General features: G+C 43.6%; 3 protein-coding genes across 31 annotated transcripts; 2 read left to right on the forward strand and 1 right to left on the reverse strand.

Moving 5' to 3' along the window:
- The first annotated feature begins 8,857 nt into the window (after positions 1 to 8,857).
- Positions 8,858 to 17,146, forward strand: LOC133895280 (uncharacterized). Of its 29 annotated transcripts, none has more exons than XM_062335478.1 (9): positions 8,860 to 9,479; positions 9,693 to 9,920; positions 10,542 to 10,620; positions 11,337 to 11,443; positions 12,155 to 12,492; positions 12,582 to 12,859; positions 12,948 to 13,041; positions 13,149 to 13,260; positions 15,543 to 16,354. In XM_062335478.1, exons 5-9 carry the CDS (start codon positions 12,354 to 12,356, stop codon positions 15,691 to 15,693), a joined length of 774 nt encoding a protein of 257 aa, XP_062191462.1. In that variant the 5' UTR covers positions 8,860 to 9,479; positions 9,693 to 9,920; positions 10,542 to 10,620; positions 11,337 to 11,443; positions 12,155 to 12,353; the 3' UTR covers positions 15,694 to 16,354. The 29 variants fall into 29 exon arrangements, 23 of the variants coding, with proteins under 23 accessions (XP_062191445.1, XP_062191447.1, XP_062191450.1 ...); XM_062335479.1 differs by having other exon boundaries at positions 11,345 to 11,443; XM_062335477.1 differs by having other exon boundaries at positions 10,542 to 10,616.
- A 537-nt stretch (positions 17,147 to 17,683) lies between these two features.
- LOC133895279 (phosphoglycerate mutase-like protein 4) lies at positions 17,684 to 20,731 on the reverse strand. Its single transcript, XM_062335460.1, has 6 exons — positions 20,406 to 20,731; positions 19,334 to 19,384; positions 19,145 to 19,255; positions 18,880 to 19,011; positions 18,224 to 18,299; positions 17,684 to 18,036 (listed from the first exon to the last, which is right to left on the reverse strand). The coding sequence occupies exons 1-6, from the start codon at positions 20,691 to 20,693 to the stop codon at positions 17,810 to 17,812; spliced, it is 885 nt and encodes a 294-aa protein (XP_062191444.1). The 5' UTR covers positions 20,694 to 20,731; the 3' UTR covers positions 17,684 to 17,809.
- A 30,236-nt stretch (positions 20,732 to 50,967) lies between these two features.
- On the forward strand, positions 50,968 to 51,934 carry LOC133896146 (protein MIZU-KUSSEI 1-like). The gene has a single exon (XM_062336669.1). The coding sequence runs from the start codon at positions 51,139 to 51,141 to the stop codon at positions 51,880 to 51,882; it is 744 nt and encodes a 247-aa protein (XP_062192653.1). The 5' UTR covers positions 50,968 to 51,138; the 3' UTR covers positions 51,883 to 51,934.
- Positions 51,935 to 72,089: the final 20,155 nt, after the last annotated feature.

A 72,089-nucleotide genomic window follows, 5' to 3' on the forward strand; every position in this document is an offset into this window, starting at 1 on the left:
GCCTTTGGTTTCCCGAGGGGTCCTTGGGCGGCCTGAAAAAAAAAAAGGGGTTAGTCCCCTAACTTACATCCAGGCAAAATGCGCTTGGGAGAAAAAGAGAACCCACGTAGACTTTGGTCCGCGGTATTGCCACCGGGACTCTGGGATCTTGGACTCTGGGCCCTGCGGCTTTTGCCCGGGGTCCGCCTTCCTCCTCTTCGATGGGGGGCTCTGTCCCTAGGGCCGTTGAGGGGCTGCCGTGGAGCCTGCCTCCGGTGGCAGGTCGACCTGGGCACCCGCTGTAGCTCCGCCGCGCCGGCCTTGGTCTTCGGGCTCCCGCACCCTAGACCTTGCCTCCGTCGTGGATTCCGTGCCGGATGACTGGCCACCTCGGCCTCCCTCCTTCGCGCCGCCTGCCGACGGTCGCTGCCGTGGAGGCGACGGTAACACAAGGACGACGGCTGAGGCAATAACTCCCGGGGGCGCTATCCTTTATCCCCTAGGGCCGCCGCTCCACTCTGGCGGTGCCTCTCCCACCGACCTAATGGCTGCTGCCAGCGGTAGCCCCACGGCCGGCCTACGGCCTGCTGCCCGTGGTGTCCCTGCCATCGGCCTGCGTCCTACCACTCGCGGCCTCCCTGCTGCCCGCCTGCGTCCTACCGCTCGCGGCCTCCCTGCCGCCCGCCTGCGTCCTGCCGCTCGCGGCCTCCCCGTCGCCAGTCCTCCGCGCGCCGCTCGTCTCCTCATCTACCCCAGGAATCTAGATAGTCCCGGGGTTTCGGCGCCCTGGACGGTCGACCAGACCCTGGGCGTCGAACTCAGGCAACGTCGCTTGCACCACCACCCGGCCCGGGTGCACGCAGAGCCCCAACTGCAACCCGGGAAGGACCGCCTGCGTGAGGTCTTCCGCGCCGGTCACCACCCGCAGCAGAGCTGCCAGCGCCCCCTCATCCAGGTTCTCGTCCTCGCCGATCTGGATCCTGGTGATATCGGTGGGGCCCGTGTACATGCAGCAGGGGCGAGCCTGCTCCTGCAGGGGTGCCAGGCGGTGCCATAGATAGTCTGCCACCACCATCACCGACGTCAACCCCGCCCGGCGCAGGTCATCGATGCGGTTCAGTACAGGCCGCATCCTCGCGTCCTCCGCCGTGGCCGCCTCCCAGATCGACCTCTGGGGCTCCGCCGCCAACTCCGACAGCGTGAGGCGGTCATGGGGACTGATGTCGATGTAGACTCAGTCGTGCTGCCAGTCGTCCCACTTGCTCCGCAGTATCTGCGAGATCTATAGCTCCGCCAGCCCGTCCCATAGCCGGAAGTTGCAGCAGCCAGCGACGCCCGTGGTGGAGCCTCACTTCTTCTCGGTCGGCCGCAAGACAAAGAAGTGGCGGAACAGCGCAACTGACCGTGGCACCCCCACGAACATTTCGCAGAAGTGCGCGAATATCGCCAGAATGACCACTGAGTTCGAACTCAGGTGGATCAACTGGATGCCGAACATGTCCAGGATCTGGAGGAAGAACGTCGAGAACGGCGGCACCAGCCTGGCTGCCACGAAGGAGACGAAGACGACGATGCGCTCCGATCGGGCCGTGATGTGCGGGAAGCTCGCCGGCCTCAGCACCGAGGCCTCCCGCTGGCCTTCAGGCACCATAAGCTTGCGGACCTTCACCTCCTCCTCCTCGTTGACGATCTGTGACTCCGGCAGCACGCTGTCGGGCCCCTTATCACCGCGGCTGCTTCCTGCCTTCGGCATCTTGTCGGTGGTGGGGAGTGTGCTGGAACAGGTGGGGAAGGAGAGCGCTGTGGGCCGGAGAAAGAGTGAGAGTTCTCGAGCGCAAGGAAGAAGAAGAAGGCAAGAGACATGATCGCAAGGATGGCATAAAGGGGCAACGGTTCGCTCCCCCCTCCCTTTTATATCCTAGGGATTTCGAACGACGCCTGCCGTGGCGCGTTCGGAGAGATGAATTTTTTTGTTCGGCGCAGGTGCCTGGTGAATCTCCCTCGATCTGCGCAGTTGCCAGATGCACTATCCTCGATCTGCGCGAGCGCCACGCGTGTCGCCCGCCTCGTTATTACGCGCCTCAGGAGTCGGTTTGACAAGCGTCCGTACGGCTCCCCGCTGGGCCGTACCAGAAACCTGGGCCAGAGAGACCAGCGCCTGAAAATAGGCCACGTGGCTTCGGTGCTGGGATCGGCCTGGATGAAGACGAGGGCCCCATCCGCAATCTCTGAGCCATCGCCTGCCGATGGGCCCGGGGGCTGCTGTCGGTGACATAGGAACCAGGGATCCCCGAGTCCTGAGGCCAGATCAGCAATTTACCACGTGGTGCCCTCCCGGGGAATCACCTCCGCGAGGTACGAGAAGACTAAGTCCCGGGAGAGAGTGCTCGGGGCCATGAACAGTGGTCCCTGAGTACCCGAGTTCCCCGATAACCCGAGAAGACCAAGTGCCGGGAAGAGAGTGCTCAGGGCTGTGAACAGTGGCCCCCGAGCACTCGAGTCCCCCGACGACCAAAAAAGCCAAGTACCGGGAAGGGGGTGCTCGGGGCTGCGAACAGTGGCCCCCGAGCACCCGAGTACCATGAGGACCCAAGGGAAGTCAGTTCCGGGAGAGAGTGCTCGGGGCCGTGAATAGTGGCCCCCGAGCACTCGGTTCCCTGAGGACCAAGAAAGGGCATATCCGGGAGAGAGTGCTCGGGGCTGTGAACAGTGACGCCCGAGCACTTGGTTCCCCGACGGCCACAGAAGTCCTTCGCCGGTGGCCCCCACAGAGGTCCAGCGGTGAGGTGTCAACTAGTGAAAGGTCCGATGCTGCATTTAAGAGGGCGCGTGGCCTGTCACCTCCAACTGCTCCTCCACGCTCATTGTCAGTCCTTGCCACGGCCTGGCAGGGAGGCGTGGGAACATTTCATGCACAGGTCCCATCGCGGGACATCCGGCGTGCCTCGGGACAACATCACGAGGCCCAAGGCGCCCCGCCTGCCGTCCTGCTGTGTCAGACTCGCTCTGACCGGGCGGGCACGCCGGGCTGCTCGGTGGCTGCCCGGTGGGCCCTCCCCGCGGCGCCTGTTGATGAACGGCATGATGACAAATAAGACCGAACGGGGGTGCGTTTTCAACCCTCCCCGTCACTTCGCGCAGCAGCCCATGATGGTTGCTTTCCATTTATGGCGCCTCGGAACTCACGCCCTCCCTTTCTGGGCACGCTATCGCCCCGACGGGTATTTAAGGCGGGGTGGGCTCCCCGGAGAAGACGGGTGAAGAAAGTGAGGTTACGGAACAACAGCCAGGACAAGCCAAAGAACAAGGAGCCCAAAGCTCTAGGCTAGACAAATATTCTTGTAACCGAGTAGAACCTCTAAGAGACATTCTCAGAGCATTTATAGCATACACACAGGAGTAGGATGTTACGCCCAATGCGGCCCGAACCTGTCTAAAAACCTCCTGAGCATTTACTACTTCTGCATCCGATCATTCCATTCCACCTGCATCGCATTTACGCCCATTTACTTCACCCGCAAAACAGATTTAGAATCATCCCCCCAGCCGAATCTCAAAGAGGGTCCCTCCGATCCCTACTTGAGGAGTTCACCCTCCGACACCAGCCTTCACCGGTGCCGATGCCACTTCTACATAAGCATTGAGGCCATGCACCCTTCCTCTACGGACCTAGGTACTTAGAGTTCTTGCGCCCCTGGCTCAGTTATGGCACTCGCTTCATGCATAATAGATTGTTACGTATGTCACGCTTTATTAGTGGTAACATATTTTCTTTGTTGTTCCATATGCAAAGATCGACGATCTTCGGGACGTAGAGGCGCAAGGTAGCTATATGGAGTTGCTCATTAGGGACGATAGTAAGGTCTCTAGGTACTCCTACATCTCCGGACATAGTAACAAGCTCGGTGTGTCACAGCTACCTGGTGCGCCACTTACACGGACACAGCCCTCCCAGGACGAGTACGCCACTCCACAGGCCATTGGATGGCCTGAGCGGCCGATCGTTCAATCGGACCACCTGACATACTTAACTAACCAAGTGAGAGTGAGGAGGCACAGGGTCCCAAGTCCGGATGCAACTAGAGGTTCATCCCCAAGAGGGGACGTAACCTATTGGCTACTAGGTTATTGTTAGTTTCATGGTCTTATGTTATTGTATGTGTTATTGTACAATGTTGCTGGTAGTGTAATGGTATTTTCTTCATGCTACTATGTTATTGTTACTGTAATAATATCTTTGATGTACTGTGTTTTTGTTTTGTGATTCTATTCAGATCATAGACTCGTACCACGACCATTCCATAACAATCATAATAAACATATCGACCTAACGTACAATGGCATATACAATACCCCTATTGGTGTACTGGAGTTTCACCTAACATGCCTTAAGAAATATAAAAAGAGTGAAGATCGATGGGATGACACACAAATTACAACATCGTCCTGACAGTGGTTCTAATGGTACTGACTTAGAGCGAACTACAATGAGGCTCCTGAGTCCCAATAATCTCCAACACCGTATTGCGCTGACGGAGGAGTAGGAGGAGGAGCATCCCTATTGTGGCATGGGCAGGGCACCACGGATCGATGCATACCAAAGTTACTCCAGTTGTATTATAGGAGGACTTGGCATGTTTTCAACCTTCCTATGCAAGTTGAAGAAAGGGCATATCCGGGAGAGAGTGCTCGAGGCTGTGAACAGTAGTCTCCGAGCACTCACAGTTCCCCGAGGGCCTGAGAAGTCCTTCGCCGGTGGTCCCCACAAGGGCTCAGCGGTGAGGTGTCAATTGGTTAGAGGTCCGATGCTGCATTTAAGAGGGGGCGTGTCCTGTCACTTCCAACCACTCCCCCCATGCCTGCTGTTAGTCCCTGCCACGGTCTGGCAGGGAGGCGTGGGGACATTTAATGCGCGGGTCCCATCGCGCATCATCCGGCGCGTCTCGGGATAACGTCGCAGGGCTCGAGGTGTAACACCTACCGCCTTGCTGTGTCAGGCTCGCTCTGACCGGGCAGACACGCGGGGCTGCTCGGTGGTTGCCCGGCGGGCCCTCCCTGCTGCACCCGCTGAAAAGCAGAATGATAACGATGAAGACCGGACGGGGGCGCGTTTTCAACCCTCACCGTCACCTCAAGCTGCAACCCATGATTGTTGCTTTCTATTTATAGCGCCTTGGAACTTGCGCCATCCTTTCTGGGCACGCTACCTGCCCCCAACGGGTATAAAAGAGGGGCGGGCTCCCCAGAGAAGAAGGAGAGACATCAAAAAAACGCTGGACGACGACGACAGAACAAGTACGAACAACAAGTCTTCAAGACCTAGACAAGCTTACGAAGCTCTCGATTTAGCCAACATCCTTGTAACACAAGAGATCCTCAGAGAGATATTCTCTGAGCATTTATAGCATACACACAGGAGTAGGGTATTACGCTCCGTGCGGTCCGAACCTGTCTAAAATCCTCTGAGCATTTATTTCCTCCTGCATCCGATCATCTACTCCACCTGCATCTCATTTACTCCCATTTATTTCACATACGAGGCAGATTCAGAATCATCCCCCCGACCGAATCTCAAAGGGGTCCCTCCGGATCCCTGCTTGTGGAGTTCATCCTCCGACACCTACCCTCTATTGATCATTGTGGCTTCAATTTCTAGATACATGAGCCTTTTATAGATGCGATGTACCTTCATACGTCCTTTTACCGTGGGGTAATAATACCGTTAAATTTGTGTTACCCGCACACATGCAACCGTGATAATAAAACATGTACTCCACTTGCAGATTTATCCTTTTCAGACCTAGCCTTTTGAGACAGTGATAACAATTGTTTTTTTTTGCCACCTCAAAATAGGTTGTTATGGATTCCTGAAGGAACCACCCTATGGGAGTGCCACAATGGCACGAGCGTCCATTGTGTAGGTGCGGCGATCAAGTGTGAATGTCGACGTCCTTCGAGGTCCAGACTTTTGGTAGGAGGTTCTTTATGTGTTCAGAGCTTGACGATGATTTCATGGTGCATCTCTCTCTTTGCCTTAGTCTCCATCTTCTAATTATACCTTGACTATATCACTTTTAACTTTGGGTTTATTATGCTAAGCCTTGTTGTTTCAAGGAATGGATCGACCATGTGAAGCCACCTTACTATATGGGGTACATCAGAGAGATTGAAACAAAATGTGAGTATGAGATTAGGATGGAGGAAGCATAGCTGTGGTAGGAGGCAAGGCATGAGCGCCAATAGGAACGTCAACGCCGAGAACAAGAACACAAGCGACAAGCTTAGAAATTTCAGAGGTATGAGGAGGAACATCGTCTCCAACAGGATATTCTAAGGAGGCAGGAGGCCGACCTTCAAAGGCTTGAGGAACATCTACAAAGGTGTGAAGCACTCCTACGCTGGCAAGAAGAGGGTGAGCGTGAAGCGGCACATCAACGACGGAGGAGACATCTTCGGTCCACCTAGTAGAAGCCTTTTCCTATCCGTATCGATGTAATATTACAGTCAACTTTGCGTTAACCGTACATATCCAAACATGAAAACAAAATTGACAGCTTCTACTACCACTTTTCACATTAGTAAATATGTACACTATTTCCAGTCCTACTATTTTTAGAATTAGTCTTCTCATCAGTAGTCTTTTCAAAGCAACCTTTTTTAGACCTAGGCTTTTTAGAATTAGCCTTTTCAGTCATATCCTTTTCAATCGTAGTCTTTTTAGAAGTGAGCTCTTTAGAAGTAGGCTTTTTAGAAGTAGGCTTTTTTAGTTGATATGACCCCATCTTACTACAAAATCAACTGCTTTTCATGTCCCATTTCAGTGGACTTAATCCATGTACTAGCACAATTTCGTTGTATAAATACATGATCTCCTGCCCACATCTATAATCAGACCACTAGCCTCAACCTCCACAACTCTAATGAAAATGACATTCGATCCTTTCTCTAATAAATACATGCCGGATACTCCGCTGATGGGGTTGAAGTGCCCATGTGCTGGTGTGAAGATATTTGTAGAGTGATGAAGTCCTCTGAGTTCTCCTATACCTACGGAATGAAGTTTTTCATGTGCTGTAACTACGAGTACAATCCACCCTAGAAAAGCACCAATGTTAGCTTCGGCCTCCCAGTAATAACTTCTTGCCAAACTACTACAAAACTACCCTGCAATACCACTTAATATTTTGGTCTTCATTGCAGTCGCCGCCGCCACTATTTGATTTCTTATAGTGGCTGGATACTGAGCAGTCAGAAGCAGATATGTTTCACCTTCACATTGAGAACCATGTCGCTTAGAGACGCTTACATGATATGGAAGCCGACAAGAAGAGAGAGGCTACGCAAAAGTGCATTCAAGAGAAGCAGAAGATAAGGGAGGAGCATAACTGTATGATGGCGAAGGCCTGTGAGGCGGAGAGGGAGAGGAAGTGCAAGGGTGCACATCAAGTGTGTGACACAGGACTCGAAGCGGCGAGAAAGGAAATGTATCCACGTTACACTTAGTATACTACATATTTTAATCATGTTGTTTATATTTTTTGAGACATGTTAGGTTTAGACGCGGTACTTGTTTATGTAATAATGATCGTGTACCATACATGCCAACGCATGTGTATGATGCCAATGTTTCCATTAAAATAACCGTGTTAAAATTTCTGTTTTCGTCAAATTCAGGTATCCAAAATATCGCACAAACATCTAATGACACTCACCGATTCAACAACACAAACAAATTACGGTGCACAAATGTCTGTTCTGCCGTAAATTTAATTATTGCGGCCAAATCAAGGTGTCGCCCTATGTCTCGCATGGTAAACGGACGACACGTTATAATCACCGATTTTTTAATTGCCTGACCGCTAGATCCATAAGTTCTCACCCAGCGAACAGATGACAGTTGACTATTCTGGTAAATTTTCAAAACGGACGTATAATTTTGTAAATATTATATATATATATATATATTTATTTAACCGGAAGCTGATTTACCTTTGCTTATCAGCAACTTTCGAGTGAAAAGAAAAGCAGCAACAATGTTACTACTTTGGGCCTTCCTGACTCTCTGATCTCCCTTTTTTTGTCTTCTAAATGTAAGCTTGCGTCTGCAAAAACAAACAACGTCTGAGCATGAGCTTAAATTTCTGCTTTGTGTCCATCTTATTACCAGCATTCCATAAATTCCAGGTTATAGCGCTTGTAAACAACAAGAAACTGAAATCAATCTTTTTTTAAATCAAACTGAAATCAATCTTTGAATCTATCTATAATCTATTACATATACTAAAGGACTAAGAATTAAAATTAAAACAATTCTAAAGGCAAGTTACTGCAGCTACTATTTATGTGGATCCCACGTAGGTGTGCGTGTTATATACAGATACATATATGTATCCGTATATATACATATGTACATATATATATATATATATATCCGTATATACATATACATATGTACATATATATATATATATATATCCGTATATACATATACATATACATATATGTATCTGTATATATACAAAGTTTTTTCTTAAAATTCTAGAAAAATAGCGAAATGAATATTAGTTATATTGATAAATCGGCTGAAATAATATAAAATACATAAGAAAATGTCTAGAACTCAAAAAAATATTAAAATTATGTATATACATGAAAGTATCACTATTTTTTCTATAATTAAAAGAATATGTTAAATATTGATAAATTCATAAATAAGTATTAAGATGTCAAAAATAGTAAATATAATTTTTTTAATCTTATTTTATCATGCTTAAAAAAACATAGGCACATCAATCCACTAGCAACATATTCTAAGAGCCTGTAATTCTCAGAGGCGTATGTACTGTAGCTACTGTAAGTAAAGGCGCAGACACCTCTCTGTTTCGACCGTTGGGTACGTCGAAGGGCTGGTAACAAAACGAGGTCGCGCATGGGTTCCCCATCCGGCCACCAGCGCCCGAGCTGTCGCGATCCATTGCGGCCTCGTGCGCCACGCCGCCGCCGAATTAAGGTCGCCCCGTGCCAGCACGGGGAGTCTTCTTCGCTCACCGCGTCTGGCCTCTGGCACTTCAAGCGCGCCGCCGGTGCCATCGGTCCTCCCTCCTCCTTAGCCGAGCCATCCTTTTCAACTCGACCGGCCACGACGAGGTCGCCTAGCGCCGCCGAATCCCCGACGAGGTCGCCCTCCTTCGATGAACAGGAAGGACCCGCGCCCGTGCGCCTACTGCTCCACCACCCCGGCCACGGCGTGGCCTTCCTCCTCATCAGCGTCGGTGAGATCTTCCCCTTCCCCTTTCTTTGATTCATCTTTTTTTTTTTTTGCCTCAATTTCTTCCATGCTTCTTAATGTGTCGCTACACAAGGAAACAACAAGATGATCGGATCACAAATGTTCCTTGCGATTCTTAATTTCTTAAACATGGTTTGCTTCCTGTGATGTGCCAAATCAACAAAGGAATCAACAAATAACGAATCAAAAACTCCGTCTGGTGGCTATTTTGGTAATTCCCCATCCCCTTGTCCTTTCCTTCTTCTCCTCAATCTGATTGCCAAAAAATATCACAACATGTCTGATTGTAGTATTAACAGTGTGGTGATTGAATGATTGATCTTACGATTCATGTTTTAAATTCCTTCATTTTGATGCTGCTCTGCAATGGTTGTAAATTGCTGTGTCTTTCGATTTGTAAACATCATTTGTCTGTCCTCTCTAGCTCCGTTGAGCCGGAAGCTCACCGTTGTCTGTCTGGGGAGACGGGCACCACGCCGCGGTTGTCTGCTGCTGGCGTTGGTGAGGAGCCTGTTGCTCACCGGGCACGTTGATGCGGGAATGGAAGAGAAGGCCAAGTTCCCCCCAAGCTGTGGACCATCGTCTTCCTCTGTTCCTCAGCCTTCCCTGATCTACAGCATGGTCAGCTCAGTCTGGTCAAGACGTTCTCACGGTAATCCATCTAAGCTAAAGACGATAAGTCCTACTACTAGCCCCATTTTCAATCCTCTAGGGATCAGAAAATCTCCCCATTTGTTTCATCTCTTTTTGACATGTACTGCTATTATGCCGCTGCTCCAAAACTAAAATAGTTTGATGTGGCCTACTTCAATGTAGTTCTGTTAGGTTTTAAGGTTTCTGTAGCTCTTTTTTTTGGTTATCTAATACTAATTACTGTGCTGTCTATTATGTGCAAGCATTATGAATACGGTCATTTACCTTTCCAAAATGAAGTGCTCTCATGCCTTGATGCTCTCATGTAAATATGCAGTGTATTAGGTGGCCTCATGATCTAAGTATATATAGCTTGTGCAGATTTGAAATTTCTAGTGCTCAGTGGATTTTTACACAACTGTTGGGAATTGTTTTGATGACATTACTCAAGCGCTTTGTTTCAGAGCTCTGTTATGCAGAGGAGCTTCCACATCCAGTCAATTGTTTTACTCTTTAGAGTTTCTACAAGACATATATTTTAGGAATTCCTATATTTTACCTACCAGGAAACTTTGGTACCTTTGTTCTTATTCAAGAAGGGATGTTCATAACGTGGCACCTAAAAGATTCATTTACACAGACCGACTTTATTGATCTTTCTCTATGCACTGCCATTCTAAAGAGCAGAGGCGTGAAGAACTTCCTATACAAAGCTGTAAGTACTATCAATAAGCGAATATCTCAAATCTATAATATTTATGCGGTCTTTGTTTCGTCTGTGAATCCAGAGGGGTGACCCTTTGGATTAAAGGTAATGTTATTTGCATTCCTAATTGCCAAGTTTTCTTTCAAGTTATTCTGGTATTCTTTGAACTGGGGAAATAATGTTGGCTCTTGACATTTTTGTTGCATTATGTATCTCAGTTTCTCTCCATAGCAAATGCTTTAGTTTATCTCATGATACAACGTGCTGCCTCATTAAGAAATTTGACCACCTAATTGAATTTTTAGAGATTGTAGCAATTATTGCAAGTTGTGCACTGATATGCATCTTAAATTTTGGTTTATACAGGACTTGATTGGCTGCCAAGTATGCCAATATAGAGTTTCACAGTATAGCGTTAGATGAAACTAAAGGAAATATAGTTATACACTAATTCTGAAATCATGGTAGAGATTTTTTATGCTTGATAATCCTTGCCGCTTCTCACTAAATAGTTTCAGTTCCATTTCTACAACTTTAGATAATATGCAAGATGACCATGACAACTATGCCATACATAAAGAAAATTTGCTTTAGATGTTGCGAGCTGATATATCACGCTTTATGACCACTTCAGCATGTAGTTAGCTATTTTTTTTCGTTTCATACATCATCTCTTGCTTGCGATTATTTCTTATTCTGTACAGCTCATACGCCCAAACCATTGTCAAGCTTTGCAGCTGCTATGAAATCAGTTGGGGTTGCTGGGTGGAAACTCAAATATTGTTTCTGCTTGATTTGCATCAAGAATAGGAAGCCTTGGCTGATAAGAGATTAAGGTAATGCTCTCACTATATACAATTGGTCAATGCTTTCTTTTTATTTCCCTGGATTAGATTGCACTTACATTCCATGAGCTCATATTCTGTGCAGCAAGTGGGCTTCAACATCCTTCCATGTTTTATTTCAATTATTATAAATTTCATCTTCATTCAATAAATTATTGATTTGATACTGCTATTTTTCTTTGTGACCATTGAGCAAATCAATAGTATGCTTCTCATGTGCTTCGAAGAAATATTTCCGTAATTGTTCATGTGCTCCAAATATCAAATATTCACGTTATTACCTTTTTGGTACTCCTTCCAGTTACAAGCAGCAACACTAGAGCTCAGATGCTTAGTGCCAAGCTTTCTTCGATTACTTGAAGACAGTATGCTCATGTGTATGCATTTAAAAAGTCCATGCTTTGAATGAAGCCGACCCTGGCGTTTGTTGGTTAAAAATCATGCAACCTTCCTTGTACTTATGTATTGCCATCTGTGAATATTTACAACAAAAAATACAGATGATACAATCACCTGTTCTGTCATCGTACCTTCTTGTAATTACTAGTCCTAACTCTAACTAGCACGCGATATAAATTGTAATAATTTGTTTCAACTTAATGAAATACGTGTATTTTAGAAAAACAAAACTAGCTTGGGAATGTCAAACTGGCAAGGTGGACAGCAACATTACATTGGGCGCTCTCTGTCACTGTACTGTAGGGTACGAGGAAAGAGGAATCGACTAGGGAACGGTGGATCCTGCCTTCGGCACAGTAGATGGCCCGTTGATAAAACAGGGCAGCCGTCGTTTCCTGTCCAAACTAACGCCCCGGCCTGCTGCAGTTCAAAACTGGACACCATCTGCTCGCTGTCTCACCAAGTAGCATCTCTCTCTCTCTCTCTCTCTCTCTCTCTCCATATGCTGAGGTCAGTGTCCGGTTCCAACTCCTCCAAGGGCATCGCCGCCGTGGTCGGCGTCGGCCCCCGGCTCGGCTCTGCGGTGGCCCGCAAGTTCGCCGCAGAGGGCTACACTGTCGCCATCCTCTCCAGCGACCTCGGCACGTCGCCTATTCCTTTCCCTTGCCTTTCTTGTAGCACGACACGACATGCCGGTCGATGATGAGCATCGTGTTCTTAGCGCGTGCAGAGAAGCTGTCGCAGCTGGCCGAGGACATCGCGCAGGAGGCGAAGGCGCAGGTGTTCGCGCTCCGGGTGGACTGCGCCGACGCGCGCTCCGTTTGCGAGGCCTTCGAGGGCGTGCTCTCCCTCGGCCCCGTCGAGGTGCTCGTCTACAACGCCTGCGAGCCGCCCGCCGATGCCGACGCCGCGGCCGCCCGACCCACGCCCTTCCTCGCCGTCTCGCCCGACGCCTTCCACCGCGCTCTGGCCGTCTCCGCCGCAGGGGCCTTCCACTGCGCGCAACAAGTACGCACAAACACTACGCCTAGCTAGCTCCCTCGAACACTCAAATCACACGTCTCTGCATGCCGCGCGCTGATTATGCATGCCGCAGGTCATTCCGGGGATGGTGGAGAGGAGCAGGGGCACCATCATCTTCACGGGCTCCTCGGCGTCGGTCACCGGCTTCGCCGGCTACTCCGATCTGTGTAAGTATTCGACAATTAAGTACGCGCTTGCGCCTGGGAAACCACACGGATCCATCTGCTTCTGTTGCTGAGGAATTACTTCTTCTGCTTGAAACGCATCCATGCAGGCTGCGGCAAGTTTGCCCTTCGGGGGCTGTCCCAGTCGCTGGCCAAGGAGTTCCAGCCCGCCGGCGTGCACATTGCGCACGTGATCATCGACGGCGTTATCGGCGACAGGAGGTCAGTGAGAACTCACCACATCGATTAATTCCTTCCTTGTCCAACCTACTCCGTTCGTTCTACTTTGCTCACTTAGCGATCGACTTTGCTCGACCTAGCTGCTCCATCTAATGATCTACGTGCATTTGCGTCCGAATTAGTATATGCCCAATTCAGGCTAGCGAGTTCATAATCAGGCTCTGGTCCGGCTGTTGCCGAGTGGGCATGCAATATTGACTTATTGTCCCTGCTGAGTGAGGTGTGACAAGAACAAAGATACATACCACAGATCTGGCCTCTGGAGCTCCCAATTCTCTCGTCGCTGTCTGAGCCTCCATAGGCAGAGTGGTCCAGGTGGTATCGCAACGTGTAGATCTGATCCGCTCATAGGCCATTTTCAGTAAAGACAACCAAAAAAAAAAAAACATAACATGGAATTCCCTAACGCTGGCACGGATCGGATATATACGACTTGCGTACCTCTACAAAATTATAGTTCTGAATCTTTTTTTTTTCGAGCTAATCACTAATTCACTATGAACGTGCCATCTGGCCCGCCTTTCTTTTTGTTATCTTTCCTGAAAATGGCATCTAGGCGGATCAGATCCTCACGTTGGTATACCACCTGGACCACAATGCCTAGGGAGGCTCAGGCAGCGACGAGAGAATTGGGAGCTCCCAGAACTGTGGTATATCTTTCTTCTTGTCACAGCTCACTCAGCGGGGACAATAAGTCAATGTGCCATGCCCACTCGACAACAGCCAGGGCCAGAGCCTGAATTTGGCATATACTAAGCACAGAATGAACCACGAGACAAAATGAAATTGATCAAAGTAAGTTAGTACACAACATTCCATACATATAGAAACATATCTTATTTAGAGCAACGTTATCATTTTAGCTACTTCAGGTGATCAAAGTAAGTTACCTACTACAGAAGTCTTTTTCTAGCCGTGTGCCTGTGCACCCATTTGTAGAACTTCTTTTCCACTGTAAACCGATCTATCAATTCAACCCAATAGACACGGTTCTCCATTTTGGTAATACTCCGAGAAACTCTTGTTGGGGTGCAATAGCTGTTCTCAATCAATTGTTCAATTGTTATATATATAGTTTGCACTTAATAGATAGCTCATTTTGCAAACAAGTTTCTACGAGGGGCCTGTTTGTTTGAACTTCTGTTCCAGAAATTAGTAGAAGTCCAAACAAATAGGTTGTTGAAAGGTGATTTCTACAGCAGTTAAAAGCCTGTTTCTGAGCAGAATAATTAGAAGCTAATTGAGATGAATTTTTCTAGTTTTTAGTGTACTGAGAAGTAAAAAATTTATTTAAAAATCAACAGCTAAAATCTAAAAATAAATTTTAAAAAAACTAAAAAACAGCTAGAAGCAAAAATCAAAAGTCCAAACAACTATGCTCTTATTTACCCTTTAGTAAGCTGATGCTTATGAACACATTCAAAAGAATTACTGCCAATTCACCCGTTGTGACCCAAATAACCCCGATGCGATCCTTTTCTTTATCCACCTCTGCTTGCATCCCTTCAATCATTGATTTTTATGCGTGATAATATATGCAGAGTTGATGCTTTGGAACGTACGCAAAGTTCAGCTCTGACTTTTCCGAAACCACGTAGCCAGGTAGCGATCTCCCGTACCGTCATGTATAGCCTATCCAAAGAATCGCGATGACTTTTCGCACATCCAGCCTGCTCCCTCGGGCCGACACGTTCGCGCGGGGCATATGCCGCCGCCTTCCCGCCGCCCAAAGCTGGCGGATTTTATCCCGCCGAGGTGCACCCCTGCCGAGCGAGACCTGTCGCGGCCCCGCTGCTTGCCGCGTGCACGCCGCTTTTGGGCAAAAGGCCGCAGGTATCACCGTGGGGTGCGACGCATCGCACCACACGCCGGCGCAGCCGGCTGGTGGATTTTCGGTCCCCCGCCCCGAGCGAGCACCAAACCTGGGTCGACGTGAACTCTCCGCTACTGTATAATCGGTCGTTTATACCGATAGTAACAAAGCATCGCTGTTAGTTTACAAGCCATATAGAAAAAAATTAAGTATCACAGTTTATGAAGTAGCAGTGATAAAAATTATCATTGTCGGTTCGTAATATGGATCGGCAGTGATACTATCACTGTCGGTGGATAATATGGACCGGCAGTAAAAGTTAAGACAGGTCCGAAATTTCAATCGAATTCAGTTTTAGAATATCTCGCGTCCGATCAGCACTATCTCTTCACGCCGCGGCCGTCTAATTTTTCTATGTCCTCACCCCCTCTCTCTTTCTCTCCCCCACTAGCGAGCCAGATTGGGTAGGTGGCTGGTTGGACAGTGGGGAGCTCATCGGCAGGCTTCTTCGTGCATGCGTAGGAGAGAGGGAAAGGGAGACCGACTGGGACGGAGGGAATCTCCAACGACGGTGGCGGCCTGAGGCACGAGACGGTGGCTGAATGCAGACAAGGGTCGTGGCAAGGCTCATCGCGATGGGCACGGGAGAGGAAGGCCGAGGCGGTCGGGACCTCCATAGCGACCTCCACAGCGAGCACGGCGGCCTCCGACAAGATCCACGACGACCTCCATAGTGAGCACGGTGGCAAGGAGATCCATGGTGTCCCCGAGAGCTCTCGCCTACGTCATCCTAGAGAGCTCCCGCCTTCCGCATGCAGCTTGCCAAAGCTGACGTCCCTGAGCATGAGCGCTGGTTCCTGTTCTGTGTACTCAGCTGCGTGGTTTGACCGCGGGTGGGTGTTATGTGATTACTCGACGGTGAGCACTGCTTGTTATGTGAATGTTCTGTGATTGCTTTAATTTGATAGTGACTTTTATGAATGATTGCTAGTTCTGTTATGTGAATGTGTTCTCGGCTAACTTGTGATTTCTGTGAATGTTTGCTCGGCCCGGCGGCAATGGCGGCGTGAGTACTGCATTGAGCGGCGGCGAGGCGACAGAGTGGGCATGGCCGAGAGGGTTTTTTTATTTTTTATTTAGAAAATGATAATACTGTTAATGAACAACAGTCAATAATGATAGCAATCGAACTATCACGACTTGTTGCATACCGCTAGTTTTAAAATTAACAGTGAAAAACAGTTTAGTACCGACAGTAAAGGACTGTTTTTTATAGTGTTCCTCGCCATCTATCTACACATTGTCCGCGTGTCTTGTCCACGTACGAAAGAAAGATCAATGCTACCCAGTTAGGAGTAGTGCGGTACTGCAGTAGAATCCCTCGGCGCAGAAACAGCCGCGCCGTCACTTTCACATCAACTGCGTACGTGTTTGGTAGCGAGACGATCGATACTGACGGAAGCGCTGATCTCGTCTTCTGTCATGTGGTCAGGTCGCCGAGGAGCAGCAGCGCCGGCGCGGGCGCGGGCGCGGACCCGGACGCGGTGGCGCAGAGCTACTGGCACTTGCACGCCCAGGACAAGAGCGCGTGGACGCAGGAGATGGACATCCGGTCGCCGTTCGTCATGTAACAGCAAGCAGCGGCTATGAAGGGGGAAAGAGCCAGCCGATCGAGCTAGAAGCTGCTGCTGTGTGTGACTGTTGTGTGGCTCCTCGGAATCCTTTAGTGGAGTATATACTACATTTCCAAGCAGGATAGATTCGTCCCGCCTGTCTCGTGTGTGTGTGTGCGTGCGCGGCTTCGGATCGGGAGTCGTGTCCCCGTTCCGCGTCGCACGTTTGCGCCGCTTGCCGCGCTAGCTTTTCGTGTGATGCCCGTCGCTGCTCCGTCCGTTCGGCGCGCAGGAATTGCCGCCGAAAGCGATGGTGCGGCTTTCGCTTCCTCCCTGCTGTCTTGCCCCGTCGCGACGGCCGCGATCGGCCTGCAGGCGAGTTCATGTGACTTGTGCAACTTCCTCATAGAGCTATAAATCTATGCGTGCAATTGTTACCGCCTACTGGAAATGAGTATCTGATTCTGGGTTTGCAATAGACAAGCATCAACACGTGCTGCTACAAAATTTGGCTCAATAGACAAGCATCAACACGTGCTGCTACAAAATTTGGCTCAACAAGCAGCAGCGGTCTTCTGAGCGAAAGAGTTTGGTCCCCCGGTACGGCACGCACTTGTGTCAACAGCGTGGCATTCTAAGTGGTTAGCCGGTGCACTGCGATCATGGTGTCCTTTTGGACGAAGGGGAAAGGTTGATCTGGATTCAGTTAGCTGGAAAAATGTTTCAGTGTCCCCCGTGAGCGCCCCATCTGAAAAAGGACTCGTTACTAACTCTGCCAATGCTTTATCTGTGTGCCTGATTGCGAGCCATGCATCCGATGCAGCCACATTACCACACCGTCATGTTCCTTGTGATAGAATATAACCAATGTGTTTAAACAGCAACCGGATAGGGCCATAGGAGAGGACCAATATTGGTAAACGCAAGCCGTTTCAGCTCCACATAGGTGCAGCAATGGAAGGCCATAAAACGTTGGAACTATTCAAGTGCATCATCTTCCACTATTGATAGTAATAGATTGATCCGTTACAACTAAAATGACGACGAAAATGCATACCCTTTGCATGTGATAAATGCTGCAAGTACGATGGTCCTAAAGCTGGAATTAGGCAGAGGCCTTATCGCCACCAAAGGCATTCTCCAGGACACCGGTCTCCTGAAGGTGACTAATGTCTCCACACAATTTGACAATGCAACGGCCAGTGGTACCAGACACGAGAATAACACTTACTGAAGTGTTGTGTATTTTACCATGAAGCGGCTTCGTCGGACTGGCATGCCTGTAGAGTTCTCTGATGGTACCGCCGTGTGAGACCAAGATAACCCGCTCCCCTGTCAGTAGAGGACAGCTCATAAGCTCGTATGCAACCCTCATACGTAAGTGTAAGTGAATTCCTTTGACAGGTCCAACACAGTCAAAGTAATCATGTAGTATGAAAATACAAAAGTATCAACAACTTGAATTTACAAATAGAAGATTTTGGTTGCAAAGAGTCCAAGAATGAAGCTCATATTTTACCTTTGTGTTTCTCAACAATGCCACACAAGCACGAGACACATCGTTCTGACAGTTGATCAAGACTCTCTCCACCACCCTGCGAAATGAGCTCAAAACAATCAGAAAACAATCCATAAGAAGCTACTGCAACTGCAAGCAACTAGGTATAAATCTAGTTAAGGAAAAGTTTTATGCAGATCATATATGATAATCCTAGAAACCAAACTGATTTCTTTCCAAGGGAAAATGGCTTCTGCCTATATGCATTTTCTAATTTCTGGTGCCTTGAATGCTTCAACTGTCCAGAGTGTGTAACTAACTGATGACTGATTTCATTGGATGAATAGGTTTTATTAGTTCAAGTTGCCGATAGAACTAGCTAAAAGGCTATGAGGGCTTACAGAAGATTGACTGTATTAACAAATCATTTCAGAGCAGCATCTTGAAGGCTTATACTAAGTACACATATTTCGCATGAAGAAAACCATTCCATGTTCCATTTTGGCATGCTAAAACCTATACAGTGGTTGACTGAGGGCTGTTTAATATGTATAGGTTCTAAACATCAGAAGATCCTTCTGATTAGTAGTACATGTTAGAATATGTCAGCATGTGTAGCATTGCTAAGAAAAATATTTGGCAGAGATTCCGCGAAAGTAGAACATAAGACTATTTACAGGAATTTGCTGGTTTCTCTTGTGGGACACAAAAGCTTTGTAAGCCTCTGGCCTTTGTGTGGCAGCATCTTGCAACTTCATGCCCTGCAGATCCCCAATATGTCGTTCTCTCAGTGCTGGATCAAACACAACCTGGAATGATTAAGCATTGCATTTATTAAGAATTTAACCAAGAATCAAGCATGTCCAAACAGTATGTTTCTAAACATGGAAGCAACATGCAATGCTGAAAAATTCAAGCAACATAAGTGGGGAATGCACATACATTTGGTAAATTACAAATTCTGGCAATTGTTTGTGCAGTCTCTGCTGCTCGCTTCAGATCAGAAGAATATATCGCAGCCGGTTTGACTTCTTTAGACAGCCGATGAGCAACCTTGGCAATTCAAACGAATTTCACATAATAATTGAAACTAAAAGCTTCTGATGACGATCTCAGTAAGTTATACCATACCGCGACAGCTTGCTGCCTCCCAATCTCATTCAGCTCAGCGTCCAAGTGCCCCTAATATGGTATTTCAAATACTAAATCAGTTAAAAGGAAGTCCCTAATCTATTATACTGACAAACAAAGAGTTGAACAAACATGGTTTCTGAGCCAGTTTTAATTTTCTGCGAAACTGAGTCATGTGCTATCATGCAAAGTATTATAGACTTGAGTTACAAAACACAAACATTGTCTTGTCTTCTATTTTTTCATTAAATATTACCTAATACTACCTGTCATCATTAAGATTTTACAATTGGATTGTTCCTGGCATTAGAACACAAGATACTCCAAGAGCATAAGCAAGATTCTTTTCCGTAAGTCCTAGCAAGCAACTGTAATAAAACAAACATGTGCAAATATTATCAATTTCTGTAGATAGCCTGAGGAGGCATCAATTATCTCACAAAAGTATACACACATCATTGCATTATATCAGGAAGAAAGTTATTAGGAAAAATATGCATTCCTCTGACTGAAAACCACTTGAATATTGACTTTGACGGTGTTAGATTCAGACTGAAAACAAAAACTTAGTACACATGCGACAAAGAATGCCAAATTGGCAATGTGCTCCCAAGTCCTAACTACTATGGAAGCCATAAACTGGTTCTTGAAACTGTTTCTATATCAAATTGAAGAATGCGATCTATCCACACCTCTTCAGCAAGTTCGCAACACATCCTAATTTGCCACATAACTGACATGATTACATGACTTACATAAAATTCCATACAGTATCGATTACAGATACTCCAGTGTAGATGTCCTTGCCGAAACACTCTCTCCCACAATTTTAGTTCTTGACCTTGAGAAAACAAAGTGCCGCCTAGTACCTAACAGTACATCAGAGCATCCTAAACACAACTCCAAACACTAGAATCGAGCGCGCCAACACTTAGGTCCTTTCCAATTTCTCCATAACAGAATTATCTGATCTAAGTGCCCAAAAAACATGGAGTTATCTGATCTAAGCATACGAAGTTAAGACCAAGCTTTAGTTACGAGATAAGAGACGGGAGGAGAAAGCAAGCGCCACCTGTATGATGCGCGAGGCGTTCCACGAGGTCTCGCCGTGCCGCACGATCACGACCTCCGTGAACTCGCCGGCAGCCTCGCCCTCGGCGCTGGAAGCGGACGACATCCCCGGAGCTGCTCCCGGGGCGTCGACCCGGCGGATCCGCGGGGCGGAAGCGGGTTCGGTAGGGATGGCCGCGGCTGCGACGGCGGGGGGTGGAGACGGGAGGAGGGCGGCGAGGGAGACGCGCGAGGGGGCGAGGGCGAGCGGCGGCGGCAGAGGCGTGGTGGTGGGAAGGGGCCAGGACATGTCCAGGAGGGAAGCGGACGGGCAGCCAGTCGCGTGTTGAGAATGGACTTTTTTTTACATTTTTTAACATTAATATTTAAATAAATAGATTTTTATGAAAATATTTATATAAATAAATATCTACCACTATCGAAAAGACTTTTTAGAGGACAGTTAATATAATATGATGGCACGAGTCTCTCTTACCGATCTTTTAGTGGGTGGTTAGACCTTACTGCCCTCTCAAAGGACGGGTAGGCTCCACCCCCAGCGCAGAGCTTGTATTGCCCTTACTCGCTCACTCAGAGGGTGTGTAGGCCCCTTGAGCACTCCCTCATCGCTCTTCGAGAGAGCAGTTAGCGTCCTTGCTGCATTGTTAGGGGGCTAATGCGCCATTTTCAACTAAATCCCAGCAACATGAGCTTAAGCTGAGAGCTGTGATAAGCCGTGCTACTCAGAGGTACTTTGGAAAGCTCATCCCGATTAATGCGATATCTACTTAGAGGCAGTACGTAGATATAGCATAAATGAACGTGATCTCCCTCTTATGCTACTAGCTGAGGCGTACCAGAAGAATCCAACAGAGAAAAATATTAAGGAAGCAGTAGCAAGAATAAGTCAGACAGTGATGGATGAAGCACACCCGACAATTGTGGGGGACAAGCAAGATGTTGGAGATGTATATGAGATGCAACCAAGGGGTGTAGGCGATGAGAGGGAGCACATCTCTAGCATAATTGAATAGATAGAGAGAGAGGATCAAGAGCTCGAGGAATCTATTGCCGATGAGGATTCATCTCACGAGGAGGAAAATACTCATGTTCCTATAGAGTGGAGGAATCAAGAATTTTCAAATGTAGTGGTCAGTGAGGCTTATCAGATACCGTGAGAATATCATGAGAATGAAGTGTCACAGGGTGCTATGTACCTTACTAAGGATGTTGTTATTGATGTAGTGAAATTCTGGTTGTTGTCTCTTCGGAGGTAGTTCAAGGTTATGAAGTTAAGCAAAAAAGGAGTACGATGTCAAGTGTTAGATGTCTGATTGTCAGTGGTGAGTGCACTTATTTAGGGGAAAAGTGGGTTGACCACTGAGAGTGCTCAATAGATAGAGCATAACTGTCACATTGATGAAATAGAGTTCTCTCACCGAAACCTACCATTTGATTTTGTTATCAATATTATGTACGGAGAGATTATGGACAACATAAAATATGAGTCATGTTCAATAATCCGTGCTATTGAAGAAATGTTCCAGTACACAATAAACTACGTTAAGACATAGAGAACAAAACATAAGGCTATTGAGATGAGGTTTGGGACATACGAAGATTCATATGACAACTTACCACGTCAACTAGCCACAATATATGCGAGAAACCATGTAAATTACTTTGACATCAAACATTATCCCTCGAGTGAGAAACTTAGAAAGCGAGTATTGCAGTGTGCTTTCTTTACATTTGCGGCAATCATCAAGGCATTTAGGCACTGTTGACCGATCATTTGCTTGGACGGGACGTTCATCACTGGAAAGTATAAAATATAGATATTGTCTACAATTATAGTAGATGGGAACAATCAAGTCATGCCACTGGGGTTTGCCTTCGTGGAGAGCAAGAATGAGGACAACTGGTATTGGTTTCTTGAGCGGGTTAAGAATTCTATTCTTCTGAACTGGCCTGATGTATGTTTCATTCATGATAGACATGTAGAGTTGTTGCATACTTTACTGGATACACAATATGGCAGTGTTTGACGGTGTGTAAGAGTAAAGTGGTTTGACTTGAAGAGCAGGTGGTGCATGAGACACGGGTGAAAACTTTTACAGCCAATTCAAAAACAAGGACTTGATAAATCTTTTCAAGAAATTGTGCAGCCAAAACCTGCAAAGAAAGTTCTACGCACTATGGGCAAGACTAGACGAACTAACCACAAAGCAGACAACTGAGGTAGCAAACACCGGAGATGAGCCGGTTGCTCTTAGACCCATCCCAACATATGCTCTCCAGATAGTAAGAATGTCAGTGTCAGCTGTTAGGAACTTTTTGCAGTAGATACAAAATAAGACAAGAGAGAAATGTGCATTGATGTATGACACTAGAGGGGCAAGGTATGAGATAATAACAACAAATCTTACGGAGATCTACAATTGGGTTATGTGAGGTATGAGGCCCCTCCCACTTGTTAGAATTGTTGAAGACATTCTGCATGGAACTTGCAGATATTTCTTTGATCGCTATGCAGCTGCTTCAAAGATAGTGGTAGATAACTGTATGTTGTATGGATCGATGCTATGTGAGTACATGGAAAAGGCCACAAAGAAGGCACATATGCACCGTGCAAACCAGGAGGGAACTGCGGAACACATGTTCAGTATCTTCTGCCAGGATAAGGGTCGTAAGAGTAGCAAACGTTAAAGGATCTAATTACCCTAGAGGAGGTGAATATGGCTCTAAACAAACCTTAAAACAACTATCGATTTCTAGACCAATGAGCAGCCTTAGCCTAGAAGAGAGAAATGCAACTACTCGAGCAAGCAAGCTAGAAAATGAGGAATAAACATGCAAGCATATAACTTAAGAGTAAATTACGGAATTGAAACTTGCATGAAAGTAAATGTTAGAAGTAAATTACAGAATAGAAAGAGAGTAGGGAAAGAGGACACTGATTTTTTTCCCCAAGGTATCGAAGAGTTGGTACTCTCCCCTAATCCTTGTTGGAGCATCCATACAAGGATATCACTCCCTGAGTCACCAAGACTCAAGTGTTCACTGGTGATCATCACTTCTCCATCTCCGAATTGGCGGGCATCAAACCAAGTACAAGTTGTTCCCAGGGCTCCCACAAGAACTCATGGAGCTCATAGAGAACACCTCCAATCACTACGACCGGCTAGGTATTGCCAACCACCAAGAGTAACAAGCTAACTAGTTCACTTGATCCCTATCAAATTTAAACAACATCTAGATGCAAACTCGCTACTCTTGAAGTACTAATGAAGTCCTTAACTTTCAATTAGGGACTTGGAAATCAACTCAAGTGCTCTCCCTTACTTCTTAATGACATACACAGTATATAAACTCCTCTGGGTTGGAAGAGAGACGAATGAAACCGAGTGAACAGGTATATATAGGCTACAGGTCCAAATCTAGCTATTACCCAATCACCCACACTTTTTATGAACACCGGATGGTCCGGTGCACACACCATTGTACACACTCGACAATCCGTTGAGTAACCTTTTCCAAAAGTTGGTCTACCAGCTATCAGTAGATGTTGCCTGAAAAGCTCTGGTATTCTTCATACCACATCACCGAACAATCCGGTGAGTTCAGTTCCCATGCACCGAGACACCAGGTCTGAAAATGCTCCTGTGTGTTACACATCTCAACACTGGACCATCCAACGCCTTGAATTCCAAATCCTCAAAAAATTCCAACTTTCTGTAAATACTCTAATGTTCATCTTCTCTAAACACCAGACAATCCGGTATACTTAACTTCAATTTTCCTTAGAAAATATCCCTTCTATTAAATACTCCGATGCACATATTTACCATCACCAAACAATCCGGTGAGATCATTCAGCTTCTGCTTAGAACAGGAATAAGGTTTGGTGAGTACAAGTACTTTAGCACCAGACAATCCGGTAAGAACAAAAACTCTGAGGCTCATCCAATTCAATCGACTTTGAGCATTAACTTCTTGTCTTCTCACCTATGAGCTTCTTTGAGATACCTAGTGCTAGATTTTCGCAAGTGTGCATCCAACTAAGTCTATACTCAACTAGGTCAAGCTACAATATTTAACCCCCCTTTATAGTAGATCAAAAGACTAGAAAGGATCCTATATCTACTTTAGGGGTCCTTCATCACTTTGTGACACTTAGAACTAGAAGATCCTTAATTTTGACACAAATGTCCTTTGATCGTCCAATAGAATGTCAGGAGGGACAAAGAAAATCCATACAATCATTGTGAACTAAGTTTTTGATTCCCTTCAAAATATACGCGTTAGTCACAATGATACGATTGTTATTAATCACCGAAACACTTACCACCTATCTAGGTGCCTAGATGTTATAATCTTTCTCTTTTTGGTGATTGATGACAATACAAATAGGAATATAAAGATGTGAATTAAAGAACACCCTATCATACTAGGTAATTAATGACATATAATAATTAAGCAAGAGAAAGCCTAGCACTAGAACAACCTATCATGTTAGTAGAATAAGAATTAAAACTGAGCACGAAAGGAAACACAGTGTGATGACAAGCGAAACACATCAATTAAGAGACAAATAGATTGTCATTACATCAAAAGCTATGAAGAACCAACATTCCGACCCTAGACTACCCAAACTCCCCCTAGACTAAGAACTAGAAAGCTCACTAGGAACTCTACTATCTCTCTCCAACACAAAAGACTCTCCCTATCACATAGACTCTCCCCCCCTTTGGCATCTAAGCACCAAAAAGAGTACACTCCTAGACACCTGAAGTCGGAGGAGAGGAGGAAGTCGGCGCTACTGCTAACGACCACACCTCAAACTGTGAGCCTAAATGTGTATCTAAGTCTGTCAGCTCAATGATAGCAGGGTCAATACCGGGCTGAGGAGGTTGTACTGTCTCTGTAGGGGCCTCTGAAGCTGGATCTGGGGTGGAGATATTAGTGCCGATACCCTAAGTAGTCATCTCTTATAACGCTACATCGAGCTCCTCGAAAGTAGACTGAACGACAGGTGGAAACTAAACGGACAACCGCTAAGATGGTACGGTTGGCTGTGGTGAGTCCTCAAAATGAAGAGCGCCAGAAGTCAACGGTGTATTAAGAGAAGGCAAGACTAGCCTCTGTGTCATCCCGATAGGCTGATAAAAGATACCAATGCTGAAGAGTGGTGATAGGTAAAAAGTTGATACTGGTGTACCCAAAAGATCACTAACACTTCCCAGGAGAGGATTAGGTGTTGGGGTTGGTGCCCAAGGAGCTACTGATAGCTGAACACATGATGCCTGAAAGAGAGAACCAAGACATCCAGATATGAATGTGAACATGCAGTCGTTGTTCTCTCTGTCAGCCTAAAGTGCTGCTAACGTGGCCTACTGTTACTACCGAAGTGACTGCATCAGCACAAGTTGCTACTCCTGCTGGCACAATATGTCTACCTATAACTTGGTCTGTTGCTCGGCTTGGGCTGCTACATCTGTTAAAGGATGAGAATGAACTCTGATAGAGGTGCAGCAAGGGGCACGAAGGGTGCTATCTTAGGTGTTGAAGTAACTGTAGTTGTAGGAACAGCCTGAGAGGATCCTCCAGCCTCAGCATTGTGTGACCTAGCAACCGGTGGGAAATACTCAAGATCCAAAGAATCTGAGTCGCTGTCACTCAGGTGAAAAGTGTGCGGGAGCTCTGCCTCGACTTTTGCAAGGGCCTGGTCCTCCACTGCTACTCTCTCTCTCTCTCTCTCTCTCTCTCTCTCTCTCTCTCTCTCTCAGCAGATGGCACCTACTCCTGAGCGTGGAACATCGCACGCCGACCTCGGCATCTGTCTGAAGGTGTTGTGGGAGCATATACACTGATATACGTGGGAGACTGCTCGTAGATCTAAGCAAACTCTGGGAACCAGACCGAATGTGCAAGAAAATGAGATATGAAATGAGTGTACGACTGTTATCTAGCCATGGTTATCCCCTTTGCAATCACATCCTAAATCTCACATTGGATCAGGTCAACTACGTCAAAGCGCTGATGAGTGAGTATAGATAGAATCAGCCATAGCTGCAAGCTGGTTATGCCTCTCCATATCCAATCCTCGGGAGTAGGCTGCATCTCAAAGCCATGTGTAATGCCTTCACCTCAGGAATCAGCATGTCTGGCACTCGGGGTGATCTTGGAACAACAGGCTGCCTGAAGATTGGTTGCGGGAACACTCCACCAACGAGAGGACGGTGGGGTGGCTGAGCGTGAGGGTGAACCATCTCGTGTAAAGACCAACAGCTTGCCTGAAGACCCAACACCTCTAGAATGTTGTTCTTGTAGAGTCTCCAACTCTCTCCCTCGAACATGAACTATATGAAGTTCCTCTCGGGTGCAATGTAAACCGTGGTATAGAAGACTCTCACCCAATCCTCCACGTATCTGCTCAATCCTGATAACAGATCTGCAAGTCTTGGAATAGCCTCAAAGTGGGCTCTCATATGAACTCCACTAGTTGCTAGGTCCAAGTAATGCCAGTTAAGCTTCTTATGAACGCTCAAGTTGACTCTCCTCCTGAGATAAAAAGCATGAAAGCTCTCTTGGAGGATTGTCCAGAACCTAGGGCTGACCCCCTTATCCCTCTGCGGGGTGAACCACTCTCTAATAGGAACAAAACAGAGCTTCTTGATCCTTAGGGACCTGTAAGTGGTCAAGTCCAATAGGCGGATCTCCCTTAAGGCTGTGGCTACTCTGTTTGCTCTGTCTGCTCTTCCTCTGACTCTGGTTGAGTCTCCTGTCGAGCCCTCTTCTGGCTCTTCTGGTCGAACAGTGTCGAACCCAACCCAACTGCCTGACGGATGTGGGTGGATCGACGCGGTAGAGACACCTCTCCTCATCTAATCTATATTCCTCACAGAGAGACAGGGGTATCGGTGGCTGCAATCGCCCGATCACATCTTCTGCTCCTTCGACTTCTTTTTCTTAGGTTGCTCGATGGCCTTGCCATTTTCACAGCACTCACGACACATCTAAAAGATCAAAGATGAATATATGGATGAGTGAGAGCTTCAGGTTTAGGTATTTTGAATGAATTTCGCGTGAATTTGAATCTTAAACACAATTTTGTGGAGAATTTAGATGAACATGCTAGGGATTCATGCTTGAGACTCTAATTAGGGAACAATTGCATGGGATTTGATTTTAATTGCAGCAATTTGACTGAAATTTTCTTGAAATTTGAACAAATTTGAGTGAATTTTGAGCAAAATTGTGTCGAATTTGAGCTAGGGCTAGCCAGATTTGAGGAATCGCCGGAGAGGAAGCTCACCACGAAGCGGATGACAATTTGGAGATGGGTGGTGAGCTCCTGGAGGCTGGTGACGGCAAACTCGTGGCGATGCGGCTCTACTGCGGCGATAGTGGCTGCTCTGGCACGAGCGCGGGGAGCTGCTATAGTGAGGTGCAGCGGTGGTGTGCTCAGTAGGTGTGGGAGAGCTGTGGCGAAGGTGCTGGTTGGTAGTGGATGACGATGAGCGGGAGATCTTGGGCAACGAGGTGAGCAGATCTACATCGAAATGGAGAGAGCCAGCCGAGAGGAAGTATATGACATGTGCGTCCCATCGAAAAAGCTAACACCGGATAATCCGACGATGAAAGTTATGAGCACCGTACAATTCACCGAACAATTGGATAGAACCTTTGCAAATTTTCTCCAAAATGAAAACTGGAAATCAGATAGTCTGATGAGTAACCACTCTGAGCATCAGACCATTTCTACCTCAATCCAATATGAACATCAGATGGTCCGGTGAGGAAAATATTGCATGCACCGAACTATTTCTTTTCCTTCTAATTTGCTACCGTTGATACAAGCACTAGAAGGTCCGGTGAGGCAATCCGAGGTAACGTCGAGCCTTTTTCTAGAAACCTTAGTAACACCACAAACTGGGCACCGAATGGTCCATTGGGAAGAAAGCAGAGAGCACTGGACCATTCGGTGATAAGAAATGATTTATGCTAAACTAAGATCTCGCGCCAAGTCCAAATTTCAAATAACCACACAATAAAAACACATGTTTGGACCAGTTTGGATGAAGTCTCACCCTCTCAAACGCTCATTTGCAAATATTTTCCAAACGACTCTCTTATAATAATTTTGAAATAGGTAATACAAAATCATAGAAAGGAGGAAGAAAACTCCAAGGAAATGTTCGAGCCATATTTCCTATGAATTCAAAGATTAAGGCTTTAAATTCGCTGGGACATGTCTCAATAGGCATTAAACACTTATATTTGTCTAATCACACTGATAGAGGTGTATGTTCACATGGAAAACGAATAACAATTTCAAAGAGCGATATTCTCTTTTGTGATCTCTACCGCCAATGCACATGAAATACATAGTAAGTACATGAATTTAAACATGAGTGCAAAATAGATGGCATGTGGATGCATAGCAGTAAAATAAACTATCTTTTCATATTACTTCCCTTCTCAAGCTTCTTCATGATGAACCAAACTACATGCCTTGAGTAAAACAAAAGGACCACCAACTCAAGCAAAACCCACGTTCACCACTATCTAAAGAAGGTTAGACAAGCACCCATCATGATGTGCATCTATATGACAAGGGCATCACATGATGTTAGAAGCATATATCATGTTTAGGTCACTTCGCAACCTACTAAATGTGGCTTCATCTAGAGATTTAGTGAAGATATCCGCCAATTGATCTTCTGACCTTACACCACTAAGAGAGATATCATTTTTAGCCACATGGTCTCTAAGGAAGTGACGGTAGATATCTATGTGCTTTGTGTGAGAGTGTTGAACCGGATTATTAGCAAATTTTATGGCATGCTCGTTGCCACAAAGGAGTAGAACCTTCTCTAGATTTACACCAAAGTCTAACGATATTTGCTTCATATAAAGGATTTAAGCACAACGTGCTCCGATAGCTATATATTCGGCTTTCGCGGTTGACAAGGCTACAAAATTTTGCTTCTTAGAAGACCAAGAAATAAGGGACCGCCCTAGCAATTGGCACTCACCTGAAGTACTCTTACGATCCACGTGACATCCGGCAAAATCTAAATCCGAGTAACCCAAGAGTAGGACACTAGTACCTTTGGGATACCACAAGCCTATGCTAGGTGTATGCTTAAGATATCTTAAGATTTTTTTTACGGCGCTCACATGAGATTCTTTAGGATTAGCTTGAAAGCGAGCGTACATGCATACACTAAATATTATATCGGGTTTAGATGCGATAAGGTAAAGGAGAGATCTAATAATATAACTGTAAAGCTTTTGGTCAATCGATTTACCTGATTCATCCAAGTCGAGATGTCTATTGGTATGTTTGGAGTCATGATTGACTTGCAATCATCCATCTTGAATTTCTTGAGAATATCCTTTGTGTACTTCTCTTGATGGATGAAAGTCCATTTCTTTAATTGCTTGATTTAAAATCCAAGAAAGTAGTTGAGCTCACCAATCAGCGACATCTCGAACACTCTTGACATTAAGTCCTCGAATTCCTTACAAAATTCCTTGTTAGTTGAACCAAAGATTATATCATCAACATAAATTTGACAAAGAAAAAGCTCATTATCGATGATCTTTGTGAATAATGTGATGTGCACCCTCCCGATCTTAAATCATTGATTGACGAGAAATCACGTAGGCGCTTGTACCAATCTCTTGGGGCTTGCTTAAGTCCGTAGAGTGCCTTGTGCAACCTATAGATATGATTAGGATATCTATGGTTTTCAAAACCTAGTGGTTGTTCAACATATACAAGTTCATTATAAACCATTTAAAAAAGCACTCTTCACATTCATTTGATAAATCTTTATATTATGATATGAAGCGAATGCAAGAAAGATACGTATGGCTTCAAGCCTTGCCACAGGAGTGAACGTTTCGCTGAAATCCAAGCCTTCCACTTGTGCAAAACCTTGAGCAACTAACCTTGCCTTGTTACGAATCACCACACCATTTTCATCTGGTTTGTCACGGAAGACCCACTTGGTTCTAATGATATTTTTGTCTTGAGGCCTCTATTCAAGAATCTAAACTTCATTACGAGTGAAGTTATTGAGTTCTTCTTGCATTGCCATCACCCAATCTGGATTCTTAAGGGCTTCATCTACATGATTGGGTTTCACACAAAAAAACAAACGAGTAATGTTCACAAAATGAATTGTATTGATGAGAACGAGTTCTTACTCCCCTCGATGGACTCCTAATGATCAAATCAATTGGGTGATCCTTTGAGATATGCGTTTGATTCACATGCGATTCTTGTGGTGTCTTATGGTGGTCCAACATCTTGAGCTTGAGTTTGAGCTTACTCTTGAGAGATGTGTACATCATGTGATAGAAGAGGTTGTTCATCCTTTGTTTTATCTTGATCCACTTGGGGCGCCAAGGAGGTGTGTGGAGTGAAAGTAGAAGGTATATCTTCGTCATCATCCGTAGGCTTGATATCCCCAATGGTCATCTTTTGCATCACTTCTCTCAAGGGTTCATCACTTACATGATCAACTTGCTTTCCTGCTTGGCATGCGCTGCACAACTTGTCCTTCTCGAAGATCACGTCCTTCAAACCAACCACCAATCCGTTCTTGAATGCCTTCTTGAGTTGGCTCATTCCAATGTGTGTAAGTCAATGATGCCAAAACCAACCCAAAGATGTCTTGATAAAGAGACATGTTGTCAAGCTAGCTTAATAAGACGAACAAGATATATATGTCCATGTCTAAAACCTTTAAAGATTAGATCACTATGTGTTCTTGCTGGTAATAGCAATATCAACATCACTAAAAAGATATATGAAGCATAAATCAAATAGTTGAGTTACGGAAAGTAGATTGAAACTAAGAGACTCAACTAAAAGTACATTGGAGATAGAGAGATCATTAGAGATTGTCACCTTACCCAAACCTACCACATTTGCCTTTGAATTATCACCAAAGGTGACCTTGTCATGTCCACCCACTTCATCTTCTAGTGAGATGAACATCTTTATATTGCCAATCATATGTTATGTACATCTATTATCAAGCACACAATACTTACCACCGGCTTTGTAATTCACCTACACACATGAGATCAAGCTTTGATATCTTTGACGTGAATCATAAGAGCTTTTGGCACCCATAGTTGCCTAGAAAGCCTTCTCTTAGCTTGAATTCCAATGAATTTTGTCATTACTTTTCCACTGTTAAGTTTATGCAATAAGAAATGGCTATTGTTGAAAGTGGATTTATATTTAGAAAGCAAAGTAGGGAGAGGTGGAAGGAATTGAATACTCCCTTGTGTGGTGACAGGTGACTTCACAATGTTGACAATAGGAGCCAACTTCCTTGATGAACCATTTGTTGATCTCCGGTGACTTGATGATGTTTTTCATTAGGTTTGGGAAGCAACCAATGCCTCTCTTATTGTAGTACATAGCATTATTCCTGATAATTTTCTTGTGCATGTACTACCTCTTAGTCAAACGGGCCACATATGAGTTGAGACTTGCAATCTCATCCCTAAGTTTTTTATCCCTTGCATGGTTAGTCTTAAGAGATGATAAATTATCACATGAAGACGAGCATGGTATTTCAAGGAGATCATCACAAGAAGTAGATGTATTGACCTTAACTACTTCAATAGTAGATAATTCATGCAAGCTAGGATCAATAGCATCATAAGCAAGTTCAAGTTCTTGATATTTGCATTTTAAGTCCATATGCTCAAGTTTTAGCTTCTTGTTACTAGCCCCAAGTAATTTACTAGAAGTAACTATTTCATCATGTTTCTTATGCAAATCATTGTACCTAGTAAGCAATTCATCATGATTAGAGATAAACTTGGCATTGACATTCTCAAAAGACTTAATCTTAGCATTTTGCTTCTTGATGATAATAGCATAATCATTCATTAGTTTAGATAGATCACTAGGATATAGACCATCATGATCGCTACTACAATCATCATCACTACTCGCCTTATTACCTTTTGCCATAAGTCACATAGGTGGTGGTGGAAGTGGTGGTTATTCATTGGTGATGGTGTGTGTCGGTGACATGGGAACCAGGGGTCCCCGAGTCCCGAGGGCAGGGCAACAGAGTGCCACGTGGCACCCTCCCTCGAGGATTATCTCCCTGATGTCCGAGAACACCAAGTTCCTGGAGAGGGTGCTCGGGGCCATGAACAGTGGTCCCCGAGTTCCCCGATGACCGAGGGTGCTTGAGGCCATGAACAATGGTCCCCGAGTACCCAAGTTCCCCGATGACCCGAGAAGACCAAGTTCCGGGAGAGGGTGCTCGGGGCCATGAACAGTGGTCCCCGAGTTCCCCGATGACCGAGGGTGCTTGAGGCCATGAACAATGGTCCCCGAGTACCCAAGTTCCCCGATGACCCGAGAAGACCAAGTTCCGGAAGAGGGTGCTCGAGGCCATGAACAGTGGTCCCCGAGTACTCGAGTACCTCGATGACCCGAGCAGTCACAGTTCTGGGAGAGGGCACTTGGGGCCATGAACAGTGGTCCCCGAGTACCTGAGTTCCCCGAGGACCAAGAAAAGGGCATATCCGGGAGAGAGTGCTCGAGGCTGTGCACAGTAGTCCCCGAGCACTCATAGTTCCCCGAGGACCTGAGAAGCCCTTCGCCAGTGGTCCCCACAAGGGCTCAGCGGTGAGGTGTCAATTGGTGAGAGGCCCAACGCTGCATTTAAGATGGCGTGTGGCCTGTCACTTCCAACCACTCCCCCCATGCCGGCTGTCAGCCCCTGTCACTCCCTGGCAGGGAGGCGTGGGGACATTTAATGTGGCAGGTCCCATCGCGCGTCATCCGGCGCGCCTTGGGATAATGTCGCAGGGCTCAAGGCATATCGCCTGCCGCTCTGTCATGTCAGGGTCGCTCTGACCGGGCGGGCACGCGGGGTTGCTTGGTGACTGCCCGGTGGGCCCTCCCCGCAGCACCCACTGAAAAGCGGGATGATGACAACAGGACCGGACGGGGGCGCATTTTCAACCCTCCTGTCACATCAAACTACAACCCATGATGGTTGCTTTCCATTTATGGTGTCTTGGAACTCGCGCCTTCCTTTCTGGGCATGCTAACCGCCCCGACGGGGTATAAAAGAGGGGCGGGCTCCCCGGAGAAGAACAACTCGGAGAAAAGAGGAAGAGTCCTTGAAGATAAAACTCGCTGCAGATCAAGCACAGGTTCAGAAGACAACGGCTTCTTCAGGACCAAGACAAGCTAACGAAGCTCTAGACTTTGACAAACATCCTTGTAACACAAGAGACCCTCAGAGAGGCATTTCCAGAGCATTTATAGCAAAGATACAGGAGTAAGGTATTACGCTTCGTGCGGCCCGAACCTGTCTAAAATTCCCTGAGCATTTATTTTCTCCTGCATCTGATCATCCAACCCACCTGCATCTCATTTACTCCCATTTATTTCACGTACGAGGTAGATTCAGAATCATCCCCCCGGCCGAATCTCAAAGGGGGTCCCTCCGGATCCCCGCTTGTGGAGTTCATCCTCCGACAGCGTGGCCCACAAAATCATTGTCTTCATCATCACTTGAATCATTGCTTGAGCTTTCACCGGAGACCCATTCATCAACAATATATGCCTTGCAACCTCCACCCTTCTTGTTGAAGAACTTCTTTTTTGAGTGTTTGTCTTGGCTCTTCTTCTTGTGCTTATCCTCATCCTCACTTGCTTCAATCTTCTTGTCCTTGTTCTGACTCTTCTTGCTGGGATGAGGGCAATCATATGATATGTGGCCAAATTCACCACAATTGTATAACCTCTTCTTCTCTGCTACCGAACTTGTCTAATTTCTTTGGAAGAAATTTGTTCTCCTTTGGATCATAGTTATAGCCCTTCTTGTTGAACTTGAATATCATCCTTTTAGTTCTTCTCATGAGAAGAGCAAGCTCGGTGTAGGAGTTAAAGTCGTCATCATCATCACTTTTACTTGATGATGGAAGCTTGATCTTCTTCTTCTTCTTGACACTTTTTGCCTTGAGAGTAAGGTTCTTCTTGATTGAGGATTCTTCTTGATCACCAAATAAGAACATCTCATGAGTTCTTATCTTTCTAATGGCATTGGTGACGGTCATGTTATTGATATCTCATTCATGAAGAAGAAATATGATAATATTGTATTGTGGCCTGAGAAGCACCATCAATATCTTGCTAATAATGTCTCCTTGAGATAATTGAGTTAGTTCAAGAGAATTGATCTCTTACACAGGCATATTTATGCGAGAGTATATGTCATTGCATAGCTCATTAGGAAACATCTTTAATTGATTGAGAGTGTTTATTAGAAAATGATATCTCTCATCCTGGATTTTCGTAGACATGTCATGAATTTCACAAAGTCCAGTCCAAATATCATGAGCTAATTCTTTACTCATCACTCTCGAAAAGACCTCTTCACTAATTCCCTCAAATATGGCATTTCTAGCTTTAGCATTCCACCTAACTTGTTGCTCCAAAAATGGTTGATCAAACCCAATGGAGGTGGCAAGCTAAACTTCAAGGGAAATTGTCTCAAGATAGCTCGCCATGCAAACTTTCAATAAGCAAAGTTCTTTTCCTCGAATTTTGTCACTCTACTGCCATTCCCTGGGGCCATTGCTCTAGAATTTTAAGCCTATCAAAAGCACGAGGCTCTAATACCAATTGAAAGGATCTAATGGCCCTAGAGGGGGGTGAATAGGGATCTAATCAAACCTTAAAACAACTATCGATTTCTAGAATAAGGAGAAGCCATAGCCTATAAGAAGGAAATGCAACTATTCAAGCAAGCAAGCTAGAACATGGAGAACAAACATGCAAGAATATAACTTAAGAGTAAATTACGGAATTGAAACTTGCATGAAAGTAGATACTAGAAGTAAATTGGGGAATACAAAGAGAGTAGGGAAAGAGGACACCGTTTTTTCCCCGATATATTGAAGAGTTGATACTCTCCCCTAATCCTCATTGGAGCATCCACACAAGGATATCCCTACTCTTGAGTCACCAAGACTCAAGTACTCACTAGTGATCGACACTTCTCTATCTTTGGATTGGCGGGCATCAAACCTAGTACAAACTCTTCGTGGGGCTCCCACAAGAACTCAAAGAGCTCACCGAGAACATCTCCAATCATCACGAGAGTAACAAGTTAACTGGTTCACTTGATCCCTATCAATCCTAAACAACATCTAGATGCACACTCGCTACTCTAGAAACACTAATGATGTCCTTAACCTTCAATTAGGGACTTGGAAATCAACTTAAGTACTCTCCCTTGCTTCTTGATGATACACGCAGTGTATGAACTCCTCTGGGTTGCAAGAGAGACAAATGAAACCGAGTGAGTGGGTATATATAGGCTAGAGGTCCAAATCTAGCCGTTGCCAAATCACCCACACTTTCTATGAACATAGAATGGTCTGGTGCACACACCATTGTACACACCGGACAATCCAGTGAGTAACCTTTTCCAAAAGCAAGCCGGCCAGCAGTTAGTAGCCGTTGCCTTAAAAAGCTTCGGTGTTCTTCATATCACATCACTGGACAATCCGGTGAGTTCATTTCCCATGCACTGAGACACCAGGTCTGAAAATGCACCGGTGTGTTACACATCTCAACATCGGACCATCCGGTGCCTTGAATTCCAATTCCTTCGAAAATTCCAACTTTCTGTTAAATGCTCTGGTGTTCATCTTCTTTGAACATCGAACAATCCGATGTACTTAACTTCAATTTTCCTCAGAAAATGTCCCTTCTGTTAAATGCTCTGATGCACATATTTACCATCGTCGGACAATTCGGTGAGGTCATTCAGCTTCTGCTTATAACAAGAATAAGGTTCGGTGAGTACAAGTCCTTTAGCACCAGACGATCTGGTGAGAACAAAAACCCTAAGGCTCATCCAATTCAATCAACTTTGAGCACTGACTTCTTGACTTCTCACCCATGGGCTTCTTTAAGATACCTAGTGCTAGATTTTCGCAAGTTTGCATCCAACTAAGTTTAGACTCAACTAGATTAAGATACAACACTTTACCCCACTTTATATTACAGTTAAAAGATTAGAAAGGAACCTATATCTACTCTAAGTGTTGTTCATCACCACGTGACACTTAGAACTAGAAGATCCTTAATTTTGACGCAAATGTCCTTTGATTGTCCAATAGAACATCATGAGGGACCAAGAAAACCCATACAACCATTGTGAACTACGTTTTTTATTCCCTTCAAAACATACGCGTTAGTCATAACAATACGGTTGTCATTAATCACCGAAACACTTAGTACTTACCTAGGGGCCTAGATGCTACAAGACGTGAACGCCATATGCAAGAGTGCATGCATAGAAATGGAACATACATTTGTACGTACCAGAAGCCACAATTAGTACACACGTCATAGCTGCATGTGGGGAGTCCAATATGCTTTCCCCGATAATATGTTTCACGATACTTTATGAAGGATCAGATGTTGAAGACATCGAATCATGAGCTTTATGGCTACGATATTGTTGATACGTTTACAAGTGATCCAGGTCCCGCGTAAATGTACGTAGTAGACAAAGAGAAGATGAAGTACACACCAGGGTGTCAACAAACTCGGCAGATTCGGAATGATATGGAAGAATCTGAGGTAGGTCCAAGGGTGAGGCAATGCAGTAAGTGCGATGAAAAAGATCACATATACAAGAACTGTCCAAAAATACACTTGCTGTGTAGATGGGGTCATGTCAGTGGTCAAGGGTGAATGTGTTTAGCGTATCTCAATGTTATATTTGTATGGTTTTCGTCTTACCTATGTATGTTGTATTTGAACCTTACATTTCTATTTGATTGTGTACTTGTATGTTGTAATCTATTCATGTAACTGTGTGTACCTATATGGTATACAATGTTCACGTAACTATGTGTATATGTAATATATTTATGTAACTTTGTGTATCTGTATGTTATATGTTGTTCATGTAACTGTTTGTATATGTATCATATAGCAAGGCTAAATTTGGTTTCAATGCAAATATGGCACATCCACTGACACCCGAGCTTCTTGACCCTGCAGTGGACAAGAAGCACTACAGCTTCTTGTCTGCCGTTCACCAAACGAAGTTAGGAGTTTTCCGACCATGTGGCCCCGATGAGTTACTTATGATCAACGATCGTTGTAAGCACGGGTATGTCACGAGTTAGCTGGGTATCTTACTGATTATTTATTTATTACATGTTCTACATTCAGTTAATATTCAATGGTATAGGTTGGCAGCATCTGGACTCCTACCACTATGTTGTTTAGTGGAGGCCCGAGCGATAGAGAACCATGAGGTAGCTACGAGGTGATTCTATTTTAACCGCTCGTTGATTGCTGCGCTGGTTGACTGGTGGAGACCTGAGATCCACACTTTTCACCTCCCCTGCGGCGAGATGGATCCGATGTTGCAGGATGTAGCCTACCTATTAGGGTTACCTTGCATTGGAGCCGCAGTTGGAGTCATCGATGTTGATGCAGACTGGATGAACGTCATGCTCGCGCGGTTCTCCCCAGTTCAGTAGACGGATGACACACCCGCCTACGTGCCTGAGTTCTTGTCGGATCCACAAGGGCCCATGAAGAAGTGGATCCTCCAGTTCTAGGTATCTTGCAATTTACCTTCCCATTTACTTTACGATTTTCAAGATATTTTACTCATCATGATTTTCATTACTTTAAGCCTGCATACATCCACCCAGACGCAGGTTCATACTCGATTGCGAGGCACTTGGAGGCCTACTTTCTTTGGTTGTTCGGCTGGGTTATGTTCATCAGCGGCTAAGGCCACCTGGTCGAGGACTGTTCTTCCGTACGCAAGGGGCATCACTGATGCGGAGCCTGATGATGTCCCCTAGTTCAGCTAGACCTCCGTTGTCTTGGCAGCGACGTATCGGGCCTTGTGCGACGTGTGCATGAAGAAAGAACCACAACCCACATTTGTTGGGTGTCCACTCTTGCTGCTGTTGTAGTCGTACAAGCGGTTCACGATCAGTCGGCCCGTTGTGGACCACTCCCCGTACCCTGAGGAGTGGTACGAGGAACCCGAGGAGGATGGGCCCACCATGGGCTCGTTATGGTGTCGATGTCAGGTACGTAAGAAACATAGCTCTATTTTACTTGCCACATGTTTTAAGTCTGATTTCTTACTATTTTTCTCCACAACTGCATTAGGCGCACGAGCAGGCCCACAACGCGTACGGGATTTTTAGATCGCAGTTCGACTGTCTGTGTCCAGAGGGTGTGGTCTGGACCCCCTATAGCCACTTGATGATACAAGACCATGTGCCTTTCAGTCTGTATCCGTTGTGTGGCCACGACGAGGACTACTGGCTTACGAAGAAATCGCTCGTCTTCGACATCTATGTCGAGGAGTACTCACCCATCACATGATGAGGCAGTTCGGATGCTTCCATGCATTCCCCCTCCTCAACGTTCGCACGGTTCTACCTCACGTTCAAAGGTAACTAAAATCAAACACATAATACACAACATGCTTAATCTCATTTTGTCTATGTAACGAGGTTGACTTGCAAGTATACACGTAAGGGCCAACCAGGTGGCAACCTATGGGCAGATCACTTGGTGTTGTACGTCTCGGTGTGGCTCCATGCCCTTGAGGATGTCGTCAAGGAGCTCATCTTTTAGCCAACCTGAGCTTCAAGGAGTATCTACGGTGGTACGTCCCACGTACATGTACGCGGGTCACCTACACCCCAGGTAATGTCTAGCCGCACGTCGCTTCGACTACGGAGGCCTACACGGGCCATTGGGACGAGGACGCTGCATTAGTGGTATGTTTAATTAACATATCTTTTTTGTCATCATATAATCCCATATGAACCGCTATGAACTAAAATTCTCATTTCATGTTTGTTTCAATATGCCGATATCATATACGATATCTATTGGGACGCGGCTGGAGCCATGGGACGCCTCAGGCAAGGGATTTAGCTTAGCACGGCGGATGTAGCGGGATTTGTGAAGCGGGTTTTCGACAAGACCACTCGGGCCTAAAGCTTACCTCATGTCGATCCATCGCAGACGATGTTGGTGCTCCTTCCAGGTCCAGTGGGGTCCACGTAGAGTCGTCTAAGAGGTATGATGTGCAACGACCACCACCGGGACCGGCATCCACACCACCACCTCGACCACGGCCTCCAGGACCGGTAACAACATGTACGCATTTTTCATGCGCACGGAGTTTAGCGATATCCTTTTGTTACTGATGCATTAATTTCAAAAAATATATTAGGTGCACCTACACACTTATCAGCACTGACACCTAGACCATGTCCAGCGTTGACACCTTCACTGTTCGCAAGTTTATCAGGTAATGGGCGCCAATATTCTATCGAATTCAATATATTCAATAGTATGTCCAATGTAACCATCCTTCCGTAGGTTACTATGGTGATGAAGCCGAGAAGTCTTCATCTGCACCTCCACTGTTTGCACCCTACATCGGCACTCAGGCATGGCCGTCTATAGCTGCCCTTGCATACCATACAGGTACAACATTGTATTTTTACTGATACGTTCATTTCCACATTTACCGTTCATCCGTTCACAAGCCCCTCTAGTGATTATGCATGGACTATTGGGGAACGAGTTGGTTACGTTAGCCTAAAACAAAAAATTTCTACCGCATTCATCAAGGAAACCATGCGAGTATGTCACTACACATTCTGGGAATCAATGACGATCTCAGATCTAAGGATTATACAAGTACACCATCTGATATAACAACTGATGGCACCTCATAAATAACAATCCCAACAGTATCTTAAAGTGGGTCTATCTAATATCATGTTCTCTAACATGGATGCTCATATTATTGATTCAATATCTCTATATCTACGATCCAAGACACGTGATCATCAATCAATACATGTGCTGGTCTTATGAATCATCCCAATGATTTGTGACCAGGGATCAAATTAGAATAGCATCATGATATAAATAAAGAGTTCCACGAACAAGTCATATACTCGCTAATCAATATAAATGATAGTTATCCAAAGAATAACACATTATTTAGAAGTACACGAGCATAGACATGTGATACAATCATCTCTATAATTGCCTCTAGGGATATTACTTTCATGGACGATAGCGGCACCTTCGCAGTCGTCTTACCCGAGTCAGGAGGATGAGCCTAGGTTGGACCTCCCGTTCGACCTCCTGAGGACTTCTTCGGGGGCACACCGGACAACGACGTCATCACACGATCTCAGTTGCCCACTGCTCCACTACTTAGCAGACCCAGGAGGAGGCCTTGACTCTTGTGATCGGTACGAGGCCTACGAAGCAAGTTGCTCCACTAGACAACATGACCTACTCTAGAGGCCACGAGGGGGCGAAGCAACGGCAACGGCGATGGGACCATGCTAGTGGGAACAGCCGACGATAGCGGGGGAGGCAGTATTAGAATTTTATCTTTGCTTTCGTAACCTAGATGTTTATTTCATGATGCATGTTCTATTCGCAAACTAGTCTTATATATTTGGACGTGTCTACTTTTCATGTACTACATGTGACCGCATGCTAGTGCCTTTTCAGATTAATGAAACCGCCTTTTATGAGCGATGTGACCACATGCTGCCTTTTATGAGCGATGTGACTGCATACTACCACCTTTTATGAGAGATGTGACCACATGTTGCCAACTACTCCGCGTCCACTACCCCTCACTTCAGAAAGGCATCCAATGCATTCCCTATACGCCAACTACTTACTTCCAAAAGGTATGCCGAGGCCCGAATGCCATTGTCGACAAACATGAAGTGTCCGGTGTTCATTTGACTTGGAAACATTCAGGAGGCGGTACTTCTGTTGTTTGAACATAGATGCGCTTTCCAAAGAGAGTGAATCTTCTCAGGTTATCACTCCTAGAAAACACAACTTTTTGTTCACTTCTCGTACTAACACATTTCGTCCGTAAGCAACAAATCGCATCCAGCCACCAACGAGAGTGTGTGTATTTCACCAATGGATCGATGACTTCATATCCCCCAAGGACCAGGAATGGGTGGATCAAAGGAAGAAATGGGACGAGGACGAGCTGAACAGGAGGTGTGAGAAAGAAGCCCACGAACAAGCGCATAAGAAAGAAGCATCAAGTGTCGAGGATTGACTCTGGTGCAACTCCACTGTAGGCCGGCTATTTACTTTCACTAAGGCGTGTCGACATGTTATGCTTACATTTTGTACCGACTATGATATCTAACGCCACAAAAATTGTAACTTTCTTATGTATGTGCCGTATGACAATGTAACTGTGTTATGTATCCGTACTCGAATGAATTATCACCGACCGTTATTCTACAAACCATTTTTTACCTCATATATTTGTATCTTCCTTCGATGATCTGCATTTGTTAGCTACGTGATGAATGGAATATATGACACATCTAGTCTTACATATTCATACATGTCTGCTTTCTATGTATTACAAGTTCAGACATTACTACTTACCATGTCATTAATGCAATTCTTAATTCCATGTGACATCACTCTACCAGCTTCTCAGAGTGAAGTCATCTCTCACTGTCACCTTTTCAGGGAGATACGACCCCTTGTTGTCAACTTTTCAGACTGACGAAACCGCTCACAGCCACCTTTTTAGACGGATGTGACCACACGCTGTTGACTAATCATAGTCCAGTGACCACTCGCTGCAGCAAGTATCCAATGCATGCACTGTCTCTAAATTACATACCTACACTTGGTTCATACACCATCGATCCCTGCTTATAAAAGGCGAGGCTAATGCAACGAGAAGGTCATGATATCGCAGTTTTTCGAAACACCACTACCATCTAATGCCTAATACCAAACCATGGCTGCCTCCTCAAGCAAACATTTCTCGTAGACATCCAAATTCTTAATGGTAGACCTACAGACTATGAGGAAGACCCAGACAAAAGGTGATGATGTGTTCAAGGAGGAGAACCTGAACAAAGTGCTGTCGAAATGACAGACCATGACCCGTTGTCCCTGTTTCACCACGGAGGAATGGTGGCAAACAGTAAGCTTTATGACCTCTATGGACCTAAAGGCGCATTTGTTACAGTGCCGTCAGAGATATATCAGGGTGTGCGAACTAGCCAATATAGCAAAGTGTTTTAGCAAGCGAGCACAAACGATATTTATGCACCCTCAAAAGTATGAGGAGCACATTAAGGTACGTTCATCATTATTACATATCCCAGCTAATTGTTATGTTGCACTTCTAAGACACTTTTATATTCCCTCGTGATGAAGAGTTGCTGAACAAACTCATCGAGAACTTTTTAGGGCTGCATCTACTCTTCGGTGACGGCTGCTTACCCGGACAAAACTGGAGACGTAGAGGTGGTCATTCGAGACCTTCACGCTGTTGTGAAGGAGGCAGTGGTTTGAGCCACAGTGAAAGAGATGGTCGTTCGATAACAACCACAAGAGAACGTGCTTCTACTACTTTCGCCGCAACCGAAGGGGTTGATTCCAACGATGATGACTTCATACTTACTCCTTAGAGAACTCCATACCGTTGCGAATTCTCTGACGACGGGGCAGATGACCTAACTATGATTATTTTCCATATATACCAGCACCACGTAGACCAAAATTCCCAGAATATGATTACCATTGGATGGAACGGGAGATAAGCCACAAACAACTTCAAGGGTCATTTCGTCCGTAATGTTTATGCTACTAAATATTGTACTTGTTGAATTCAAGGTGGTTATATCATTTTTAATCTATTATCTAAGTTGTTTACGTATCTCAGATGTAGACTATATGCTATTAGTAATGTTCAAATTCCATGTACTCATCTCATGTACACATTCTATCTAACATTTAGTATGCTTTTTTTTCATTTCACTTACATGTATTTATTCTATCTTCACTTTAATATTTTTTTGGGATTTTTGTTATTTTTATCTTGGATAACTTCTAGGATTTCTCAGGGGGCGGTGAGGGGCGGCCACGCAAAGTGGGCTAACCGTCACTGGCACGGGTGCTAATCACCCTCTGAGAGGGTGGTAAGGGGAGCGTGGGGCCTAACCACCCTCTTAGAGGGAAGAGGACGGTAAGAGGTACTCGTACCACCGTGACATGGTTACCGCCCTCTAAAAATACTGCAACCCTTTCAGAAGACGGTAGACATCTATTTATGCAAATCTTTCTATCATATGTCTATTTATTTAAATATTAATGTTAGAAAATATAAAAATAAAAAAGTCTTGAGAATGGCGGATAGGGTATAGGCCATCATGCATGGAAGTTTTGCTAAAGCCAGGCAAGACTTAGGTTTAGGTTGGACTATGTCGTTTTATGTATAACTTTGATTATTAGTTTTTATTAAAATATATTTATAAAATTATTAAATTTGTGTTATTATAAAAATATCATCAAGATAAATCTACACTTATGATTTTAAATTTTACAAATTAAATATTTTGAAAGTTATTACTAATCAAAGTTCTAAAATTTTAGTTAAACTTTTTAAAAATAATATGTATTTATGATGGAAAGAGTAAGTTGTAATAGAAGCCGGCAGGATAGCTTAGCAAGTCTCGGATCCTACGTGGCTACATATCCCAGTATCAAGTAGGTTGTAGGTGTCAACAGGAGTTTGGGTATGTTCAGTGAAGTCTCAAAATTTCGAGCAAGCTTCACCACCAAAGTTTCGAGCAAACTTATCTCCAAGTTCCAAATGTTTCAAAGACAAATTTTAAGAAAGTTTCAAAAAGGAACTCAACAAAGTTTCAAGTTCGTTCAGTACATGTGCGCATTAATGGTGTTGTAAGAGGTATGAAGAGGATTTGCTGTGCAGGGGCAGGGTTTATGATATATGACACTGCCAAGTTTAAAATAATTGTAAAAAATAAAGTAAAAATATAACTAGCATTTAGCTTCTCTTTTAAGCGCTTGTTTGGATCATAAAATAGAAATCAGTTCTTGTGAAACACAGTTTTATTCGGTATTAGACGTCAAAATTTGACTCGAATTTAGATCTACAATTCAGTAAAGAAAAATTAGGTACACGAAATACAACTCAGAATCTGACATGAGTGTCAGAATCCAATTCAGTAAAAGAAAATTAGAATAGGTGTCCAGGCAGCACTGATTTTATCAATAATTTTAGGAAAAACCAGTTTTGGGTTGTTAGACCGTTAATCTGGCTTTACGTAACAATTTGTTTGGATCATACCAACTAAAACCAAGTTTTACTAATCTCGCCCCATTTTTTCATCCTTGCATCGCTGCTTCCTCTCCACTCCTCATCGCACAGCACGTGAAACCGTGAATCAATCATCTTCCTGCTTCCTCTCCATAGCTCACATCCGAGCATGCCTTTTTCATTCCTAATCTCAAGAAATGAATAGGGCATCCGGCGCCAAAGAACAAGCACAGGACCGACCAGAGCACAAGCGACCATGGCATTTGGGCTAAGCAACACCGTCATGGACCTGCTGAACTTGCTCTCCATCTGAGTCCTTTGCGCCAGCATCTGGCTGGGCATCCAAGCCGACGGCAACAAGCCCGAGCATCTCTCCTCCGTCTCCCTCCCGTCGGTGCGTATGCAGTACCTCGCCGCCAAGCCAGATAATAATATAGTTAATATGATTAACATATTTATTAAGTATATATTTTAGTAGGTTTTATAGATGTAATATATTAAGAGGTCACCGAATTCGAACTAAAAAATTCTGAATTGAACAAATTAAAAAAATTATTAACACCGGATGATTTGGTGATCAAAAAGTTATGCACACTGAAATATTTTTACTTAGATCAGAAAGTTATACACACTAAAATGTTTTTACTTAGAAGCAAAAATTGAAGAATACATCAGATGGTCCAATACTCTGGAGTTTATACACGCCGGAGCATTTCGAAAGGAGTTCAAATGTTCCTCACGCCGGATGGTCCAACGATGAAGTGGTGAACACATCGGAGGTTTCACCGGAGCATTTTCAAGGAGACAGTGCAACTGCTAGTCTGGTGTGGTTGTACACAACAGATGGTCCAGTGATCAGAGGACTATACACGCTGGATAAATGCACAGTGGGAAGTGGTCCGGTTGGTTCAAGTCTACATACCGGATAGTTTGATGATGAAATTGAATATTACACTGGAACATCTGGTGTTCACAAATGTGTTTGAGTGAGGTTACAACGGCTAGCTAACAACTAGTGACAACTGACATCGGTAGGCTACGAGGGTGGACCACACACTGGATGATCTGGTGTTCCGAAAAGGATATTGTCGGAATATCCGGTGTTAAGGAAAAAATTTACCATTAGAGCAACAGCTAGTGCACGAGTTTGAGGCTATAAATACCCCCCACTCGGTTATTTCGGTGTTGGAGTCCAGAGAAACTCATAGACAATTGAGAAATATATAAACTACAAAGTGCTAAAAATGATTATCCAAGATAATTAAGCACAAAATTAGAAAATAATTAATACTAATAGGCCTAGAGAAAGATATTGCTGCTTAGAGAGATGATCAAGAAGTGTTCTATATTGTACTAAGTTGTATGTCGATATCTTAGAGTCTTGGTGTCTCACCGGTACCGTGAGCCTTGGTGGCTCATACTTGTTGACCATCCGACTTAGTATGGAGTGGCGGTAAGATACTTATATAGGGATACGGAGACTCTTGCCTTGAAGACTCAAGTTTCAAAGTGAAGACGATGACAAATGAACGGAAGAGATGCTTGTGGTAAGACTTTATCTTGATGGCTTGGTGACTCAACCTACTTAGGTCTAGGTGGCTCAAGGGTCGTGACCGGCTGCTGTCCAGGAGCAATAACTTTGATGGTTGCTCCAACATGAATTAGAGATGACGTTTATGTTATCGATATCATAGGATAAAAATCTCTTATACTAAGTTTGCTCTCTCTGTCATCTTTACGTTTTCGTATTTACATATTTGCAATCTATATTTACTTATTTATATTTTTAGAGTAATTTTCTATGATTAGCTATATGTTACAAATTTTTTTTGAGCGATATAGTAAATACACTAGATAAATTTAAAATATATTTAGATAAAAATTAATATAAATTTATCTTGTAGAGTTCTTAGATTCGATTAATTTTAGATGTCATAATTCCTAAATCGTCACGCTCGTCTTCTTCATTGCCTTTCGGTAGGCATCTGGTATGGTTGTTTCTTTGCTGGCAGCAAGCTCCGGCTCCTCGCGACTTTTTGGTGAAGTCGTTGTACTCACCGCTAGTGACGGGGCCAGGAATTAATCGTTGAGTATGCTGGTAAAAAAAATTCAAATTTAATGTACAAATATAAAATTTACTAAAAGTACAATATAAATATATTTAAAGTTCTCAATATCCTAAATTCAACCAATAATTTGTGGGGTGCCGGTGACGGATGGCACCACATCACAAAGTCCCCCGGCGATAGCTGACGTGACAAGGCCCCTTTTCTTTTCCTCTCTGCCTTTTCTGACACGCCATTTTCTCTTCAAACTACTTAGTAGTAACTAGCAGCTCCCAATAAACAAATAAAATGAAAGATGAAACAGAACCGAAAAGCATCCTAGCTTTGTTTTCCAGAATGAGAAAGAGTCCATTCAAACCGGGACAAGGACCGGAAGATGACCATCAAGAGCACCCCGGGTACAAATATGGGCATGGCCAAGGACTGCTTTCCAAAACTGCCAGAAGATAAAGCTGGGGCAGCCAGAAGCAAAATGTAAACCAAACCTGCCCTTGCCTTGCCTACCCATCCGCCTCTTCAACCCCATCTCCCCTCCACTGTGCATTTCCATTTCCATTTCCCTTTCGGGTGAAGCTGTTAGGAAACAAAGCATCTTTTCCCCTGTTTGTTGTTGCCCAACATGTGAACCAAGCAAGCTTCACCACTGAGGTAAGGTAGTGTAGCAGTAATTGACCACCACTTGGGTAGAAAAGAGTCTACTTTCAGATCCCAGCCAACTGAGTGAGGACTGAGGAGTATCGTCAGTACTAGTCAGGGCCGGTCCTGAGGGGATCTAGCGGGACGGTCCCGGCCCTTCGAAACCGAGGGTCTCTTTTTATATACCTGTATATAGTATATATATCTGATTGTTTATATGATAAATGATAGAATTAGATCTTAAGTAATAGCTAGGTTTAGTAATCCACACGGTAGGATATAAGTGGTTTGGTTTTTCTAGTTTATAAAAAATTAAGTGATCTGTCTACCTAGCTTATTTGGTTGTTTGACTGTTTCGTATTTTATTCCATCCAGACAGTCTAGTTTTCTACATTCCGTAGGATTACGACTCTAAGGCGTCATGCATGCCCATAGCTTTGATCGATGACATGCATCAGCTATTACCACATAAGTTTTTGTCGCTGATTTTTCTCCTCTATAGTTTCTACTCCACCTCAAATGGATCCAACCTTTACTGAGATCGCATGTTGTGAAATATGGAAATGTCTCCGCTTGCTAACGGTCAATAGGTCCAGCGTTTGTACTGTGGTACTGATCATGGGCGGACCCACCATGATGCATGGGTATTCAATTGAATACTTTGAATACCCAACTTTTTTGCAAAAAAATTAAGTATATAGCACATATACTACGTATATATATCTTTGCTGCTTCAATTCATCAGACCACTCAGCAAATTGTAAACTAATTGTTTTAGTAAACTAATAAAAGTGATTTCACTAATTTTGGGGTGTTATGGATTAGTTATGAATTAATCTATCTGCAACATATTTACTCAATCCTGCACGTTACAATAACTATTTCAAGATTTCATGTATTTTTACAAGATAGAGGATCATGTAAGAAGACTAAAAAATTTTGTTTCATAATTTTTGGATTAGTAAATAATTAACTATGCATTTAACTCGAATTAATAAATGAGTTGCACGTTTTTCTTTTTTTTCAAACTTACTCTCCATGTAATATGATGTAAAGGATATTATTTTTGAAAACAAATTTCACAAAAGGTCTTATAATTGTCTCTAGTTTTTTTTAGAATTTTTTATGATTTTTTTAAATTTTTTAAATTTTTGGACGTATTTTTGCAACAAAATCAAACCTGGGGGGTTGCAACAAAACAATTTTTGGAGGGGAAAGTTAAAATCCAAGTGACTTTAGGGGGGTTTGCATTTTTTCCTAACTGAAAAGAGCCCACATAGCAACAAATATTAGGTATTTATGATCTTTATGTTGTGACTGCCCAGTTCGGCAATCAGCAGTTGAGCGTGAATTTTTTGTGCAAGTTAAGGATAGTGACATCATTAAACGCTTCCAAGCCATAAAGGAACACAAAGTTGAATTGTAATTTTCTTTAAATGCTTTGTAATTTCTTTTAATTAGTTAAAACTTCTCTACTATGAACAATTTATATTTTAAAATTTACGCTACTATGGTCTTCTTGTATTTTGAATTGAACATTTTTTTTAATACTGAATACCCAATCGCTAAATTCTGGGTCCGCCACTGGTACTGATACCTACGAGCAGATAACTCCAAAGCTACTATACCTGCAAGCTACCTGCTGTATAAATCTATTTTAATTTTGATTACGTTGTCTACACCTAACGCCTGATTTTAACAGTTGATTAAAATATATATGAATCGAACTAATACGTGTACACGATTCGGGTACAAATTTGGAGAATAAAATAATTTGCTTTTTCACTAAAATAATTTTTATTTCTTCTTCTAGTTTTATACGTTTTGTAACTAAATAACACTAATCTTGTAAAAAGCTGAAGAGACTAATTTTTAATAAAATTATTGTGACAAAATATTACAACAAAACTAAGAATAACGTGGGCTATCTTGCTAGTGATGTTTATGTTATTAGGCTTGCTGCCATGTGCTGGACTGTATGGCGAGCTAAGAAATAATGCTTGTTTCGAGGAAAAAAAAAGATGATATCTGCTCCTAGCGGTACTATTTTGCATGCTTGTTCGTTTTTCCGATTCTGCTCAGATCTTCTCAAAGGCTTGAGCAAAGAAGATACTGTTCGAGCAGTGGAAGGACCGATACAGACGGTGTCATACCTGATGGAGTGGCAAGGGAGCGGAAACAATGTTGCACAATCTGGGCAACTGATGCTTGTACCTGCTGAGATGTGCTGCACACACCACAACGACAGGTTCCTCGAAGAAGAGCCGAGGGACGAGTCGGAAGAGTGACCTGTGGTCTGTTTGCAATGTGACCAAGATGTTGTCAGTCGTCGCAGCATAGTCTAGCTTATGTTGCCGCAGTATCGGAGTCTCGAGAAGTCGATCTTATTTTGCTGGTTTGGTTTCAGCATCGTTTCCTGCCTGTCTGACCCTTGTAAGGTCTGCTAGTAATGGTCGTCGTTAAACTCTCCGGTCTTTCTTCTTTTTCTTCGTACCTTTTTTTCTGGTTGTAACTTAAAACGAACATGGGTTCTGTTATTTTGATAATGGAATATGGGGTTTGCATTTTCCAAAAAAAAAAAAAGAAAACAATGCGCACCCAACAAACACAGCATGTGCACACGGATGCATGGCCAGTGAGCTGCACCCGGCAACTGCTTTCGTGGTACGTACAGATCGTTAACGCCTCCCACGTCTTGATGCGCAGATTCATCCATCTATCAGTTATCACTGCAAACCGAGAAAAGCGTGTGCACGTTCCTAAGTATAAAAATCTGTCTGTTTCGGTTTGCTTCTAGTTTTTCTAAAGTTAGAAGTCTAAACAAAAGTTTATAAAAAAGACATGCGTCTATTTACGAGAAAACGAAGTAAGTTGAGAAACTAGTTTTTCTGAGAAGTGATATGCTAAGAAATCAAAAATTTATTGTAAAAATCAACTGCTAAAAATCTAAAAACAGTTTTTAAGAAAAACAAAAACCATAGTTTTTTAAAAAAACTAAAAGCAGAAGCAGAGCCAACACCTTTTACAAAGTGTACACTTGCGGCAATTGACTAGCTGTAGAACCAGTCTAGCAGGCAGCAGAGACTTTGAAGTACAAAAGCAGATATGAGTGGGAAAACGATACTGCTAGGAAGATGCGTTTAAGCGGTGGGAACTAACATCTATTTCCACACCCACTTAGTCCTTTTTTGAATGCAGAATTTTTAAAAGACATAAATAAGGAAAATACAGAACTAGATTGCCCTAACTTCTTGAATCTTAATGAAATAAAAAATAACAGGAAAACTGCACATCATGGAGCGCAAGAAAAACACATGAATCAGAAGAGAGACAAATAAATTTTTTCAAGAGGTTAGACCTTAGGCTAGAAATCCTTCAAAACTCTTGTGGAACAAGCCATTCCATATCAATTTCATAGAAATTCTAAGACTTCAATCCTTTGTTCCAAAAGGCTACATAGAATTTTTTTTTCTATATGATTCAAATCCAATAAGAATTTTTCCTATATGATTTAAATTTTATAGGAACTATTTTAGCTTAGTTGGTTGAACGTGCCGATGTACTATAAACCACTAGTTCAAATTTAGGTCTCTAATTTTTCTTAATATCAAAGCCTCTCTCCTAGATTGATTGAGTTTTTTTAATTCAAGTCCTATGAAATTTCTCCATTTTTCAAATGTTCTGAAAAATGCCTTAAATAACTGAGGTAGCCTATCGATTTCCTCTCCTCTGGCTCGGGGCTCCATCGGAGGAAGATTGCAGCCATCAGCTGCACCAATCCCGCCGGCCGGAATAATCAAGCTCCATCTCACTCAGCATCGATCGCTGGCCAATGCCATCTCTCATCGACGGCGCTGCGTCGCTGCGGTCGCTGCTCCGGCCGACCACCGATGAGCGGCGGGCGAAGCTCTCGGGAGCGGGGGCAGGGGGCGCCGTGGGGCTCTTCAAGATGTTCAAGCTCCTACCGATGCTCACCACGGGCTGCAAGATGGCGAAGCTGCTCGGGCGGCACAACAGGGTGCCCCTCCTCGCCGACCACGCGCCTACGGTGACGCTGTTCGGGCACCGGCGCGGGCGGCTGAGCCTGGCCATCCACGAGGATACCCGCGCTCCGCCGGTGTTCCTGATCGAGCTGCCCATGCTGGCGGCCGCGCTGCAAAGGGAGATGGCCACGGGCACTGTGAAGCTGGCGCTGGAGAGCGACACGCGCAGCGCGCGGCGGCGGCTGATTGAGGAGTACGTCTGGGCGGTCTACTGCAACGGGCGCAAGGCCGGCTACGCCATCCGGAGGAAGGACGCGTCCGACGACGAGCGGCACGTCCTGCGGCTGCTGCGCGGAGTGTCCATGGGCGCTGGGGTGCTGCCGCCGCCGCCCGACGAGAGGGCGGGCGCCGCCACGCCGTCCGCGGGGCCCGACGGCGAGCTCACATACATGCGCGCCCGCGTCGAGCGCGTCGTCGGGTCCAAGGACTCCGAGGCGTTCTACATGATCAACCCGGACGACGGCAGCGACAGCGGCGCCCGCGGCGGCGATAGCGCGCCGGAGCTGAGCATTTTCCTTGTAAGGAAGAAGTGAGGAAAAAAATAGACAGTACGTATACTGTTTTCTTCTGAATGCGTGTGTACATATACCGTGTGAAGAGAGCTATATATATTCACTATATATCAATTAATTTGCGTGTGCAACAGTGATCAATTTGAACAATCATCACACGAGTGAAATGAATGGCACATTGATCAGTCTCTGCACACGTGTTTGGATTGCGTTTTGTCAAAAAAATTGACGTTAACCCCGCCAATAGCTGGTGAGTCCATGCTCCTATCACCCAACTTTTTTGTCGCCAACCGTGGGTAAAAGAGGAAAGAAATTCTATGATATCTGGTTAAAGAAGATCTTCTCTTATATATGTTAGTTATATGTTGTAGTGAAAATAATATTATTAGATTATGATTGTGATTTTAGTGATTAATAATAATATAGCTATTGGGAATAACATGTTTATCAAATATATATTTTAGTAGGTCTCATGGATACAATAAAAGACAAATCGTCAAAGCCAGAACAAAGAGAGGATTGAATTAGACTTGTTCCATGAATTTTAATATGATCATATGAAATAGATTTCTGTATAATCTTGTAGAGCTCTTCACAAGCTTTCCATAGAGCAAAAAATCATCAAAATCGGAGTTCGGAACGAAAAGTTATGCTCAAAATACATAATACTGTTCTGCTGAAATTTGCCTGACCGGATAGTTCGATGCTCACATAAAAATTGGTCCGATGCTATATAAGATAATTCAGTGAGTACAATGAAAAATAGTCCGGTGTTCACAGAAAATTTGAAGCGAAATCTTTTGCCTCACCAGATGATCCGGTATTCACAAAATGAACACACTAGACTATTATTTACAGAGAGCTCCAAAATGAAGATTTGCACATAGGATAATCCAGTGCATTTTTTCAGTATTCAATAAGTTATCACAGGATAATCCGGTGTTCACAGATGAGTCTGAGTGAGTTCCAATGGCTAGTTTTTTATGCTATACTCACCGAATAATCCGATGTTCACAAAATGAACACACTAGACTATTATTTACAGAGAGCATCAAGATAAACATATCCATATAGGATAATCCGGTGTATTTGTCCGGTGTTCAGTGAGCCATCACAGGACAATCCTGTGTTCCCAGAGATTTAGGTGGGGTTCGCTAGTTTGTGAGAGTGTACTCACCGGATGATCCGATGTTAGTACTACTGTTCTCACCGGATCATCCGGTGTTAACAGCTTTTTAGAGCCATTGGGTTAACAGCTAGTATGCGAGTTTGAGGCTATAAATACCCCTTTACTCAGTCTTTTGAGGGTGTTGGAGTCTAGAGAAGTTCATATACACCTGATAAAACATCCAAGCCACCAAAGTGCTTAAAGTGATCATCCAAGGTAATTAAGTATAAGATTAGTGAGTGATTAGTGCTTATAGGCTTAAAGAGTGAGTTACTAGGTGATTGCTGCCTAGAGAGTGGATGAAGGAGTGATCCAACAGTGTACCTCTTGGTACGCCAGCACCTTGGAGTCTTGGTGACTTGCTGGCAAGCTTGTTGACCCTCCGACTTGGTGTGGAGCGGTGGCAAAGCGAATGTGAGGGGACGCGGAGACCCTTGCTTTTGTGGCTCAATCTCTGGAGTGATCATGGTGGCGAGGAACTGGAAGAGAAGCTAGTAGTGATCTTGTCTTGGTGTCTTAGTGGCTTATCTGGGTGGAGGCCTTATCTTCGTGACTTGGTGGCTTAAAGGCCATGACCGGGTGCCGACTGGGAGCATATCCTTTGTAAAGCTCCAATGTGGACTAGAGGTGGCATTTATGCCATCGATACCACGGGAAAAATCCTTGTGCCGAATTTGCTTTCTCTACCTTATTTACATTTCTGCATTTACTTACTTACAATGTACCTTCTTAGATAGGTTACAAGCGCTTTGATCGGTAGAGTAGATATACTAGATAAACCTAGAGCATATTTAGATAGAAATTGATATAGGTTTATCTTGTGTTGTTTTTAGAGCCGAAATAGTTTTAAGTGTCATAATTCACCCCCCCTCTTAGGATGTCACCGATCCTTTTAACTGGTATCAGAGTCTCGTGCTCTTGATAGACTTAAAATCCTAAAGTTGTGACGTCCGGGGTTGAGATGAATTCCCATAGTGCTCCACTTTTTGATGGCACAAATTTTTCATGTTGGAAAATTCTAATATCTTATTATTATTTGCAAGCTAGAGGCTCAGATGTTTGGAGAGTCACCGAGGAAGGGATGAAACCCCGTATCACCAACAAGGAGAGGCAATTATATGCATTGGCAAAGAGTATTCTTTTATCATCTATATGTGTTGATGCATTCAATCGTGTTTATTCTCTCACCAATGCACATGATATTTGGAATAGTCTCATTAAAATACATGAAGGCACAAAAGGATGTGCGCAATGAAAAATATCATGTGCTTGTTATTGAGCTTAATGGCATCAAGCAACTACCCCATAAAAGTGCTAATGACATGTACTCACGTTTGAATATTCTTGTCAATGAGATCAATGGGTTAGATTTGACACCAATTGAAGATGATCAAGCGGTGCGAAGAATACATCAAACTCTTCTTTCAAAATACAAGTTGATCGTCTCTATTATCTACGACAACAATGACATCAAGAAGATGACTTCAAGTCAAGTGCTCGGCAAGATCACCACCTATGAGATGACAATGAACATAGGGGTGGAAGCTTCTTCCTCATCCGACATCAAGAACCTTACTCTCACAAGTAAACAAGCTAAATGTCAACACATGAAGGCAAGAATAAGAAGACAAAAGCAAGAGTCAAGCTCAAGTGAAGATGATGAAGATGAAAATGAAGAGAGCTATGAAGAAGATGAGAAAAGCACCTCAAGCGATGAAGAGATGGATCCCGAAGTCGCCAAGCTCATCTCATAAGTGGAGAAGAACATTAAGAAGATAAATGCCAAGATTGATCACCCAATCTCCATGAGGGACTTGGCCAAAAAAATTGATCATATTAAGAAGGAGAAGAAAAAGATCAAGAACAAGAGGGAGACAAGGGCAAGAGCCAAAGCATTCGTAAGTATAGAAAGATGAGTGAGTGATAATGAAGATTCAAGCTCAAGTGATGAGAGCATCACCATTCACTCCTCCAAGAGAAGCTCTTCCTTGAGATCATCATCACACAAGTCATCTCACAAGCCATCCTACAAGTGACTTATGGCCAAAGATATGAATAGAGATATAAGTGATGATGAACCCAATGAGGATTGTTCTTCTTATGATAAACTCCTTCATTTGATCAATGAGCAACAAAAAGTCCTTAAGAAACAATCAAAAGAGATTAAGAAATTCAATGCACTTAATGACATTCATGCTACCTTTATTTTTAATTATGAATAAATATTGTGCAAATTCAATTTCCTAAATAAATAGCATGAAGAACTTAAGGCTAAATTTGAGTGCATTAAATCTCAAACTAAAGTCCCTTTAAAGAAATATACCTCTCTTTTTAATTACAATTTTAAGGTAGATGCTTCTACTTCTTGTGATGATTTATATGCTTTATCTAGCTCGCCCCTTTGCAATGAGATTTGTGTTGAGAATGTTGTTATAGAACAATCTAATGAACACATTGTATAAGAGAATGATGAGCTCAAAAAAGAAGTGGAGAAGCTCAAGGAAGACTTGTCGAGATTGAAGGGCAAATAACATGTCCAACCTCCTCAAGATAACCATGCTTTTATGGTGAAGAAGCTTGTGGAGGGTTCAACCGTGATATATTTCAAATGCCATTAAGAAGGCCACAAGTCATTCCAATGCAAGCAAGTCAAGAAGGAGATTAAGGAGAAGAAAATATGACAAACCTCTCGAACAAGATCACCAATCTCTCCACCAAGCCCAACTACAAGAACAAGATCAAGAGCAACCACTACAAGCTCAAGAATAAGGAAAATGGCAAGGTGGTTGCACACATGGTTGGGAAGAAAGATCGGAGGTGGAACCAACCCATTTGGGTGTCAAGAAAGATCACCAATAATAAGGGGCCCTAATTGATTTGGGTTCCAAGTAAGACTTGAAGCCTAAGGTGGCTATGGGGATTTAGAGGTTTAGCTTACAAGATGAAGTGAAGATTCAAACAAAGAAGTCAAATGTATAAGATGGGTGCATTGATAAAGATCATAATCATTACAGATCCAAATCCCCATCCAAAGGTAAAAAGAGGTAAATGAGCTAAATGCAAAAATCATTTAATTATTGTATTTTTACCTCATCTAGGGTTGCATGTGCTTATTTCAAGTTATAGCAATGCCTAGTGTAGGTTTTCATATAGTAGGTTGATTGTGTTTATCTCTAACCCATGAGCAACCTACATGGTTCATTAGTTGTAGGTTATTTATATTGCACTTGTCTTTCATTTGGTACATTTTATGTGACATGATTCAATGTATAGGATAAGTCCCCATTGTTATCAATAACAAGTGTATATATCTCACAAGTATTCAAAACTTGTATGCACATATTTAGGGGGAGTATATCCTATATGTTGTGATTTTAAGACTAACATGTGTTACAAGTTGTATCTCTTGTAGTCTCATGGATCAATCAACATGTTTCTGGAGGTATGCAATGCTTAAACGCTTCAATTGGTATCATTGTTAAATCTTTATTCATTTAAGCTATCTCCATGCATAATATAGCTTAAATTTTCTATCTTGACATATTGTCTAGTTGTACATATATTTCTTTCTCATCATATGTATGCACACATATAGGGGGGTTTAGATTATATTATGTGAGTTTCATGAATTATGATCCATGTGGTTTCATAGCTTTCAATTGGTATCATTACAATTGATATTATTTTTAATTGGATCATGATTTGTGAAGCTCTCTCCCATATTCTCTAATGTTTTTCCCTTTAAATTTAACATGTGCATATAGTCCTTTTTGGAAGATTGTTCACAAAGGGGGAGAAGTTTGACAACCAAAGCAAGGAATGCGAGATGAACAATGAAGGGAGATTACAGCAAGTGCAAGATACATGAAGGTTAACAAAGGGGATAAGCTCTTGCTTAGGTCAAATCAAGGGAGAAAGTGGCAATGGAAAAAAGAGGAGCCACAACATAAAAGGACTAAGTGGTAAGAATATGCATACAAGCAATGTGGTAAGACTTTGTGCTCATTATTGATCTTTACATTTGGAATCATTTGTTATTTACCACTTGCTTTGGTTGTGTAGTCATCAATCACCAAAAAGGGGAAGATTGAAGCGAAAATAGCCCTATTAGGCTATAATTGTGATTTTGGTGATTAATAACAATATAGTCATTGGGAATAACATATTTGTCAAGTATATGTTTTAGTAGATCTCATAGATGCAACAAAAAAGAAGTCACCGAAGTCGGAACAAAGAGAGGAATGAATTAGACTTGTTCTATGAAATTTGATGTGATCAAATGGAATGGATTTCTGTATAATCTTGTAGAGCTCTTCATAAGCTTTCCATAGAGCCAAAGATCATCAAAATCGGAGTTCGAAGCGAAAAGTTATGCACAAAATACATAACGTTGTTCTGTTGAAATTTGTCTGACCGGATAATCCGTTCCTCACATAAAAATTAGTCTGGTGCTACATAGGATAATCCAGTGAGTACAATGAAAAATAGTCCGGTGTTCACAGAAAATTTGAAGCGAAATCTTTTGCCTCACCGGATGATCCGGTGTTCACAAAATGAACACACCGGACTCTTATTTCCAAGGAGCCCCAAAATGAAGATATGAACATAGGATAGTTCGGTGCATTTGTCCGATGTTCAATAAGTTATCACAGGATAATTCGGTGTTCACAGATGAGTCTGAGTGAGTTCCAACGGATAGTTTCTTCTGATATACTCACCAGATGATCCGGTGTTCACAAAATGAACACACTGGACTATTATTTACAGAGAGCATCAAAATGAACATATACACATAGGATAATCCAGTGTATTTGTCCGGTGTTCAGTGAGTCATGACAGGACAATCCTGTGTTGACAGAGATTTGAGTGGGGTTTCAACGGCTAGTTTGTGAGAGTGTACTCACCGGATGATCCGGTGTTAGTACTACTGTTCTCACCATATTATCTGGTGTTAACAGCTTTTTAGAGCCGTTGGGTTAACAGCTAGTGCGCGAGTTTGAGGCTATAAATACCCCTTCACTTAGTCTTTTGAGGGTGCTGGAGTCCAGAGAAGTTCATATACACCTGAGAAGACATCCAAGCCACCAAAGTGTTTAAAGTGATCATCCAAGGCAATTAAGCATAAGATTAGTGAGTGATTAGTGCTTATAGGCTTAAAGAGTGAGTTGCTAAGTGATTGCTGCCTAGAGAGTGGTGAAGGAGTGATTCAACAGTGTACCTCTTGGTACGTCGGCACCTTGGAGTCTTGGTGACTCGCCGGCAAGCTTGTTGACCCTCCGACTTGGTGTGGAGCGGCAACAAAGCGATTGTGCGGGGACGAGAAGACACTTGCCTTTGTGGCTCAACCTCCGAAGTGATCATGGCGGCGATGAACCGGAAGAGAGGCTAGTGGTGAGACCTTGCCTTGGTGGCTTGGTGGCTCATCTGGGTGGAGGCCTTATCTTCGTGACTTGATGGCTCAAAGGTCGTGACCGGGTGCCGACCGGGAGGATATCCTTTGTGGAGCTCTAACGTGGATTAGAGGTGGCATTCATGCCATCGATACCACGGGAAAATCCTTGTACCGAGTTTGCTCTCTCTACCTTATTTACGTTTCTGCATTTACTTACTTGTAATTTACCTTCTTAGATAGGTTGTAAACACTTTGAACAGCAGAGTAGACACACTAGATAAACTTAAAGCATATTTAGATAGAAATTAATATAGATTTATCTTGTGTTGTTTTTGGAGTCGAAATAGTTTTAAGTATCCTAATTCACCTTCCTCTTAGAACATCAGCGATCCTTTCATACATATCAGCTATTGGATCAAGAAAGGATGATATGGATCAAGATCTCATTGAGATCTTTCGATGAAAGATCTTATAGAATTTCCTTCCAGTAAAAGATAGGTGCTCGATTCCTGCATCAAACTTTTTAGCTAACGGATTGACGGGATTAGCCGTTGCTTAATCCAAACGAACCCTGTATATTCTTAGCCATGGCGTATAAGTATAGCTGTATAGGTATGCATGGCGAAATATCTCTGTTTCTGATCAAGATGTGCTCGCACTACCGGAGACGGCTTCTTTGCCGAGTGTCCCAGACTTTGCCGCGTGCTTTTTATCGGGCACTCGGCAAAGAGGCTATTTGCCGAGTGCCAGAGAGAAAGAACTCGGCAAACATCTGGCACTCGGCAAAGAGGCTCTTTGCCGAGTGCCACAGAGAAAGAACTCGGCAAAGAGGCAATTTGCCGAGTGCCAGAGATAAAGAACTCGGCAAAAATATGGCACTCGGCAAAGAGGCTCCTTTCCCGAGTGTTATTTTTTGACACTCGGTAAACCCTATTTTTTCACTTTTGAGCAAGTTCGTGGAGGCTATTTGCCGAGTGCCAGAGAGAAAGAACTCGGCAAAGAGGCTCCTTTCCCGAGTGTCATTTTTTGACACTCGGCAAACCCTAATTTTTTTTTCACTTTTGACCTCCAAACTTTTTCTGCAGTCCTCATACAATACCTGGTACTCCATGTTCCAATGTGGCACATTTCTCGGACTTTTTCTATATTTCTTTAATTTATTTCAATTAATTGAATTTTCTTGGATAATTCAAATTATAACTGCTAGTCATTCGAATAATGAAAAAAAAAATGAATGGAAAAATGATATTCATGTTATTTAGTATAATGTGAGGCCGTATCCAGGAACAAACCACAAATTGCGAACATCTTGTTTACGAAACATGACCACGAACTTGCAGTCGAGTTGTTTTTAAATTGTATAAAAAGCAAACGAAGTCCGAAAATCATGAAACTTGTCAAGATGTAATGATATCATATGTGGAGGCTGTGATAAAAATTTGAGAAGGTTTTGCGCAAGTTGTCACGTACGATGCTTGTAACCGTTGCAAACCGAAGAAGTTTATCCAGGTTTCTTCGGTTTGCAAGCATCGTACGTGACAACTTGCGCAAAACCTTCTCAAATTTATTTATTCATTGGAACATGGAGTACCAGGTACGCGAATTCATTTATTTATTCTAACGCTCAATTCTGCATGATTTCTAATCATCTTGCTGTTTTTCTCGCATTCGGCGTCACATGGTGGCCAGCCTTGCTCCATCTTCAAGGCATTTGCTATGGCCCACAAGGGCAAGGCGACGTCCGACGTCGACTACAACCCGGAGGACGGGCCCGAGGCGTACAGCAATGCGACCGTCCACAACCGCCTTAGTGAGTACACATCGATGGCAAGGGAGGTCCATGGGCCAGAGTACGATCCGAGCACCGAGGACCTTGATGGAGAAGTCGTCATGAGGGTGGGAGGAGGCAAGAAGCATGGGCGATACTGGATTGGCGATGGCGCAATCGACTCGGCCGCTACTCCCAATCTCTCCCAGATTCGAGCAAGCAGCACGAGCACGAGCCCGGCCATACGACCTCGGAAGGACACTTCACACCACCGGGTGGAGGCACTCGAGGTTATTCCTGGTTTATTCGTCGTTCATTGGTTTTTTCATACCTTTCCTTTGCATTATTGTAACATTAGGGTGAATATATTGTAGGCCCAGCTGGAACAAGAGAGGAGGATACGGGAGCAAATGCAGGCGACGATGGAGAGGGTGGAGGCCGAGCGGGAGGCCGAGCAGCGGAGGATGGTGGAGATTCTTCAGTACATGCAAAGTATTGGCGCCGCTACGGGTGTAGCTCCGCCACCTTCGCTATTCGCTCCACCTCCACCTCCTCACTATTCTACTCCTGTGAGTATAAATGTTTTAGTTTGTATGTTCATGCTTACGGTCAAACCTAGTGGAGTATGAAAGTTTTATTCATGTATGGTATATATTTATCTTGTCTCACACATGCAATCTCTTCTCCTTTGTGCAGAATCAATCGGCGGCATCGAACGATCCTCATGCTTCAGCGAATCCTTCACCAAATCAGTTTCATTGACCATCTTGGTGATGATACTTGTGGTTGTTAATGGTACTTCTATTTGCAATTATGGTTGTAGATGATGGAGCACTTGGATTACTTGTGAACTTATTTGTGATATATTGTGAGACATGTGATGTTTGTGATATATATGTGGTGTTGGTGATATATATGTGCTGTTGATGATATATATGTGATGTTGGTGATGTTTGTTATATATATATATATCTGTTTGTTTGGATGGGATGTCAAAAACAAATAAAAAAGGCTGTTTTCAGTCACTTTGCCGAGTGCAATGGCCATGACACTCGGCAAAGTGACAACATGCTTTGCCGAGAGCCACGGTCCAGGCACTCGGCAAAGATGGCCTGTTTGCCGAGTGTCCTCCAGGTGGCACTCGGCACAGACGCCACCTTTGCCGAGTGTTTGATTCACTGGCGCTCGGCAAAGCGGAGGCCTTTGCCGAGTGTCAGCTTAGCACTCGGCAAAGTTTTTTACCGAGCGCCCTTTGCCGAGTGTAGCACTCGGCAAAGGCTTTGCCGAGTGTATATCGTCCTTTGCCGAGTGCCTGAGGCACTCGGCAAAGAAGCTGTCTCCGGTAGTGTCGGTTACTCAGTGGCTAGCATCTTCTGCACTGCAAACGCTGTTCCACATGGCAAGCATCGTCGCCATGAATTGTGATGGGACATATGGGTAGCCCTAGTTATTTTTTCAATTCAAGTGGTGCGCATGTGGGAACAGATATTGACACAAGATCATTTGTTTTGGCAGTATCACGCCCGGGTCTTGTTTGGAACCCATGAATTTTGTTCAATGCCTGAAAACATTGAATTGTTTGAACTTGCCTGAAATCTGTTGAAATGTGGCCTAAGAGGTTTTGAAACTTTGGTGAAAGACATGGATGAAACCCCTTGTTTTCCTGTTTTGCAATCAAACTTGTTTGAAAAGATTTTCCAAACATGAATCGAATCTGATTGACAGTACATAAGTTTCAGAATTTGAGATTTGAAGCATCAACATTCAGTTTTAATTAAGGCTCTAGCTGCCTATACCAAGTTACCAACTGTAGCATTTACCTCCGATCGCCTCTCTTGCAGCGTACTAGAGTAGTAATCCAAAGTATAAAGTAGAAAATATGTGTGCAAGGAGAGCGGCATGCATGTACTTAGGGAGTGATTGGTTGTCTGAAGGAGTTCATTCTGAACTGATGCAAAGCGTATATTTATATGGAGAAACTTATTTAGTTATATATTTCAATTGTTTTGGTCTAGTATTGTGGATGTAAATATATGTCTTCATTCTAACTTTGAAGTGATAGAGAGATTGAGTTTTACTCCTAATCTAGACCTGACGGATGCAAAGAATCACACAAGTAAGACAGATTTGATCATCAATCATACAACATCATGCAAGCAACCAATCTCTCATACAGTTTTAGATTCAATCAACCAAATATAAAAGATCAAACACTCTTATTTTTAACAAATACGACTCCACTTAACCTGCTTTCTCTCATCATACGTATATGAACTATGCGAGCAAAAACCCTAGTAAGGCAATCAATCATACAGGCACATCCATGATTAGTCTCGCCGTCCGTCACGCTGGGGGACCAAACATCTCACTAGAAGCTGGCTGGAGGGTACGTGCAACTTATCATTCCATGGCCCATGCATCCAGTATCAAATTGGGACGCCAAAGATGACCACGACGTTCTTGTTCTGCGATCGACTTGCTACGTCCTTCGAGACGACATCCAAACGAACTAATGGGCATGTCACATGTAGCTCGCTCTTACCTTCTAGTCCAACTCGATGTATATACAATACAAGCTGTGCAAGTGCAACAGCTTCACACGTGCGTCGATCCCATTACCCCTCTCTACTGGGCACTCACACACACAGTACAGTACAGTACAGTGCAGCTACTACGTTGTACGTAGCTGCCCGTGCAAGTGTCTGCTTCCTAGAGCAATATGATTGCGTCGGCCGGCGGCGCCACAGTGTTGCCTACCCACCAGCTGATACCAGAGCAGAACGACGCACGTACGCTTACGTGTTACCGATCGAGCATTCGAGCTCCATGACAGTCGATCGAGAGTTCGAGACCACGTCGAGATCAGCGCCAGCGATCGATCAACGTCAAAGGAGAATCAAATCAATCCGGCCGGCAGCATGGCCGGTCGATACAGCTCACTTGGGCCGGATTAGATCCTGGAAGCTTAATCTATCACATTTAGGTCCGGTTGTCCCATCGGTCGATCGAGGTGTGGTCCTCGCATCTGCTGGGAACATCGCACGACACGATGGGCCAGGCGCAAGAACAATGATCGACCGTCACCGACCGATCATATTTCAAAGGAAGTGTAAGCTGTCTTGCTGATGATCGGTAAAGCCGATTATCCTAATACTAATTTAAAATAGTGATATCTAGTTATTAATTGTACGTATTGAAGAGGGTAAGATGAGATTTTTATATAGACTCAGATTTTTTTAGGATATGCATAGGTGCAGATGAACTAGGCGGAGAACATTTTCCGTGGCATGAAGCTTAAGATGACAAAACTTGGGCAGCCCTCAAAAGTTTCATCCAATGGCCCGCCATCCTCTCCAATTTTCCAAGCACCTCCTCCGCTATCTCCACCCCCGTGGTCCTGAGAAGCCCATCAAACCGGCTGTAGTGAAGAAGCTGGAGACACTATCCCAGCGTAGTGTATCTTCTCCCCTAAAGGCCACAAAGAATATCCTAGTGTATCTTGTCCCCTGAAAGCCACAAAGAATAAGCGTAGTGTATCTTCTCTCGTGAAGGACTCAAACACTACTACAGAACTATATATCAGTGTCTGTTGAAAAACGGACTCAAACACTACTACAGAACTATAAATCAGTATCTGTTGAAAAACGGTTTTACTACCGGTTTTTTCAACCAACAGTCTTTACTCGGTACTGATAGTCAGTGATTATCAATGTTGGGTCTAAAATCGGCACTGAAAATTCTTTTCAGTGCCAGTTCATGCCTCTAACCGGCACTGATATGTGTTCTCGAGCTAAAAATAAATAAACGAGCTGGCTCAAGAGAGTTGGCTCGGTTGCCGCTCCTGCCGCCGCCACCGTCGTCCTCCTGCCGCTGCCACCACCGTCATGCTCAAATCGACTTATCTCATCCATACAAACATATCTAACAATCAAATCGAATCATCTCAGGTAGTAAACCTTAACATAATCAAGCACCTTAGTTCTACAAGACGGACGCTAATCAGCAAGAACTCAACAACCTCTAACGAATCTGCAAGAACATCAACCAAGTCATAGCCTCTCCGCTCGGTCGTGTGGCACACCCAACGGTGGCACCGTCCTCCAGACGGTGGCTAGCTGTGCGGCTCCCCCCTGACCGCACCGCCCATATCTTGTGGTTCCGCCGGCAGAGGGCGATGACGAGCCACGCGGACGTGTAGATCCAGCCATTGGCTGGCGGCAGCGCTGTAGACTATCCTTCAGCCGCACCCGTCGGTCGGTGATGCCCTTACGGGATGGCGCTCCTTTGGGGCATGAGGCCAGTGGTGCCCACAACGCTTCTCCTAGTGTCGCCTCCGCTGGCCGACCGCACTTCTCCAATGTGGACGGTGTCGTCTTGTAGAACTAACACTACGTGAAAAAGTCATTAGTGATAGGTGGTAACCGGTATTAGTGATGGGTCCTCTACCCGTCACTTTTATCGTGTCACTAATGATAGATCATTAGTGACGGATGATTACTCATCACTAATGAGGTCATTAGTGACAGGTCATAATCGTGACCTATCACTAATGTTCAGTCATTAGTGACGGGTCGTAACCGTGACCTATCACTATTGACTAAACATTAGTGACGGGTTGTAATCTTGACCCGTCACTAATGACCGACGAACATTATTCGTATTTTTTGGACAAAAAAGTCAAAAAAAATATTTTTTTCACCTAAGCTATCCCAACGCAGGCCCATCCTATATACCCTCACAAGCCACATTTTTTCACATTATTTTCAAGTTTGCGTTCCATAGGAATTGAACTCGCAACCTCCTACTCGCGTGTGTAGCCACCTTACCACATCTGCTATCACGTAGTTGTGATAGAAACGGGATATTTTATCCTTTTAACCTTCTTTGCCGAAGATCATTAGTGACGCGTCATAACCATGACCCATCACTAATGACTAATTTTACCAAATTTCATCGATGGTTATAATTTGATAGGTGACCTGGAGTGCATTCGGTAAAACTGGCATAACTTTTGCATACAGACTTTGATTTTGACATTTTTTTTACTCTATGGACATCTAAAAAGAAGTTACATCCGTTTCTCCCCCACTTTGTCGGGTTCAGAGAATTTTTCAAGGCGAAAAACGGCTTGAAAGATTGAGTTCTTGCCTTAAAAGTTTCTGCACCATTTTCGGAACATGCCTTTGTGCCTATAGATATCACACCTTACATAAAACTTGAATATAAATGCACAATGGTTCCTATTCTAGTACTACTGAGGTGAGAAAAAATAAGAGAAAATAAAATAAAAATAAAAAATATTTGTAAATACCGTCATTAGTGACTGGAGTTGGTCATCAGTGACGGATTACAAGTTGACCCATCACTAACGACTGGCATAGTACAATGCGCCACTAATAAGTGGATCATTAGTGATGGGTCAAGTTGTGACCCGTCACTGATAACCTAGTCGTTAGTGACGGGTCACAACTTGACCTGTCACTATTATCATCAATGACGCCTGTCACTAATGACCACTCATTAACGACAGGTCTATATCTGATCCCGATCAGAAGGGATATTAGTGATGCGTCCTTATTGGACCCGTCACTAATAGGACATTAGTGACGCGTGTTGAGTAGCTGTTACTAATGTGGTGTCTCATTTACTGGTTTTTTACGTAGTGTAAGGAGACCAGAGGAGTGGAGGCCGGAGGAGAGGCCGGTGCAGGTAGAGGGGGAGGAGGCCAATGTGGAGGAGGTCGGACGAGAGACCAGATGAGAGAGAGATGGGGGTGAGGACTCGAGGAGTGAGGTCGTGAGGGTGACAGACCAAAGGATAAGGACGCGCCTGAGTCGAGTGGATGCCAGCTCGAGCCAAAAATCCATTTCATAAAAATTTTGGGTCCGATCGTAATATCAGTGCTGATTTTTATCTGAATGGACGAGTTGATGCTTGGTATTGCTAACAACCGGCATTGATACCCTATTAGTACCGGTTTTTTACTAAACTGGCACTGATAAGGTGACACTTATAACTAGTTCTATATTAGTGAAAAGTTTCAGACCAGAAGTCAAGAAAGAAGAGGTGAAGAAAGAAGAACCAGAGAGATATCTGTTTGAGATGGGCTTGCTGTTTGGCATTGAGCCTTTTATAGAATCACTTACAATATCTTGCAAAATCTTGCATGAGTGGTACATTAAGAGGACCAACATGCAAGGGCACCTCCAACGGAGTATTGTGGCCTATTACAAGGAAAAACATTTTCTGCACGGGAATAGATATTTCGTGATAATTTTTGACAACTTACACTGCCTCTATCACTTTGATGCTCTCAACACTAGTCTTTTAAGATGTTAGATATTGTAAGTGTTGCAATTATGTATAACCATATATTAGTAATATAGTTTAATATCTGTGCGTTATAACGGGAGCTGAAAATCTACACACGATAACATTGTTAACTTATCTAAAACCAGTCATCATCGTCGAAATATCTTTCAAGTTATAACATTGTTAACATTATTGAAACACTGCAAACACTAAATGCATTTTTCTAAACATCAAGCGATACACCATCGTACAACCAAGTTTATGTCCTTATTCGAGCATACACTTAACACTCATAAAAACATGAGAAAATAAGATTCATGTTAAACGTTGACGTCGAACATAATAAAATATATACTTAAAAATTATCACAGAACAAAAACAAAAATACAAATACAACCTATTTGAGAAATGGTTGTTGCACCATCCTTGCTGAACCAATTAAAACATAAGGATTGCATTGATCATCTAAGGTACCAACAAGATACAATGTTAGACCATGTTTATACTTTAGGCTTTAGCCCACTTGTGAAGAAGAGAAAACATGTTTTGCAGTCAAAGCATGAAAGAATTAAATAATCAATTCTTTCTATTGTGATTAAATGGGGGCAGAATTACAGGCTGGAAGGGGGAACGTGTAAAACTCGCCATCAACTTATTACTACAGCAGACCGAAAAGTTGATCAACCTACTGGGTTGCAGCAACACAAAAATGTCCTCAAAATCTCGACTCCACAACTGTCAATCTTATCATGCATGCATAAAGTTGACACTTTTGCGGCAAAATTATAGGCAGGGAGGGAGAATAAGTGAAACATGCATCAACTTATAGTTACATCAAATAAAAAGCACAAATTATATCTGGCAAAGGATAAATGAGCGGATTGAAGCCTTTAACTATTTATGGCACTGTTCAATTCTTCAAACATTGCAGGTTCATATAGGGATCCATAGGATTCAAAATTCCATCAGATCATTTTATCAGCAGGACTGAAATGTCTATCAAAAATCCAAATCAATCCCCTTCAGCTGCCCACCATCTTCATACCCATTCCTAGTTGCTATAAATTTCTGGCTCTAAACTACCTTCACAAGAGAACTGATCACACCCGAGCTAATAAGGCTCAAGCACTCATATTGTCTTGTCTTCCAGGTAGTGCTCTAAAATGTATAATAACTTAGGACGAGACCCAGTTTCACATGCTAAACCAAAGTTATCTAGATGTAATATATACTGTCCTACTTAGAATCTTTAGTATCACCTATCTTATACTAGAAGTATGTTACAAATAAGAGAATTTTATGATGTAAGGTATGAGCTATCAGTATGTAATTTTGAAGAGAATAACTACCAACCAAAAAGGAAAGCTTTACCAGTTTATTGAGTCAGATCCCATTAGAAAACTATAGTATTGTCTATCTTATAGAACAAGCCCATCTGAAACAAATTAAGCTATCTAGTGCAAATAAGAACTATGAGCTTAAAATAGAATATTTAACTTTTTGTCACTTTACCAGAGTGACAATTCTCCGTTGAGACTGACAAATAGGGCCACTTGAGTCTATAGACTGTGGATCGAGTGACAAGTTTGTCACTCTACCAAATGACAGAGTGGCAAAAATTCAAATGCACCGCAAAAAGATAGACAATAGAGTCACTATAGTATTGTCTATCTTTTTGTTACCCCCTTTAGCAAACATATCAGAATATATCAGAGCATACTCTAGAGCTTAATTGCTTTCTCTGCATGACTAAAACATAAGGAATGCACAAAAATCTTGCAGTTCTCATTGTTCTATAGATATGAACAGTCCTAATTGCACTAAAATTTGAAATGCAGGCTAGCAGGGAAACACCTCGAGAGATCAAAAGAGACCATTTTGATACCAAACCCAGATCGAGGAGTAACACACAGCAAAACATGCATGAACCAATCTTTTACCCTAGATTTCCATGTAAATCAATCTCCCAACTGAACTGATGTTGCAGATCTCGAGCATGAGTTGCCCTAAAATCACCATGTTCCGGTCCTTGGATGTGCTGGAGCCGGAGCTAGCGGGGGGTGAGGCAAAGGAGGGGCTGATGGAGAAGGATGGCAGCAAATTCACCACTACAAGGTTGCTGTGGTGGTGTTAATGTGAAGAGGGGGGTTGTTTATGCATGGTGTGCAGAGATCGGCGATGTGCAGTTGATGACGGGGACCTCTGTGCCTATGTTCTTACCCGAAGCCATAGGGAGGAGGATGTGTTGAGTGCCTGCTAGATGGATCCGAGTTACCGTACGCAGGTGTCACCGAGCGAAGCAGAGGAGGCCGAACATCGACACCATGCTGGATCTAGATGCTGACGTCGTCACCCCGACCACTTCATGCTCCTGGCCGACCAAATATGGGACTTCTAGTGTAGCAGTGCGCTCGTGTGCTCATAGGCAACACAACACATGGCACATGGAGCATGGAGGAGCAGTGGCACGTGCGGGATAGAGATCGGGGCTGATATGTGCCGCCAGAATTGCTGGCTTGAGGCGGTAGCACGAGGGATTGAAGCGGAGGAGGGGAGAGCGGGAGGTGCAGATGAGGGTTGCAACGGCGCGTGGATTGTGTGGAGGAGCGGGCTTGCAGGAGGATGTAACATGCGGAGAAAGGAGCCTGATTGCATGTCCCAATCGGCAAGGAAACTGAGACGTGATTTGGGGTGAGGAATTTGGGGGAAGCTCATGCGTGGGGCAGGAGCGAGGGCAGGACATATGAGGGTTCAGGAAGACTTCAGGAATCACTTCGTATTTTTTAAATAGTAGAGAAAAGTCGATTTGATTTAACCTTTTTTTATGTATAGGTGCACGATGGAGGAGGCCCAGAGTACCGGAGCATCGGTGGGGTTCTTCGACCTAGGCTCCATAACCGATGCTGAAATCCAGTGGAAAAAAAGATGTTGTGGAATACATCTTCCATGGTATGGTCCATAATCGGGACAAACACTATATACTTAGAGCCTACAACTTTCCGCAAGTGTTCCGCTATCTAGTTTCTATGCTCCGTTCTTACATTTGCATACTGAACAAACTAATATTAAATGACTCTGGATGTATAAATTTGTTAGGTGGCATCGGATCCTTCTCTTGATTCATTTAAAACAAAGCACAGTTGTATACATGGACTCCAAGAACTAACATGTAAAAAAGTTGGATCCTATTAGGCATTGCATCAATAGGTAAACAAACTCATTGCCTATATTATAGTCTTTTATTGCAGTATTCTATTTTTTCCAAAGGCCGTGGATAACCTTTTTGAAAAGTAGGGCATTTGAAATGTATGCTCAATTAGCAGGACAATACTAGGGAAAGCCCTAATGGTCACACCGTTTTCATTTTCAACACTTGATAATCTCTCTCTCTCTCTCTCTCTCTCTCTCTCTCTCTCTCTCTCTCTCTCTACTTGACTAAACCTCATCATTTTTTTTCAGTGCCACACGCATCCAGAATCTTAAGGTTACCTGTGCACCCCCGAATCTTAAGGTTTGTTAAATTCAAGTCAAATTTGGCATCCTTGTTCAAATGAAATGCATTCCAAAACTAATGGCAGACTTGTTTGCTACAAAACTATGCAACTTCATTCATCAATAAATCATAAGCTAAAATGGCGAGTTTCATTCACCGGGTGCCCACTAATAAACCTTAACCTAGTATCATTTTTAGTTGGTGTTTGCTTGTGGACATGATTCCATAAATTGTGATGTGAAGAACTTATGCGAAGACTATTGTGGACTTGTGGGGATATGAACGCAAACTTGATATGTGATATGTGCTGTTTTGATTGTACTGTGTGCTAGTATGAAATATATATATGTTGTTCTGTTTGTATTGCACCTGAGGTGTTGGGTATGCAAAATATTGCATACAGGGTAGCTGGTGTCGGGTATGCAAAATATTGCATACAGGGTAGCTGTATTAGCCCATACGGATCTTGGTCTGGGATACTCACCCATTATCAAACCATTTATGATTATGAAAGCCTTTTGGGATGTGATTTTGGACCTGTTTGGGATTACTTGTTCTTTGCTAGTGTCCACCGGTGTGTGAGGAGCTCTAATGGCTAGAGCCATAGAGTTATTTGATTATAGAGCTTGACCCTTACGAAGGTCTCTAACATGGACTAGTGGTGAGAAATAACTCACTGATACCATAGGAAAAAATTATTGTGTCAAGTTACGTTTGCACTTTCTATCTCATTTATATACCACACTCACTTATTGCATCATTTAAATCTAACATTTACCTTTCCTAGAATTATCATATGTAGCTTATAGGATTATAACGTATGGTGTAAAACTTTGTTGCGATAAAGTAGCTATCATTTAGATAGAAATTGTTTTTGATTGATCTTATGAAGTTGAGCCGAATAGTTTTTAGAAACCCTAATTCATTCCCCCTCTTAGGGTGTCACTCTTGTTGTTGGTGCCCTCGTTGAAAACTAAATCACTTACCACCTTTCTCCAACCCATAGTTGGTTGTTCCATTGAATGCAGTCTCGCTACTCCGAATCACCACCACCAAGCTCCCTCTAAGCCTAGGGCATAGTGAACCCCAGTTTACTAACTAGGGCCTGTTTGTTTGCTGCTTTTGCTTTTAGATTTTCTGAAAAGCTGTGCTTTTGCCTTTTCTGAAAAACTAATTTTGGATTTTAGCTATTCGTTTTTTATACTAAATTTTTAACTTCTCAGCACACAACTTCTTAGAAAAACTACTCCCAGGTAGCTTATCAGTTTCTAATTTATTTTCCCCAAAAATAAGTTTCTGGATTCTCGAAAAAGTACTTTTTAACAATCCTATTTGTTTGGACTTGACTTTTGGCTTCTGGCACCTTAGAAGCCAGAACCAAAAGCAATAAATAAATAGGGCCATGTGACCCCTCCATCCTAAAAGGCTGCTAGAGTATCACCAGAGATGGGGAAGGTAGCAACACACGGATCTCCAAGTTGATTCTACGGTTAGATGTTTTACAAGGACACAGCTAAATTCTGGCCATGCATGCTATAGCAGTTTAGCATTAACACCCATATTTAGCATAATTTGGTCTGAACACTACTTCCTCTTTCCATTTTTGGGATACTTAACATCCATTTTTCAACATATGTCCACCTTTCGGTTGTTGGCTACTTAGCATCCGAGCTCCAAGCACATTGTTTACAGATCCAACTTTAATATACAGTAAAACCAAACAAAAATAGGGAAAATCCATATGTTCTTTCCTTAATCACCCAGGTAGATAAGCATTTTTGTTAAAATTTGTAAGCAAACCACAATGGACTCAAAAGCAAGTTGGAACAAATGTGCAAGCAAATTTACATGAATTCAGATATCATAATAGCAAAAATCAAATCAATCTACTATATATTTCCAAACAAAAATAAAAAGCAATTTGTATGCTTCCCTAGGTTTGAGAGAGCAAATTACCTCAATTTACAAAAGCAAATCAGTATGACACAAAAGAGAAATTTGTTTAATTTTACAATTAAATATGTACCAACTTATAAAGTAAGTTTTTTTATTTACAAGAAAATTAATCCATATAGATTTAGAGGACAAATTTATT

This window comes from Phragmites australis, chromosome 16 (genome assembly GCF_958298935.1).
Source record: "Phragmites australis chromosome 16, lpPhrAust1.1, whole genome shotgun sequence".
Lineage (NCBI taxonomy): Eukaryota > Viridiplantae > Streptophyta > Magnoliopsida > Poales > Poaceae > Phragmites > Phragmites australis.

Bases quoted from the DNA above. Each gene is read 5' to 3' on its own strand.
- LOC133895280 (XM_062335461.1), top strand. From the start codon at position 8,909: ATGGGTTCCCCATCCGGCCACCAGCGCCCGAGCTGTCGCGATCCATTG. The intron at 9,921-10,467 runs GTAATCCATCTA...TTTACCTACCAG, and splicing joins CTGGTCAAGACGTTCTCACG to GAAACTTTGGTACCTTTGTT. The intron at 10,621-11,344 runs GTACTATCAATA...CAAGCTTTGCAG, and splicing joins CTTCCTATACAAAGCTGTAA to CTGCTATGAAATCAGTTGGG.
- LOC133895279 (XM_062335460.1), bottom strand. From the start codon at position 20,693: ATGTCCTGGCCCCTTCCCACCACCACGCCTCTGCCGCCGCCGCTCGCC. The intron at 19,385-20,405 runs GTGGCGCTTGCT...ATACCATATTAG, and splicing joins ACGCCTCGCGCATCATACAG to GGGCACTTGGACGCTGAGCT. The intron at 18,037-18,223 runs GTAAAATATGAG...CTCTACTGACAG, and splicing joins CATTGTTGAGAAACACAAAG to GGGAGCGGGTTATCTTGGTC.
- LOC133896146 (XM_062336669.1), top strand. From the start codon at position 51,139: ATGCCATCTCTCATCGACGGCGCTGCGTCGCTGCGGTCGCTGCTCCGG.